The sequence below is a fragment of the Dama dama genome, chromosome 9 (genome assembly GCF_033118175.1).
Source record: "Dama dama isolate Ldn47 chromosome 9, ASM3311817v1, whole genome shotgun sequence".
Lineage (NCBI taxonomy): Eukaryota > Metazoa > Chordata > Mammalia > Artiodactyla > Cervidae > Dama > Dama dama.
Genome location: NC_083689.1, coordinates 7,505,706 through 7,566,653, shown reverse-complemented (window position 1 = coordinate 7,566,653; position 60,948 = coordinate 7,505,706). Strand labels below are relative to the sequence as shown.

At 54.7% G+C, this 60,948-nt stretch overlaps 6 protein-coding genes across 15 annotated transcripts in view; 4 read left to right on the top strand and 2 right to left on the bottom strand.

The window, feature by feature from the left end:
• Positions 1-1,910: 1,910 nt before the first annotated feature.
• ARF1 (ADP ribosylation factor 1) lies at positions 1,911-19,064 on the top strand. The gene is made up of 5 exons (XM_061149694.1): positions 1,911-2,053; positions 16,978-17,162; positions 17,237-17,347; positions 17,437-17,561; positions 17,743-19,064. Exons 2-5 carry the CDS (start codon positions 17,015-17,017, stop codon positions 17,902-17,904), a joined length of 546 nt encoding a protein of 181 aa, XP_061005677.1. The 5' UTR covers positions 1,911-2,053; positions 16,978-17,014; the 3' UTR covers positions 17,905-19,064.
• Positions 19,065-20,257: 1,193 nt separating this feature from the next.
• On the bottom strand, positions 20,258-22,542 carry C9H1orf35 (chromosome 9 C1orf35 homolog). Its single transcript, XM_061149682.1, has 8 exons — positions 22,344-22,542; positions 22,104-22,254; positions 21,896-21,941; positions 21,730-21,809; positions 21,446-21,518; positions 21,184-21,269; positions 20,639-20,761; positions 20,258-20,554 (listed from the first exon to the last, which is right to left on the bottom strand). The coding sequence occupies exons 1-8, from the start codon at positions 22,435-22,437 to the stop codon at positions 20,500-20,502; spliced, it is 708 nt and encodes a 235-aa protein (XP_061005665.1). The 5' UTR covers positions 22,438-22,542; the 3' UTR covers positions 20,258-20,499.
• A 658-nt stretch (positions 22,543-23,200) lies between these two features.
• Positions 23,201-27,182, bottom strand: MRPL55 (mitochondrial ribosomal protein L55). 3 transcript variants are annotated; one of them, XM_061149690.1, is made up of 4 exons: positions 26,922-27,182; positions 26,108-26,197; positions 23,887-24,091; positions 23,201-23,472 (listed from the first exon to the last, which is right to left on the bottom strand). In XM_061149690.1, the coding sequence occupies exons 2-4, from the start codon at positions 26,173-26,175 to the stop codon at positions 23,323-23,325; spliced, it is 423 nt and encodes a 140-aa protein (XP_061005673.1). In that variant the 5' UTR covers positions 26,176-26,197; positions 26,922-27,182; the 3' UTR covers positions 23,201-23,322. The 3 variants fall into 3 exon arrangements, with proteins under 3 accessions (XP_061005673.1, XP_061005674.1, XP_061005675.1); XM_061149691.1 differs by having other exon boundaries at positions 26,108-26,194; XM_061149692.1 differs by lacking the exon at positions 26,922-27,182 and adding an exon at positions 26,532-26,766.
• Positions 26,834-37,028, top strand: GUK1 (guanylate kinase 1). 6 transcript variants are annotated; one of them, XM_061149688.1, is made up of 8 exons: positions 26,834-26,991; positions 34,233-34,346; positions 34,581-34,622; positions 34,731-34,827; positions 36,023-36,161; positions 36,236-36,320; positions 36,504-36,589; positions 36,723-37,028. In XM_061149688.1, the coding sequence occupies exons 2-8, from the start codon at positions 34,235-34,237 to the stop codon at positions 36,756-36,758; spliced, it is 597 nt and encodes a 198-aa protein (XP_061005671.1). In that variant the 5' UTR covers positions 26,834-26,991; positions 34,233-34,234; the 3' UTR covers positions 36,759-37,028. The 6 variants fall into 6 exon arrangements, with proteins under 6 accessions (XP_061005671.1, XP_061005668.1, XP_061005667.1 ...); XM_061149685.1 differs by lacking the exon at positions 26,834-26,991 and adding an exon at positions 27,235-27,317 and having other exon boundaries at positions 36,242-36,320; XM_061149684.1 differs by lacking the exon at positions 26,834-26,991 and adding an exon at positions 27,235-27,317.
• Positions 37,029-43,986: 6,958 nt separating this feature from the next.
• Positions 43,987-47,516, top strand: GJC2 (gap junction protein gamma 2). 2 transcript variants are annotated; one of them, XM_061149160.1, is made up of 2 exons: positions 43,987-44,102; positions 45,248-47,516. In XM_061149160.1, exon 2 carries the CDS (start codon positions 45,293-45,295, stop codon positions 46,577-46,579), a length of 1,287 nt encoding a protein of 428 aa, XP_061005143.1. In that variant the 5' UTR covers positions 43,987-44,102; positions 45,248-45,292; the 3' UTR covers positions 46,580-47,516. The 2 variants fall into 2 exon arrangements, with proteins under 2 accessions (XP_061005143.1, XP_061005144.1); XM_061149161.1 differs by having other exon boundaries at positions 44,040-44,102; positions 45,275-47,516.
• Positions 47,517-54,167: 6,651 nt separating this feature from the next.
• The window catches only part of IBA57 (iron-sulfur cluster assembly factor IBA57), a 10,524-nt gene continuing 3,743 nt past the window's right edge, over positions 54,168-60,948 (top strand). Inside the window, exon 1 of one of the 2 annotated variants that reach the window (XM_061149680.1) lies at positions 54,168-54,539. In XM_061149680.1, the coding sequence (XP_061005663.1) occupies positions 54,199-54,539 (341 nt within the window). In that variant the 5' untranslated portion in view covers positions 54,168-54,198. Of the gene's footprint in view, positions 54,540-54,691; positions 54,910-60,948 lie in introns of those variants that run through there. The other variant, XM_061149681.1, reaches the window with a different exon arrangement.

Here is a 60,948-nt window from a genome sequence, read left to right as displayed (position 1 = left end):
AGAGGGTGTACTCATATTCCCTCTCCCTCCTGCCTCGGCCCCTTTGCTCTTTCTGGTACTTCTGTTCCTCTAACCACCCTTCCTAGGGTTTAGCATCCCTGTGTCTGACCTTGGCTCTGGACTCAGGGACACCCCTCCCCGCCAGAGGGGAGGAACTTAGCCCCAGATTTCCGCTCTAGGTAAAGCTGAAGGTGAGGATCTGGGCTGGGGGCTTTGAACCTGACAGTGGATGTGGCCATGGATGCTGGCAGGCACTCTAGCCGGCTCACTCTGCCCTCTCCTGGCCAAAGCTGGGCAGGTACACAGCTTTTCCATCCCTGGAAAGGGGACAGGGAGGTCCTGGTGGGCATTAGGGCCTCATTTTCCCGAGGCAATTGCCTAGTACCTCCTGGCTCTCTAACGTCTCCTGCCTGGGGCAGGGATCCTTCCCCTGACGTGCCCACCCTGGGCCCCCATACCTGTCTGGTCTGAAGACACCCTCTTTTCCCAAGGTGGGGGCCAGACCAGGAGAAAAGAATCAGGAAGCAGGTAAATTCAGTAACCTAGGGCTTACAGAGGAATCCACCTTATTTTTTAAAACTGTGTATGTATCTTTGACATGCTCCTTCCTGTCTATTTAAGGATGCTCCTGAGGACACAATCATTTACAGGCATTCAGCTGTGGGTCAGTTCTCTAGGGAAGAGAGCTGGTACCACCAGAAGGTTCTGTACCCCTCTCTGGAGATACAAAACCCTGAGGGAACGTTGAGTGAGCATTGTGATGTGTTTACAGCAATGGGGGGGGGGGGTGTGTGTGTGGCAGAAGTTGAGGTGCAGAGCACACACTAGGTCTTCCATAAATGATGAGGTCTGGGGGAGGCTGGGGCTCAAAACAAGAGTCTGGCTCACAAGATCTAGGGTCCTCAGCCTCTTGGAAGAGGAGGTCATCAGTGTTTGGTGCAGGAGGGCTGCCTGGGGGGAGTGGGGAGCCCCAGGGAGGGCTGGTGAGGTCCCAGCCACCCCAGCAGAGTACGGAGGCCCCAGGAGGGGTGGGTAGGTGGGGGGGACAGGAGAGAGGTGACAGGAGGCTGCCGGCATGCTCCACAACACATGTCTTTTGTCTGCCAGGCAGGCCCCTGGACGAAGGCCCAGGTAATGACCTGCTTTGTGCTCTCCACAACATGCAAGATACCGAGTGAAGGCTGCCCCAGCAATCCCACCTATGCCTCTTGATTGGGGGACCCATCACAGCAGCTGGAGGATAGTACAGGAGAGTGTTCAAGCAGCACAGGAGTGGAGCGATGGGGGGCGGGGGGCGGCTCGGGTCGGCAGGCCGCTGTGAGTTCCCAAGTAGGGGGCCACAGTAAGGCCCGAGCCTGGAGAATGTGGAGAGGAACGACAATAGGCCCCCTCTCCCTTCTGATCAGCTTAAGGAGGCTTCCCAGAGGTGGGGCTCCCCTGTGTCACCTGGATCCCGCTTAGGTGGCACCCCAGGGCAGCACTGTTCCCTGCCCAGCTTTGGCTACTTGCTCCACCCGTGCTACTAGATGCCTTCTCCATTTGATCTTGACTCTTGCTTCTCCAGGTCGCTCCACGACCGCGCACAGGACAGCGTGGGTCCCTGCGGTCACCGGGGCTGAGGCTGGAGAGGGGAGCTGGCATCCAGAACGGCCGCCCCGGGACCACAGAGCCCGCCTGGGACTCAGTCTCTGCATCTGCCAAATGGGCTTGAGAACTCACCCCCGGGCAGATTACCGACAGGCGCGCGCAGGCGCAGCCGGACTCTGCCGGGGCTGGGCGCGCTGGGGACGCGGGGGGCGCGCGCAAGCGCAGCGGTGAGCGAGGCGTCCTCCTTGGGCCCCGCGCCTACCCAAGGTCCTGTCCCTACCTCCCGCACAGAGTCTGCGCGTGCGCACCGCAAAGGGAGAGTGGGTGGGACCGCGGGGGGGACTGCCCCGTTCCCCAGCGTCCCCCGCGGCAGCAGGCACTGACGTGGCCGCCGTCAGAGCCGCCATCTTGTGGGAGCGAAACCAACGCCTGCCTCCGAGCAGCATCTGCGCCGCGGCCTCCGAGGGTGAGGCTGGGCTGGGGCCGAGGCGGGGGCGGGGGCCGAGTGGAGGCCCGGCGCGAGGCTGAGCCGGGGCGGTGAGGGCCGAGACAGGGGCCGAGGTGAGGCCAGGCCGGGCGAGGGGCGAGGTGAGAGCCGACGTGAGGCCGGGCCGGGGGCCGAGGCGAGGAGGAGTCGAGGCGGAGAGCCAAGGCCCGGCGGGCCCAGGGTCGAATAGAGGCCGGGGGTTGAGGCGAGACTAGGCCAGGCTGGGGGTTCAGGCTGGGCTGGGGACCGAGGCGGGGCGGGGCAGGGTGGGTGCAGAATGCGGGGCCAGGGGTCTAGGCTGGGATGGGGGTCGAGTCGGGGCCGAGTTGGGGCGGGGGCTGAGTCGGGGCCGGGGAGGGGGTCTGTCTGGCCACCCTCTTACCAAGCCCCCCAGAGTGGCCGGGGCGGGCTCCCGGAAGTCCGGCCCGCAACGCGGGCTCTCAAGGAAGCCCCGCTTTTGCTCCGCCTCCAAGGCCTCCTGTCTCGGGGTCGCAAGGACCAGGAAACTGAGGCCCGCAGCCCGGGACACGGCCAAGGTCACACGATGGCCAGGGTTTGAGCCCAGTTCCTGTTTATTCTGAGGACAGAGCCGGCGAGGCCGGGCGGAGACCCGGGTTCCTAGGCGCGTGCTGTTGCGCTTGGGTCTGAGTAGGAGCGCCTATGGCCAAGGAAGCCGTCGATGGACGCGCCTATGGCTTTGTAGGGCCCCTTTATCCAAGATTGCTGCAACCCCGGGATTGCTTCCTGGGTGCCTTTGACATGGATTAGAATGCACTTCCGAGCTGGTGAATCTTTAACCTACCTATAGAACGCGACCTGGCCGGAGTTGAGGCAGCCTCCCTAGCAGAGCGTCCTAACGCTCTCCAGTCCAAGCAGTTACGGACGGTAAAACAGTAGCTTTGTTAATAAGGCTTGGCAATTAATTTCAGAGTACTTAAAATATTAGCTAACCAGTTGAGCACTTTTCAGCGCTCAACAGAACACCAAGTTGCTGTTTCTAGCGAAATTGCACAAGAAATCACTGGCAGGAGACGGGCAATTCAAACGCTTTGGGTGGCCCCGGAAGTCACTGTTGAGAACTATGTAGTTGTAGTCGTAACTGATGTAGTTGGTGTTGGAGTGGTCAGCTCTTGTTCTTGTTTCAGAACTAGTGGTCAGCGTTTTTTTTTTTTTCCCCCCTGCTGGCTGTTTGCATGGTTGCTCCTGCGTTTTTGGCAGAGTGTCTGAAGGAGTGTGAGATGCCATGGCGTGTGCTATGTCCTTGGGAGTTTTCAGAAACCATCATGAGTAGCCAAAACTGGAAGAACTTTGGGTGCATGGTGTTGCTGAGTCCAAAATTATGAGTAATTGAGTGTATGTGTTTATCACAAATATGGCCACTCTGTTACAGTGTGCTATCTTCCTCCCATAAAGGTTTTCTCTAGTTAATGGGTAGAATGTAATGTGTCCCTTCACTGGGAATGTCCTGTTGAAAACAAATCCTTGTCACTTGGTCATTAGAAATCTGTTTCCTCTGATGGCTAACTTCAGATACAAGTATTCAAAATTGCTACTTCAGAAAGATTTAAAATAGTTGGTTTGGATGATAGCTGACTCACATACTGTCTGCTCATCATTGTAAGAAAGTTAGAAAGCAAAAACTGGTTCTGTGCTTCTCACAGTTCTGGTTTTTTAAATTGTGCGGTTCAGCTATTTGCTTTGCCTCTTGCGCAATGTGAAGGGGACGTTCAGACCTGCTAAGCCACCTTTTCCAAAGATCACGACAGGCTTGAAAACTACAACAAGGTACACCTCGAGTTTTCTGTTGACTTTAGTAAAATTTAGGATGGACCCTCGAGTTGCTCTCCATGGTCAAATGGCCTTAGGAATAAACCTAACAAAGTGGGGAAAACCCTTGTGCAAGTTCATAAATAGTATATTAACTTGGTTTGAGAGAGTTGAATCAGTTTTCTTTTAAGTTCTTCAAATTGGATGTTGCCTTGATACATGAATTTAAGTCTGCTCTTGATCACAGGTCAGGCTCACTGAGCATTTCTGTAGCCCTCCTGAGCATTGTGATCCCTTACTGAGCTGGTGTTCAAACCCATCTAGCCTGTGCTTCCTATACCACTTATGACTGTCTCTGTGCACAGCATTCCATAGTCTCCCCTTTGACCTTCCAACCTTTGTAGGATTAGGAGAATGAAGGAAGTAAAATGCACATCTGTCAGAGGTTGGAAAAGAAACATGAAAAATTCCTTTCAGTTGGGATCTTAAAATTAGGTAAGAACTTAATCTCTTTTGTGATCCGTCTGCTCCTCATTGATGTGGATGGTATTAGAAATGCCCTCCTAGCACCATCCGAAGTGGTCTTTTGGAAATGTTTTTGACTTAACAGTGGGTTGCGTGTAATGCTTCCTACTGGCAAGTAAACGAGGGCTTGGGAATGTGTGAGTATGAGAAAGGGTGGTTGGTTAATTTCAGAGTGTGAGCCAAGGTGAGGGGAGTACTTCATCCTTATCCTTTTGTGATTGTTAAAAATTCTTTAACATATAGCACCTGTTACAGCTGTATAGCTGTAACACTATTCTGGAAGGTACTTCAGCATTCTTAGATGGATCAGATGGCCTGATTAGCTAGAAAAAATGTGGCAGAGTTTAACACAAACACATCAAATGCTCCTTATTTGTAGGAGAATCTGTTAGGCCCTCACCCAGTTCTTTCACTTAAGCTTCCTTATATGAGTGGGAAGAAATAGTGAAGCTATCTGTTGCAGGAACTAACCTCAATATTCCTAACAAACCCATGTTTCCTGATTTTTTGCGTATGTTGGAGACTGAGCTGGGCAGCCTTTCATTGGCAAATAGGAAGGGAAGAATAGGACTTCTCACTGACTAAAAGAGACAGAAAACATCCAAGGCAGGCAGATTTTTACACACATAGCACTTGGGAGTGATTCTCTTCAGGAGGCAAACATTTTTACACACCTGAGGCGACAGAGGTGACTGTTAGTATGCAGCATAAATTAACAAGAGTCCCAGTTATGATCCATGCACAGTTTCAATATAGAGTATATTTTAGAAACATGTTTAATGAGAATGTTTAATGAGAATTTAGTAAGTTTTTGTCCTCTAAAAGATGCTAGCAAGTTAGTAGAATTTGTCTCCAAAGAGCAAGTCATGTGTAAAATAGCCAGCATCTTTCAGTTTGTATTGTACATCAAATTATTTTTGCAGTGCTCTTATGTGGGTGCTAAACAGAAAGTTGAGTGGTGCTAGGTCTCTTGAGGCCCTGGAAATTTTTTAACATGAAGTTTTAAGTATCCTGTCAGTTTGACATAGGGACAAATGACCAAGAAAACAATTTCAAGATTCTGTCTAAACTCATATGTGCAAAGTAGGAATAAAGGCAAAGTTAGATGTGCCAGCATTTTGAGCACAGGTTTCAGAATAAAGGGTATCTTTAAAAATTGCTATGAAGAGTAGATTTTCCTGTGGAGTTTTCTATCATCTGTAAATGAGCATGCAGTTCCTAACTCATTGAATCTTGTCAATTCTGGTGATGTAACTTTGCTTAAAATAATTATAGTTTTTAACATTTCTCTTCTATCAAAGTGATACGAGGTCTTGCAAATTCCTGAGATCAGTGCAGATGTATTCTTAGTCACTAGTTGCAGGTACCCGAGGGCAGGTTTAGGAAGCAGATTGTGTGCACACCCCTTTTGTGGCATTGAACATTCCTCAGATGCGCACGTTTGCCCTGAGTAGTTAACTGTATCTCGTATTTCCTCCTCACCGGAATGTCAAAGAAATGTTCGGATTCCACCACACTCATGTATACTTTTAAACCAGTGTGAAATTCATCATTGACTTGATAGGTTTTTTTTTTTCTGACAAACTAATTTTTTAGAAAAACGTGTGTGATTAATCTTTGTATTTTTTAATCCTTAAAGCCCTTAAACATTCTTTTATGATTCTTTTCTCCTCTCCTTGTCTGAATCTCTTGGGTGCCCAGGGAGGTGGCCAGTGGAGAAAGACAAGTAGAGATAGGGAGGTGAGTGAGGGAAGGTGGGTGAGGGCTGGGTGGAAGGTGGAGGGCTGTGGCAGTGAGTGGAATGGGAAAGCAGGCCCACGGGACCCGAAGGAGGAGTGGGCACTGAGTGTAGCTAGTCAGGCCTGCCAGGAGGACCGGGAGGAGTGCCACGTGAACATAGGTGTTAAGGAGGGGCTCCTGTGGGTCTTTGGAAGAAACGGGGGAAAACAGCAGCAGAGGCCCTGAGCTGGGAGTGCACTTAGTGGTTTTGGAGACTTGCTAGGAGCAGAGGAGGGGAGGGTGGCCTGCTGGTGTGTGCCAGTGGTCCTTGAAGGGGAAGCCCCACAGAAAGGGTATTTTGGAAATGTGTGGGATGATTTTGGGCTCTGTCAAAGATGGGAGGCAATACTGATATTTAGAAGCAAGAATGCATTCTGCATGACTTTCATGTAGGTGGAAAGGCTGTTTTTATCTTAAACCTAATTCTTTCTATGTACAGAGTCAACTTGTGTGTGTATGGTTTTAATTGAAGGTGCTCAGGCGTATTCGACTCCTTGCGATCCCATGAACCTCTGTCCATGGGATTTTTCAGGCAAGAATACTGGGTTGGGTTGCCATGCCCTTCTCCAGGGGAATCTTCCCAACTCAGGGACTGAACCTGGGTCTCCTGCATTGCAGGCAGATTCTTTATCATCTGAGCCACCAGGGAAGCCCTTGGTGTTAATAGATGTTCTGAATTCTCCAAGAATAAAACTACCTTGTAAATTAAGGGTGATTGTATTTGGTTCTTTGCAGAATCGTACCAAGAGTTGGTATCTGTTTCCAGGTAGGGGAAGAAAAAAAAACTTGGTGGACACACCAGGCCTTGAGTGTCAGAGATGCTGCTGCATTTGTGACAGTCTTCATTAGGTGGTTCTCTGACTGCCTCCCTTGAACTTGTGGTCATGACCAGTATTGAAGGTCACGTTTTATCATATGACACTGTCTTTCATTTCCTAGTTACATTTTAGTTGGGGCAGCATGGGTTTTTTGCAGTCCAGTGAGTATGTTGGTTATATTGTCTCCTAGCTTCCTTCTGAATGGTAGAGGTGATGCTGTGAAATGCATGGGAGTGTTGGCTCTGATCTTTTTAAGGAACCTGAATTTGGTCTGATCTTTCCTAATAGTCCCCTCTTGCTGGCATCTGAAACACCTTGTGGAGTGACAGCTACAGGCTTTGGGAATGCCAGAGGGCGGGAGATACGGTGACCAGGACCAGGCACAGGCAGACAGTGATGGGGAAGCACCCTTGGAAAAAAGAGATGGTGGGACTTGCCAGTAAACAGACTGGGGAGGAGAGGGACAGAGTGGGATTGTGGGTATCTCTGAGGTTTGGGTCTGAGGAACTGGGAGGAAGTTGCACAGGATTGAAGTGGGAAAGAGAGGGTCCTTTTATATTTGAGGATGAGATTTTGATGGGAGATCCATGCATTGAGGGGGAAATAGGAGATAAGTCTGGAGATGAAAGGAAGGTTCAGCTGGGGTCCCATATAGGGGGTTGCATTCCTCTGGGAGTGAATGGCTGGACAGGGCAGTGCTGGTGAGTGAAAGCACAAGACACTGAGTCTTGCACTGGTGGGACCTCTGGTCACATGAGAGGGGTGCCACGGAGTGCTGGGAGGTTTTAAGCAGAGGATGGCAGGAGCAGGTATATGAATGAAATTTTCCTGAGTCCAGGGCTGCCCCCAGTTTAAAATGTGAGCAGGATAGGAAGAGGCCAACTGAGAGGGTTGCTGTGGCTATTGAGGCCAGGGAGAAGTTCACCCAATCACATCGGCCTCCCGGGCAAGACCAGCAAGGGTGTCCTGAGTGTTCTGGGCTGGTGCAGCATCTCTGGGTGCTTCTAAGAAGGGCCTCAGGGAGGCGGGTCTGGCAGGGGGCGTCAGAGGTACAGGATCTAACAGACTGGACCATTGCTGCTTTTCCCTGTTTTCTGTCCTCTGGGAAGCCCATCGCTCAGAAAAAGAGGTAGGGCTGCGATCTTTTTTACATTTTGCTTTCAAAATGAAAGTTCTCTGCAGGCAGTTTGGAGATTGATTTAATCATTTTCAGTTCAGTCGCTCAGTCGTGTCCAACTCTTGGCGACTCCGTTAACTTTAGTCATTCACAGAGTTTTCTTGCTCTGAAAAAGCCTGGGGGTGGGGACACCTGCCACTCTGAGAACTTTGAGGAAGAACTGGGCACTTTGACAAGCTAATAGTTGGTTGCACTTCCCTTTTTCTTCAAGGGTGTGGAGAGGGTCTCGGCAACACTGGCTTCCCCAGAGCCCTACCTTCATGCCTGGAGAGGGTCCTGTGTCTGCACTGTAGGTGCAGGTGGCCTTTTTGAGAAGACACCAGAACAGAAACCACAGAGGCTTCAGCACATTTGGGTGATTACATAATTAGAGGAGAGTGACGAAAGCAAATTAATGTGATTTATTTCACAACAGAATCCTGAATTGCCATCTCTTTCTCATTCTCACTTCTAAAACTAAAACACAGGATTGTGCTGTTTGACAGATGTGCCTGCTTTTTCTGTGAGGATCATGGGGACTGAGACTTCAGCAGCTGGAGATGTGTGTGCGTGCGTGTGTGTGCATGCGTGCGTGCCCTCACGTGCACATACTAAAGCTTTGGGCCCCAGTGTAACTATGGATCAGTCTTCTGACATTTGACATGAGAGGCCCAAAGGCCTCTAAAAACTAGTTTACCGTTGAGGTGAGGTTGGGAGGGTAAGCATGTCACTGTCCACTTGGGTTTCACCATCTGTCAGTTGGTTTCAGTGAGCATTGAGCTTTTGTGTGCCCAAAGCTGTGCTCCTCACACAGCTGCTCCTTAACGTGAGTGTGGTGACCGTTCACCCCACCGTGTGTTGAGGGTGCACTGAAAAACATAAAAAGGAAAGGACTTTTTCTTGTGAAAGGCAGCATCTGAACTTGCCTTCAGAGGTTGAGTGAAGGGCTCGGTGGGCATGACGTGGAGAATGTATGAAGAGGCGACTGGGAGCACAGCTAAGGTCTGAACAAAGGATTGCTGATGTGCAGAATTAGTAAGGAGTTAGTGGTAGGGCACTTCTCAGGGTGTCTAGGTGGTTTAGGGGAAGATCCCCTGGAGGAGGGCATGGCAGCCCACTCCAATATCCTTACCTGGAGAATCCATAGATGGAGGAGCCTGGCAGGCCACAGTCCATGGGGTCGCGGAGAGTCAGACAAGACTGAAGTGACTGAGCACAGCACAGGTGGTTTAGAGTTGCCTGTAGTTTTCATATCCTGCTTTGCGTTTTGGTCATAAGTTGCTTTGTTTCCTCCATGTTCTGTTAATTTGTTATACATCTTTTTTTTAAATATTTATTTAGCTGTGTGAGCTCATGGGCTCTTTCGTTGTTGTGTACAGGCTTAGTTGCCCTGAGCATGTGATACCTTAATTCCCTGACTAGAGTTCGAACTCATGTCTCCTGCATTGCAAGACTGATTCTTAATGACTGGACCACCAAAGGAAGACCCTGTTGCACATTTTAATGTTGTGAGGTTGATGCAAATTTGTGTTTTGGGTCTTGTGATTTTTTTTTTCCCTCCCAGTAACAACTTCTTCAGATGTAAGTGTGTTTGGAGTCAGGGTGTATGTGCCCTGACTCCTAGAATAGGAGTACTTTTTAGGGTCCGTGGTGCCGGCTGCTCCATAGTGGAGGGCCCAGGTGCCCACCACCCGTCTGCAGGACCTGCAAGCCGTCCCATCCCGCGTCCCGCGGACAGTGTACTCAGATGGTCCTGCATAGCTGCCAGGCACTAGGAATGTAGGTTTACCCTGGAAGGCCTCTGTCTGCGGCCAGGACAAATGCACAGAGCCGTGAGAGAGTTCCTGATGGGGTATCTGAGCGAAGCCTCTACTTGTAGGTATCATCCACTCCTTGTTTCACCCCAGTTGAAGGCCATGTGACGTTTCTGTTCAGAGGTCCTATGTGGATGTTGTTTTCATTTGGGCCAGATCATCTGGTTATTTGGTCTCATCTGTAGATTTCAGATCGATGTAAGTGTCTTTGGTAATGGATTTTGAGGATAGTTATGTATTTTTTAAAAAAGTAGTAAAATAAAACTTAAAGATGATGAATGAGAAGGAACTGCAAAACCTAAATATGTTCATCAGTTAATGCTTTGACTTTTGCAGTTACTGAAAAGTAGGGTTAATTGCAGTTACGCTGTTTCAATATTTGCCTTGTGGTTTAGTGTGCTTGTTCCATTAGACACTGGACAGTGACTGTTGAGTGTTCAAGTTAGTGTAGACCAAGAGCTATATTCATGAAGGAAACTTATTTCTTGTTGTCATTTTAAGAATTTCAACTTGAATCTTAAGCTGGCAGAGAGGGATGTAAATTGAATTTCACTGGTCTAAGAATCAGACCTGACCAGAAATCCCCTCCTTCAGCTTTGGGAGGCAGCTTGCAGGGCAACTGGAGACCAGCTCTCCAGTGTCTTTGTACTAGCCTTTGGGTTTCTGGCACTCATCCTTCTTTAGGGGCGGGAATTGGGGGTAACTGCTGCATAGAGACCAGATCTAGTGTCTAATTGATAGATTCCTGCAAAACATCCTGAAAGTTCAATCGTGAAAAACAAAAATCAGTCTCTCATGGGAACTCACCTTTAGATGCAGATGAGAATTACACTGTTCTAGAATGTTTTTCCATGTTCTTTCATTTATTCTTTTTCTTTGTATTGAAAGTTCAGAGTCAAGGTAGGTGAAATGGGTGAAGGTGGTCAAAAGATACAAACTTGTAGTTACAAGATAGATAAACCCTGGAATGTAAGGTACAGTATGCTGACTGTAATTCGCCATACTGTATTGTATATTTGAAAGTTGTTAAGAGAGGAAATCTTAAAAGTTCTCATCACAAAGAAAAAAGGGTGACTGTATGAGGTGACAAAAGTTAAGCTGTGTGTGATCATTTCATAATAAATACACATATCAGATCATTATTTTGTACACCTGAGAATAATACAGTCAACTTAATTATATCATTTGAGGGTCTCAGTATGAATATTCTTCCTTCTGATCATGTTGATCCTTAGCTTTGTCACAGTTGTGTTAGGCCTGTAAGGCATATCTGTCTATCATTAGTATTTGCATATTCAGTTTTCTTACACTAATTTTTATAAAATAGTGACAATATGTGGTGGTCTACTCAGTTGCAGAAAAATGTTAGCGCTACAGAAGTGGAATGCTGGACTAGCAGAGTAGTGCCTTAAGGCTTTATTTAGTTGATGTGCTGGAACCCCAAGTTGATGTACAAACATCAGTTTGTAGCAGATGGTGATATGTGATCATATCGCTTATGAAAGTAGGGGACCTTCCCCTTTAGTGTTAAATCCTACATGTCAGAGATGAATTAGGCTTTTGAGTGGCTGATAATCTAATCTAAGCACATTCACTCTGCTAAAAGAATAAATGGAACAGTTAAAATGTTTTATAATTATGTCAATTCCTCGGGAAGATCTTCACTTTGTTAATTTTTCTCAAATTAGATATTAAAACTGACATTATGAACTGTTGAGCTGTACATTTTACTATATGTAACTTATGTAACCTAATAAACTTCCAAAAAAAAAAAAGTAAAATGAGAAAAAGCTCTGATGTCACCTAGCTTGTTCATTTGAGTAGGGGAGACCCATATGATCTCTTATTTACAGAGGGACCACAGCAGCTTGTCCCGGTCTGAAGCACAGAATAGAAAACACATGGTTTTTAAAAAAAATTTTTTTTTTTTGCCTTCCTGGGTCACACTTTCATTTCCCAAGCCATGCTCTAGGTTAGTGATTTATTCTTAAATGTCAACCCACTCCAGTACTCTTGCCTGGAAAATCCCGTAGGCTACGGTCCATGGGGTCCATGGGGTCACGAAGAGTCGGACACGACTGAGCGACTTCACTTTCACTTTTCATTTTCATGCATTGGAGAAGGAAATGGCAACCCACTCTAGTGTTCTTAGGAACGGGGAAGCCAGGTGGGCTGCCATCTATGGGGTCACACAGAGTCGGACACGACTGAAGCGACTTAGCAGCAGTGATTCTCAATAGTTTGGGTCATCTTGAGATCCATTGTTACAGAGATTCTGTTAAATAAACCAGCTCCTACCCATTTCAGAAAATTGACAGATTTTCCTTCTGCAGAAATAAGCTGCACAACTCTGTAGGGGAGGATTTCCTTGCTCATCCCGAATCCTCTGAGACTTGTTAGGAGATGCAGTGGGCACAGGTAGAGGTCGTGGAGATATATATTTCTCTTTAACAGCTATAAACCAGTTACTCTGGATTCATTTACTGGCATGGAACAGGTGTAACAGCTACATTTTTTCCCTCCCTCTCCTGGCTTTCTGGGGTGGCATCTCCTTTGGCCTTGGCCTGCATCCTAGTAGATCTTCGCAGACAGGAATGTAGCCAGCCAGTTGTGTCCTGTTCTTCGCTATAATGTTGAACCACCACCCAGTCTTGTTTCTGGTCCTAACCAGGAAAAGGGAAAAAATGTTCTTAAGGGGCTGCATCTGCTCAGTGCCTTCTGTCTCAGGAAAGAGATGATCTTTTGTTACTCTCTTTATGAGCCAGCACAAAGGTGCAAACTCAGGCAGGTGCAGAGAAGTGCTCTTCTGAGAAAGTCAATGTCTTCACTGCTTACAAATACGATCATTACCATGAACCTGAAAAACAGGTTTTGGGCTGAGTGCAAAGGATCCTGGTGGAGGAAAGGGTGAAATAGGCTTAGGCTGGATGTCCTGAAGGTTAGAACCTGTATGGAGAGGCCACAGAACAACTCTTGTGGTCCCTGTTGAACCTTTCCACTGCGACACATGCTGTGTTAGATTAGGAGCTGACAGGGCCCCTGGACCAGGTGCAGGGCGGATGTAGCTAGATGGGTTGTACGGTGGGAGAAACCAGGTGCTGTGTGCTCAGTCACTTCAGTCTGTCTGACTCTTTGCCACTCTATGGACTGTAGCCCATCAGACTCCTCCATCCATGGGATTCTCCAGGCAAGAATATTGGAGTGGGTTGCCATGCCCTCGTCCAGGGCATCTTCCTGACCCAGGGATCAAACCCACATCTTGCAGGCAGATTCTTTACCATTGAGCCACCAGGGAAGCCCAGAGTTCCTGCTCATCCCCATCTAGGTTCAGCCACCAAATACATGGCCCACTTTCCCTCTGGGGCTGCGGGAGTTGGGTAAGTTGAAAAACTGTGGAGGGAAGGGACCAGATTGATCATTAGGGCTCAGCCGACCAGGGCCAAGGCAGGCCAGGGAGCGTGAGTGGGCAGACGTGCTGGGCTGGGTGGGGGGCAGAGGAGGCCCTGGCCGGCTGTGGCTGTGGCTGGCTGCATCTTCGGGCTGCCGTGCAGGTGTGGGCGTGCTGCTGGGCCCAGCTTACCTGGGACATGCTGTCAGTGCCGTGTAGGGGTTGGGAAAGTGCAGAAAACGGTTTCACTCCTTAGTGCCCAGGTTTTTGTGTCCGTGTGTATGAACTTAATGCTAAAACAAATGTAAACAGCAGTCTTCCAGCCTACTTCCCAGGGATAGCCCCTTTATGCCTTACTGTTCTAAATAGGGTGCTAATACTGTCTCTCAGTATGTCAGCTTTGGACACTGAGGGTTGGCCCTTGAGACCACAAGTTCTGTCCTTGGCTTCCCGGTACCCAGGAGTGCCAGTCAGAGTATCATGACTAAATAAATATTACTCACTGCTGAGTCAAGTGGTGACTGGCTTATTATGTTTTCCCTCAGGAAATCTTAAAATGACTTCTTTTCATTTTCATCTTTGGGTGTTTTCCTGGATGTTTGTCATTATTTTTTCCCAATTTCCTTAGAATTGCCGAGCCCCGTGTTTAAACCACACAGGTAACATGCTCCTCTTTTCCTGGAGCTCTCCTCCTTCCTGGGCCGGCTGCTGCTCAGGCCTTCCTCTGCGTCCCCTCTGTCACCTTAGGTGGGGATGGAGGTGTTGGCCTTGCCTGTGGCAACCTGGAGACAGGCGTGTGTGAGACTTTGCACTTGTGACCTCCTTGTCCTGCCCTTTCACCGACTCCATGCTTCGGTTGACACAGAACTACAGATGGAAAGCAGTGTTTGTGTCTTTCTTTGCAGGGAACAGTTTTAGGTTCACCACATAATTGAGGGAATTGTTTACTTTGTTTTTAATTGTTTACTTTGTTTTTAATTGTTTACTTTGTTTTAAAATTATCTTCTGTCTTGCTTCTCTCCAAATTCTTTGTTTCAGTCAGTTCCACTGGGGGCTTCTTACAGGGAGATGGGGCGTGGATGTTTGGGGGCCTCCAGGTGTGAGAGTTAAGTCCCGGCTTTGAGGCCTCTGTGTCTCATGTGCAGGTCTGTGGGGGCACTGTGCCTCCCAGCGTGCCATATTCCTCTGTTTCCAGAGCACTGTGCCGTCCTCTGACTGGAGCACAGAGTCAGGACCCCTGGTTCAGTTGCTCCAAAAAGGTCCCCTGGCTCTCCTGCAGGACTGAGGATGAGTGCTTGGTCAGGGTCAGACCCCACCAGAATTGTACCCCCTTCTCTCTGTCCTTTTAGTCAGTCATCACTTATACTTTATTGGTAGTGACTTCAGGAATAAGCTGAGATTATATGCGTTCAGTTCATTCTGTTTTCCATAATTTTTTTTTGAGATTTAATGTAAGGTTTGTTGAACATAATAATAATGCACTATAGGTAAGTGATATGAGAAATATCAGAAGAGCAAACATATTGTAATATGTACACTTACTGAAGCAACATGATGTACACCTTAAATGTACACACTCCACAAACAGAAATGGTGGTAGAACAACTACTTATACATTTGCAAAAGAATAAAGTTTGACTCCTGCTGCTAAGTCACATCAGTCGTGTCCGACTCTGTGAGACCCCATAGACAGCAGCCCACCAGGCTCCTGCCCCTGGGATTCTCCAGGCAAGAATACTGGAGTGGGTTGCCATTTCCTTCTCCTGTTTTCCATAATTTATCATCCTCTATATTTATGAAAGTGGTTGTCTGCCAAAAAGGAAATACCATAGTAAAGATGTTTTTAAATTTAATTTTATTAATAGGTAATATTATTCAAAACCAAGCAGAATTGTAAAATGTTGAAAGCGCCCTGAAGCCTGCTAGAAGGGGCCTCGCTGGCCGCCCCTAAGACCACTGGAACACCTGGGTCACAGTGGGGCGGTGGTCCTGGCCCACTGAGTAGTGGGGAGTCCTGGGCTCACACTGTGTCAGTAGGCGGGGAAGAGAGCGGTGGTTCCTTGGGTAGAAGGCTAACCAAAGCTGGAGGAATGACTCCATAGGAAACCACCATTTGACAGTCCTCATGGCAGTCATTCAGCCAGGAAATGTCAGAATACTGAAACTAAAGGGTGGGAGTTGGGTGAGGAGCAGAACATGTATGTAGTCCCCAAATGCTCACTGATGACTAAGGCAGAAAGGAACTTACGATGGAGACCCGGCCTGTCATCAGAGGTGACGTGGGGTGGTGGGGATCTGGGGCACACCCCCTAGGCGGAATGGAGAGGGGAGTGCCTGTGGCAGGCCCATTTCTGCGTTCTCCATGGGCCTGGCCTCTCAGCCAAGCAGTGTTCATCCAAAGTTCAAACACTGGGGAGCTCATAGTTACTTCTGGGGGGTTAGGTATGCAGGGCAAGGTCCTTCCCAACCTTGACAATAGCTTCCACCAGCACCCTCGCAGTGATCAGGTGTGAGTATCTCCCATCAGCTTAGAACAAACTCTTTGTGGTTCATTTGGTTTTCTGTCAACATTCACACAGAATCTGCCCAGTTGAAGGCTGCTCAGCTCTCCACAGATTGACTTCACTTTAGGTGCTAAGTCCAGATTCCTAAGCATTTGAGAAAGTGACTGTTTTTTCCTAAAGCCTTGTTTGGAAACAAAATAGTTGAAGGATAAATGTACTGAGTGTGGAGAGGCCATATCTGGGCACCTTTGGTGCCCTGTGGGTCTTACAGTATAGGAGATCCCCTCCTCTGTGATCACTTATCCCTTCCTGCAGGTCTGGGTATTGGGGCCTGGGCTCTGACCTTGGGTCCAGTCCGCTCAGTGACTGCTCCCAGTCTGCTCTGCTAAGTGAGGAAAGGCCGGGGAGCCCAGACACAGCACACGTTCTTCTGCACGCTTGTGGCTTCACCACACAGGCCTTCTCTCTGGAGCAGCGCTGACCACAGGTCTCAGGAAAGTGTTCCCTAACATGGCCATGCTGTGGGCTCAGCCTTGGACTGAATGCCCTGGTATGCGCCCCTTGAGCCCCGGTGTTCTCACTCACCCAGTCTGCCTGCAGAGTGTGCTGAGCTCTCAGCTTGTTAGGAAGGGTTGGCTCTTGGTCTCGGCCAGGCCCTCCTAGGTTCTCGGGTATTAGTTGTCTTACCATGGAACTCTGTTTCATTGAGACTTGGAGCAGTTGGGAGACATGGTAGCGCCTTGAAGTGGTTGTTTCTGGCCCCTTGAAGAACTCAGATTATGGAGAATCTAGCATTCATTTGAAAGCCACACTTACTGCGCCCCAGAGTGGCAAGTTGAAGGACTTTAGAGGTAAGTTGCCCTAAGGCCTTGGGTGTAAGTTCCTCAGATAATGGTAGCAACTGCTTCAAATTCCAGTCAGCCTTGTTCTAAGATTCCCATATGCTGCCTTGTAAGAGTGATTTAGAGGCTCAAGAGGTAGGTGGGCAGGACTGTTTTCTTTTGGATAGGAACCAGACTTTCATCAGCTTGTGCCTTGTGATATAGGAGGAGCTGCGTCAGCCTGGCTGTGGGTGAGTGGTCTCCGAGCTGTCCCTGCTTGCCTGGCCCTGGGCAGCACAGAAAAAAACCCCAGGACTCCTTGTTCCTGCAGGTTTCTCTGGCCAGTGTTGCTCCCACCGGTCTGCAGCATGGGGAATATCTTTGCAAACCTCTTCAAGGGCCTTTTTGGCAAAAAAGAAATGCGCATTCTCATGGTGGGCCTAGATGCTGCAGGAAAGACCACCATCCTGTACAAACTGAAGCTGGGTGAAATTGTGACCACCATTCCCACTATCGGTGAGGACGCTGGGCCTTGGGAGGCTGGGAGGTGGTGGTGCCTCTGGGGATAGGCTCACCCAGGTCTCCTCCAGGCTTCAACGTGGAGACCGTGGAGTACAAGAACATCAGCTTCACTGTGTGGGACGTGGGCGGCCAGGACAAGATCCGGCCTCTGTGGCGCCACTACTTTCAAAACACACAAGGTAAGAGTGAGCTACCCCATTACACCCCTTAGGAGTGGGGGTCGGGGTGTCTTGAGCGCCTGTGCTCACGCTTACTGTCCCCTCTGCAGGTCTCATCTTTGTGGTTGACAGCAATGACAGAGAGCGTGTGAATGAGGCCCGCGAGGAGCTCATGAGGATGTTGGCAGAAGACGAGCTCAGGGACGCCGTTCTGCTCGTGTTTGCCAACAAACAGGTACGTGTGACTGAGCTACCCAGTGTGCTGGTGGGGGGTGCATGTCAGGCAGCCAGCCTCCCAGGGCTGGAGGTCTGAACGGGGGCGGGGGGTGGTCACAGGTCAGATGGAAAGGGTTCCACGCAGCCCCCTGACCCATGCCTGCTGTGCTGCCACCCCCCCCCCCCCCCCCCCCCCCCAGGACCTCCCCAATGCCATGAACGCGGCCGAGATCACGGACAAGCTGGGCCTGCACTCTCTGCGCCACAGGAACTGGTACATTCAGGCCACCTGTGCCACCAGCGGGGACGGGCTTTACGAGGGACTGGACTGGCTGTCCAATCAGCTCCGGAACCAGAAATGAGCTGCAGTCCTCTCTCCTCCCCCTCACTCCCTCCTCCCACCCTCGCTTTACTCTCCTGTGGCAAACGTGCCCCTGTGGTGTGAGTGCCAGAAGCTGTCTCCACGGTCGGTCACAGTGTGCTTCACCATGCTGTAAATGTGCAGACGCAGCCTGCAGCTGGGTTTTTATTTAATGTAAATAGTTTTTGTTTCCAATGAGGCAGTTTCTGGTACTCCTATGCAATATTACTCAGCTTTTTTTATTGTAAAAAGAAAATCAACCCACTGTTTAGTACTGAGAAGGGATTTTAGGCACACGGGTCATCCAGGAGTTGTGTGTCAGACGAGCCCAATACTCCTCCTCTGGGCTTTAGATCTGTGTTGAGATCCATTTTGGTGGTTGGTTTTTAACCCAAACTCAGTGCATTTTTTAAAATAGTTACAAATACAAAATAAGGAGAACACTTGAACACACAGAAGGGAGAAATGTGCCTAATGTAGGTTCTGCGGTAACGGCCTGAGTCCAGTCCACCGGTGGTCTGTTTCCCGTTGGGAACATGAAACGGGGCAGAACCAGCCATGATATCCATTCTGCATGGTCACAATAGGGTCCCTGTGATTTGCTCTGTCTCGGGTCATCCCACACCCCATAGCGTTTGTGCTTGTATTTGTGCATACATGGCCGCCCAGGAGATGGGGTGGAGGCTGCAGCCGCCGTTCTCAGACCCCTTGGAAGAACCCCGGCCTTTTCTCGGGTCAGCATGGGCACTTTGGTTGGAACGCCCTGGCTGGAGCGGGAGTCCTGCAGTCCCCTTGCTTGCCTGCTCCGGGCTCTCTGGGGTCTCACCAGCAGGAGTGCGGGTGGTCATCCTTGAGCCCCACCCCTCAGAGCCCCTGTCTACATGTGCTTTCACTCCTCAGCCTGCAAGGGTCAGATTTGCCATTGAAAATGATAACCTCTACTTTTTTCTTTTGTATTTTGATAAACACTGAAGAAGCTGGAGCTGTTAAACTTTATCTTGGGGAAAACCTCAGAACTGGTTTATTTGGTGTCGTGGAACCTCTTACTGCTTTCAATACACAATTAGTAATCAACTGTTTTGTATACTTGTTTTCAGTTTTCATTTCGACAAACAAGCACTGTAATTACAGCTATTAGAATAAAATCTCTTAACTATTTCATGGCTCTCCTGTGTTTGGGTGCCCCTGACAGCCTGCCCCCTGGGAGCTGGGCAAGGACAGCCACTTTCCCCTCACTTAGTGAGGGCTGCATTGCTCTGCCTTGCCCCATTCTCTCGCTCTGCCCGTCCCTTCCCTGCCCACACCCTCACCTGCACTTTGCAGTGGTCGGGGGTAGGTCCCAGCGCCCTTGTGGTAACCACGTCATTGGTCTCAGTGCTGGCAGTCCAGCCCCCTGGTCCCAGGCTTGGCAGTGCCCAGTCAGGAGAGGGACAGCAGGGTCACCATATAGGGTATGCCCCAGGGGCCAGGGCCAAGGGTGGTATGGAAGAAACCCCCCCTTCCTAACATCCACTCTCTCTGGTACCCCCAGGCCATACAGTTTGTCCTCTGGAGGGGCAGGACAATCTCCAGTGTTGCTGCCACAGTAATGGACACATGCCTGGCTGGGTGATTTGTGTGTCCGTGCCATAGACCCCCTCCCACTTTTGCAGGGGTCGCCCCTCTGACCTGGAGCCCTTCTTGGCACCCTTCTTTTCCCCACTGGGGTGGCCTTTGGCAGGCCAAAGTCCAGGTGGCCTTCCCCCAGGAGACAGGCCCTGCCCTAGATAGTGATCTCTAACAGGTTGATAACCAGTGCCAAGTGCCTTTAAGAGAGTTGCTTTCAGTTCTCATTTCTTTTAAAATCAGCAGCAAAACGAGAACCTCGGTAATGAATCCAGTCTAGGTTTTGTCTTTATTCCAGTGTGATTGTAGGATGTTTTTTTTTCTGTGGATGGCAAGGTTCTGTATGTGCCTTCAGCCTTGGAGATGGGCGCCGGGTGGTGGGAGCCAGTGCCTTTACAGGTGGCCGGGGGGGTGGGGGGGGTACGTGTGAGATGGTGGTTAATCTTTGGTGGCCTAGGAAGTCGGCGTCCCCATGATCTACCAGCCCAGACTGCCCCCTTCTCGCACGGTCACCTGCTTGCAGCTGAGCACCTTTTGGTCCCTCTGCTCTCCCTGCTGACCACACATAATCCAGGGCTCTTGGTACACCTGAAGTAGATGCAGGGACCAGGCCAGCAGGGGACCCCAGGATGCTGACCACCAAAAGGACAGTGCCCCTCAGTGTGACTGCAGACGGCCTTGCTGGAACTCCCAAGATTTACTGCATTTTCACACATCACTTTCTCAAGTTTCCTTTTAGTATAAGACACTTGCCACTTAAAATAAGTTTATTTAAGTACAAAGAGGGAGTCAATACAAAGAAAAATAGCAGTAGCCATACTGGGCCACAACTAAGCCTCTTCAGTATTCTGGCCTGGAGAATTCCATGGACAGAGGAGCCCGGCGGGCTACAGTCCATGGGGTCACAGAGTCGGACATGACTGAGGGACTTGCAAGCCTCTCTGGGAGCCTGGGGTAACCCCCACAGGCCAGTCCTCCAGACCCCTGGGCCTCAGTCGCTGTCATGCCTGCGCTTCTTGCAGCAAGTTGAGGAGTCAGAGTCACGCCTAGGGAGACCGCGAGACGCCTGGGGTGAGGGGCTCGGCCTGCCAAGCACGCCCTCATCTCCACCCCCAGGCAGCTGCACCTACTGGGCAGGGGCAGGGGGCAGTGAGGAGTCCAGCCTTCTCCCACGCTCCTTTTCTTTCTTCCTCTTCTCTTTCTTGTGCCTCTTCTTTTTCTTCTCTTTCCTGCTCTTCCTGTGGCTTTCAGGACTACAAGGGGGAGTGCGTGAGTGCTAGAAGCCCTTAGGACTTTGGGGGTCTAGACCACAGTAGCTGCTGACCATGTGTAGCCATTTCAACCTCAAGTCACTAAGAATAACTCAGTACCACGTGTGGCCAGCGGCGCAGACACATTAGGACTATGGCAAAAGGTCTGCAGGGCAACACCTACCTGACAATCTCATAGCTGCTTCCAGCCCTCCCACTGGGATGCCCCTGCACTCTTGGGGCCAAGTGCTGACACTCTAGTGCCCCTGACCCTGCTGCGGGTTGGTGGGCCGTCATGAGCCTTCCCTGGGGCTCACTGCACCCCAAAGCTCCTCAGAAGAAAAAGGGGGCTGGAGCTGGCAGCTTGACTGGAGAAGCAGCCAACATGCTGATAGAAAGGAGTTCTGTGCCCTGGGGGCCCTTACCCCGGCTCCACCTTCTCCTCTGACCGAGGCTTCTTCTTGGCCAAAGCCAAGGAGGTCCCTGGCCGACTGCTCTCCACGCGGTGGTGCTGCCGAGAAATGCCACTCTGGGGGCGTGCAGGGTGCCCCGGCATACCGACAGGGGAGAACCAGCCAGAAGCTGGGAGGGCCTCCCCAAGGGCCTGCCTCGTGGCCTTCAACTGGAAGAGGCGCTCAGACCGATTCCCACCCCACCATGAGATCCAGCATATTTGGGAGTAATTACCGTGAATACCGAAAGCCCCAGCTTAGCGGCCTCTTTGTCTTCCCGGGACAGCGCCACTCGCCCTACAGAGCCACTGCGGGGACGTGGGTAAAATACTCTTTATGGTGAAACACCCCCACGACGAGGACCGCCCCCCATCCCCAGGCCTCCCTAGAGAAGTGGTTGGCCTAGATGACCCGCACTGGTTTCGACCTAGGCAGCTGACGGTGCCAAGCCCCAAGAAGCCGCACCCTCGCGATTTCTGGGGCTCCCGAGGACCCCCACCCCCACCCCCGGCCCCGTACCTGGAGCTCCCTAGACCCAGAAGCCGGTCCACTCCCTTCTCCGGGTCACCACCTTCCCGCTTACAAACTTCGACAAAGTCCTGTGGAGGGGAGTGCAGTGCTCGCTGGAGAGCGGGATCAGCCCCCTCACCAACCCAGCCCCACCCTCCAAAAGAGCCCATCTCACCTCCTTGCTCAGGCCGGTGGGCTGCTTCTTTACGTTCTTGTAGCCTCTGCGGGGGCCGCGCGTGAGCTTCAGGGAGCGGCGAGCCTCGCCTCGCCTCTTCCCCCAGCCACGCCGCGGTCCCATCCACCCCCGCCGTGCACCCACCCAGAAGTAACACCCCCACCCCACCGCCGCCGCCTCCCCACTCAAGCTCTCGAGGCACACTCACAGCGCTGCCATGAGCGCCTCCTGTTCCGCCTGCCTCACAGCCGCCAATTCCTGCTCCCGGCTCAGTCCAGCGCTGTTCGCCCGGCCCTTGGCGTACCAAGTGAGGTCGCGGCCCTTCTGCCAGCGGCCCACTGGGGCCATCAGCGAGTTGCCTGCGGGAACAGAGCGCCAAGCCCTCTGCACTGCCCGTGGGTCGGCGAACCCACAGCCCGCGAGCTCCGGGTCCCTGCGCCCCACTCACCCAGGTAGTTCTCCCTCTGCTTGTCTGTCTTCACATCCTCCCAGTTGAACTGGTCCTGCCCGCCGCGCACGCCGCCCCGGCTGGAGCCGAACATTGTGGTAACGTGCAGGACCTCTCCCCGGGATTCCCGGTACCAAGGCCTTACAGGTCCCAGCTCCCACTCCCACGTCGCACACGGTGACGTCACGTCCGCGCCAACCCCAGGCGCTTGCGCACTGTCCCCCTCCCCCGCCCCAAGCATCCTAGCCAGAGCGCCTGCGCAATGACGCGACCTGGCATCTGCACTTGCGAAAGGTGCGGCTGTACCTGAGCATCGCGCTGCCAAGACCGACAATTTTATAAATCATATTATGTGGGTGACGCCGCAGAGCTACAGTTCCCATTGCCTGCCGTGTTCCCGGGGCTGTGCTGGAGTAGGGGTAGGCACCAGAGAGAGAACGACTGAAGGTTTCCAACTATAGCTGATGGAGGTTTCTATCAGGTAGCGGGCTGCCTGGGAGACAGGAGAGCGGCCAAGGTCAGGTCGTGCCTGCAACGCTCAGCCTCCGCCCTCGGGGGGACCAGCTGTGTCTAGTTTCCGAGGAAGCAGGCAAGCACACTTCTTTGGGTTCACTCCCCAGACAGAGCGGAGAATGCCTCAGTCACCCCCAAGGTGTTGGCAGTCACTGCTGATGGGTCAGTATCCGAACTAAAGTGAGCTAGTTGTTGGGCAAGTGCGTTCTGTTTATCATCACAGCAGACCAGATTAGACTCAATGACAACAATTCCAGTGGGTGGAGGGATGCCACTCCACTGGCCAACCCCTGAATTGAAATGGTAGGGGCTTCTGAGGGATTTACAACAAAGTGTCAAGAGTGTTATTTGAATGTCCTTTTTGTATTGATTTCACAAGAGACAGCGTCCTCAACTCATGATTTAAAGAAATGTGCCCCTCCCTGCTTCACAGCGTTCCCTAGGACACAGCAGCTTCCAGGCACCATCACTTTTTGGTCCAGAACTGCTTGTACCGCTCCACATCAAAGTCGTCACCGAGCTCTGGCTCCTCCTCCTTCTCTCTGAGCTGGCCCTCTCGTTTTCGCAATCGTGCACGCCTCTCCTCTGGGGACAAGGAGTCCAGGTCCACAGGCATCTGTGGGGAGAACGGGGTGTGTACATGGCTCAGGTGGAGGGTACCAGGATGTTCTCCAGGGTCTCCACTTCACCTTGTTATCATCTACCATGTAGTTTAGGTTTTATGTGTTCTATGGGTTTTCTCTCCCTTCAAAACTTTCATTTTTTTTTTTTTTTTTCAACTTTCTCTGCTTGTTTTCCCAAGACTTGCCATTTTTTTCAACCATACAGCTCACTGCTTTCTTACCTTGGTCTGTGGAGTGCACTGCAGGTCACTTCCTGCCCTCTCCTCAACCAAAAATTCTGACCTAATTCACTCCCCTCCTAGTCCAGCGATGGTGGGTTCTAAGCCCATGAGCTCCTGGAGGAGTAGTTTCTACAGGCGAGGTCCCCCAGGACCTGATCCTAGGGAGTGTCGGGGAAGGAAGCTTACTGTGAGCATCCGACGAGGTTCCGGATAGCGGATGTGGATGGTGGAACCATCCTGCTTGACCAGGAGAACAGGGTAGAGGCGTGCATAGGTCTGCCGGTGCAATCGAGTGAGCGAGGCTCTGTTGCAATCAGCCCGCCAAGAGGACATATACAGGTGGCGGCAGCTCTCAGGGGCAGCTCTTGTCATCCCATGCTGCCAGAGCAGGCTGCAGACACACACATGCTGGTCAGTGGCTGGTGCCAGGACCAGAGTGGCCACGCAGCCCAGCTCCTAAGGGGGCACACAGCAACATGCACCAGGGCAGGATGTGGTCAGAGCAGCTCCACTCCACATCCAGAAACCTGGTGGGTCTCTAGTGAGGCCTGACCCCATGGCTAGGGTGCTAGACTATAGCACTGAATGGGAAGCTGACGTCCAGGGGACTGCAAACCTGGTGTTGTGAACTGGCCATTTGAGTCCACCCCGTCCCCAATCACACGTTGAAGCCCTAACCCCAGTGAGATGGTGTCAGGAGGTGGGACCTCTGGATGGTGATTAGGGTTAGATAATGGTGGGGTCCCCACAGTATGATTGGTGCCTTTATAAGAAGAGACCAGAGAGCTAACTCTCTGCACCAGACGAGGACACCACCAAAGGCAGCCATCTCTGAACCAGGAACCTGGTTCATCAGAATCCTGCTGGCACCCTAATCTCAGACTTCCAGTTTTCATAAGCTGCCTGGTCTGTGATGTTCTGCTAGATCAGCCCAAGCCGACTGAGACATCTGGTCCACTTGGCTTCTGAGTGTGATGGGCACACAGCAGAGCGCATGCTCTAAGGTGACAGAATAGGGCCTGTTCATGCCCCACTCAACCCAGCTACGTGAGGCAACATTTCTCTCATCCACTCAGGACCTGGATTTCCCCGTCCTAACCTTGCACTGTGACACCGCCCCCCCGCCCCCCCCCCCCCCAGAGTCCCTTCCAGCTTGCTTTCATACAAACTTGAATTCTAAACCGCAAACTGTGCCTTAGTCCATCTGTTTCTTGATATTCACGTCAATTCAGTAGCTCCCACCAGACTTTCAGGACTTCTCTCTCCACAAAGCAGCCACAGGCCATGCACAGCCAGAGAATGGCAGCCTCTGCTTTGGTTGTGGTTCCTGCCACCCCGCTGCAATTTCCAGCTGACACCTCAGACTGATAGCCCATTTCTTCCACTAGTCTGATGGCCTCGGGTGAGAGAACTGCATCTTACTTGCTATGAAGCCCCCGACTCTCCCTAGCTGAGGGTTCAGTAAATTTTGGCAAAATCCTCCAGAAGTGCAAGACTGGAGAAAGAAGTGGGTGAACTCCAGCACCAGAGGAACCCTGTACCTAAGCAATACCACGGAGCTCAGGGCACAGCCACTCCAGACAATCTGGGGTTGGTGATTCAGGAGGCTCCTGGAAGGGGCTGGGACCAACCCTTGAGGGGAAGGAGTGAATGCTTTCCCACCAGGACAGTAGCTGCAGTTTCAACATGAACCTTTTCCAGCACAAGGGCCCTCCTGGAAATTTTGCAACCAAGTCCCTTCCCCATCTTCATACTAACCCACAGCTCAAGTGCTACATCCCTCTTCCTAGGTTCCACAGAAACAATTTAAAACCTGCATTTATTGTCTCCTCCATCAGCACTCACTTGGGGAGATCAGGGGAAGAGAGGAAAATGCAGATGGGGAGGCAGTTCTGGTGGGAAGAGCAGGAAGGCCATGGTCTTCTCCAGGGGTGGCCTGCAGGCTCTGAATAGGACAGTGGCCACCACCACATCTGTTTGGTGCCAGGTACTCACAAGTCACTTCCATTCCTCCTTCAACACGGTTAAGGTGTCCATACATATGTAGTGGTGGTGATTTAGTCGCTAAGTCATGTCCAACTCTTGCCACCCCAGGAACTATAGCGGTCAGACTCCTCTGTCCATGGGATTTCCCAGGCAAGAATACTGGAGTGGGTTGCCATTTCCTTCTCCAAGGAATCTTCCTGACCTAGCAATCAAACCTGGGTCTCCTGCACTGCAGGCAGATTCTTTACTGACTGAGCCACCAGGGAAACCCCCACAAATATGTACTTGTATGTACTTCTCCAGATAAAACACACTGGCTCTGGAGACTTTACTAAGGCTGCAAAGCCTAAGGCTGTTGAGTCGGAATTCTTCCGGTGGCCCCATTATAGGAGTCCCAAAGGGCCTGGAAGTCCATGCTTACCGAAGCAGGCTGCCCTGGGCCGCCATTCCTCCTGAGAGACCCTGCTGCACGTGAAGGCCTAGGGTCATTCACTGGTCCAATGTGCAACTGCTAGGCAAGGAAATAAAAGATCTTTTTAAAAGACAGGATTTTCCACCTAATCGGTTCTGAACAAATCCCAGGCAGGAACAAAGCCATCTCAGACAGACTTTAGCAGGTCAGTGCAAGTGTTGCCCAAACAATCTATGAGGCTTTCAGCCCTCACCCGGCATTAGAATTATCTGTGGAACGTCTCTGATCTGCAGATGCCTCAGTTCTACTCCCAAAAACTTTGACTCAATAAAACTGTCTGCAGCAGGGCCTGGGCCCATTCTGGTGGGTTACTGAGTCAGACAAGTCACTCTGAGGATGGAATGCAACGTAAACGGTGACAACTAGCTCATACCTGTTTTCCAAGGTCATTTCATTCTCACAAAATCCAGCGAGGTGAGGATTACCAAAGAGCAGCCGCAGCTTACTAAGCCCTGACTCCCAGGGAAACTGAGGTTTCCGCGGTGATAAACCAGTTGCTTCAAATATCGTATACCTGATGTCTCAAACATTAAGACCCCAGGAAAAGAGCCCTCCCTGTCGAGATAAACAGGTTTGCCTTGCTATATTCCCTGCAGGCCTCCTTCCGCCTTAGGAGATGACTCAACAGGAAACCGCAAAGCTATAAACCTCCCAAGTGATACCCTCAAGGGCAGCTAGCGGCAGGGCCCGGACCCTCCCTTGAAGGAAGCCCTCCAAGCCCGTGCGACGCGGCGCCTTTCCGGCACCAACTTGCCACCCTCACCGGCTCCGGAGCGGCCTCGAGGACCAGCGGCTCGGCCGCCACAGGCCAACGGGTGCGGGGCTGGCCAGAGGTGAGTACACAGTCAAGGTAAACTCAGTTTTCACTCCTCGTGTGGCTTCGCCCCGACGTCATCCGCGGGCGCAGGGTCTCGCGGCGGTGACCTACAGCCTTCCAAGGCGCAGCGAGACCGTCGCCGCTCTGACTTACTTGCCCGCTGGCTCAGGCGGGTCTGGCGCGGCGGTGACGTACGCCTCTGAGCGGCGGAGAGAAGCCGGCGCGGCGCGGCGCGACGATATGACGTATGTCCGCCCGGGCGGCGGCGACTGCGGCCCTTCATGCTGCGGCGCCCGCTGGCCGGGCTGGCAGCGGCCGCCCTTGGCCGGGCCCCCTCGGACGGTGAGTGGCGGCCCTTCACAGCGGGACGGAGTTCTGGGCGCGCGCAGACCCCAGGAGGATCCAGGCCCGTGTGTCACGGTCTGAATCCGCGGCAGAGAGGCGGGGACCGCCGCTACTCGCGTGCGAGGCGCTACCGGAGCCCGTGCTGAGCGCGGCTGTCGTGGGCCTCCTTCAGGGACTCGTGGGGTTGTGCTCGTGAATTCTGTCATTTCGCCAGCCACCGAAACTGCCCTCGGCGTCCCTCAGTGGTTCCCAGAGCTCTGTTTCAGCATAAGCAGAGCGGGGGGAGACAAGAACAAGGTAGTCTTTTCATGGAGTTAAATTCAGGGAGGCTTCCCTTCACTTTGAAGTTTTATCCAGTGTGTCTCTGTGTTAGAATTGCCTTTGGTAGTTATTATTTTTACTTGGACAATTTAAAAACTGGTTCCCCTGTATCAGTCCTCAAAATATAAGAGGAAATCATTCTGATATTGGGAGCTCCTAATAGTTTGTAAAACCCCTGCAATCTGAGAACTTCATGCTGGACGCCTTATGGACCCTGCAGGATGCGGAGGGGCAAAGAGGGAAAGCCGCTTGACACCCTTCTCCAAGGTGGGCCGCAGAGCAGAGCGAAAAACCCTGGGAGATCAGGGTTTTGAAGGCCCTTAGGTTGCCCCAGGTATGGCAGAGTCACCAAAGTCCCGATTAGCTCACCTGGCCTGTAGAAATATGTAGTCTACGCCGCACTTAAGGGAAACCCCTCCCGGTAGTCCACCTCTGGCGCTATGTTTAGTTCCCACCGCAGATTGCAAACCCAGGGCCGGGTCCTAGTGGGCACAGCTGACTGCTCCAAGGACTCCCAGACAGGAGGGCCCCTGGGACTGCCGCAGTTTCTTGGCCAGCCCCCCAACCTAGCACTGTTGGACATTGCAGATTTGGGCACTTCTACACGGGAGCAGGTTGTTGGTGGCAGGCCTTCCTGACGTGACATGGGGATGGTAGTTGGGGTTCAGTGTCCCTGGGGACAAGACATGGCAAGTCTCGGTTGCTGGAGCTGCTCATCTGCTTTTTTTAGACATTCTTTTGGAAGCAGTGAAGGGGACTAAGCCTCCTTTACCCAGGTGCTCGTTTGAGGAGGAGCAGTGAGGTATGCCACCTCGCTTGTTTTGACTGCCTTTCATAGGGGTGGGTGGAGAAGGCAATGGCAACCCACTCCAGTACTCTTGCCTGGAAAATCTCAAAGACGGAGGAGTCTGGTAGGCTGCAGTCCATGGGGTCGCTAAGAGTTGGACACGACTGAGTGACTTCACTTTCATGCATTGGAGAAGGAAATGGCAACCCACTCCAGTGCTCTTGCCTGGAGAATCCCAGGGATGGGGGAGCCTGGTGGGCTGCCGTCTATGGGGTCGCACAGAGTTGGACATGACTGAAGCGACTTAGCAGCAGCAGCATGGGGTGGGGTATGGTTGGCCAGTGTGAGGCAGGGCCAAGCAGGACGGGAGGAGGAAGCCAGGATGCGCTTTTCACGGCTGTCCCTCATGCATGAGTCCCGTGCCCCTTGGTGGTGTTCCTGCCCAAATGTGGGCTTTTCTGTCATTCACCTCCCAGACCATGACTTGTGAAGTGTATGAGTCGCTCAGTCATGTGCAACTCTTTGTGACCCCATGGACTGTAGTTCAACAGGCTCCTCTGTCCGTAGAATTCTTCGGGCAAGAATACTGGAGTGGGTTGCCGTTTCCTCCTCCAGGGGATCTTCCCCACCCAGGGATCGAACTTGGGTCTCCTGCATTGCAGGCAGATTGGTAATTGTCTGAGCCACCAGGGAAGCCCATATGCCTTGTGAGTGACCCAGGAAAACCGTTGCCACTGAGAGGAATATGGGGTGGGTGTGGCCTCCGGTCTGATCATTAACAAGTTGAATTTCCCGCCACGTGAGCTCTCACTCTGTTCTCTTCTTGTAAGGATTCACACACTTGCCTGCACACACCAGGCCAGCTTGTAATCTGAGTTGGTGCCACACCTGTGACAGGTGTAGTTTGCCTGGGCTTTCCTTTAGAGTCTGAGAACACGTTGACCCGACCTTAGTCTGGAACTGGGAAGATCAGAAGTTTCTTTGAGTAGTAAGTAGATTCTGGGAGTTCTGAAATTGTACATTTTTCTTCAGCCATACCCAGATTTTTTTTTAAAGGTCTGAACTGTTAATTTCTATCGTTTGCATCGCATTTAGCATAACTCAAGAAACATGTTCAGAGAATTTGAGGAAGAACAGGAAGGAAGGTATTACAGTGTGGTTGGGGTGGAAGGAGGTGACCCCAGTCCTCAAGGGGAAAAGGGAAGGCGCAGAGGGTGAGCTGCTGGGGCCCTGGTGTGCAGGTGGGCTCTGACCCCTGGCTGGAGCTGTGCACCAACCTCTTTCCCTCCTGGGCCCTCCTCTGACCCTAGGTGTGCCCAGCCCAGTGCTCTAGGCCCCTCTCTGATCCTGTGTGTGCTGGGCCTGGATTCTCCCTGGTCCCTGGCTGGTCCTTTCTTCCCCCTCTGTGAGAGTGAACCTGCTCCACCCAGAAGGGGTCGGGCTGCTTCCGGCTCCATGGTTTGTATGTCCTGGACCCCTTTCCTCTCATGCTCCCTCTGCCTTCCCTTAGGGCTAGAACTGAGGCTCTCACAGGAGACTGACTCTCGGTTCTTCTCGCTGATGGAGCGAGACCCAGATGCCACCGTGTTGCCTGTGTAGTGCCGTGACGGGCCCACGTCCTCCCCACTGTGCGCCTCTTGCCACAGTGTGGCTGCTTCTTCCCTGAGAGGGACAGGCTTCCTCCATGCAAGGCGTGGTCCCACCCTACTGTAAGAGGAAGTAAGAAGGAAACCTCCTCTTCCCTGAGAGGGCCAGGCTTCCTCCATGCAAGGCGTGGTCCCATCCTACTGTAAGAGGAAGTAAGAAGGAAACCTCTTCTCTGAGAGGGCCAGGCTTCCTCCATGCAAGGCGTGGTCCCATCCTACTGTAAGAGGAAGTAAGAAGGAAACCTCTTCCCTGAGAGGGCCAGGCTTCCTCCATGCAAGGCGTGGTCCCACCCTACTGTAAGAAGAAGTAAGAAGGAAACCTCTTCCCTGAGAGGGCCAGGCTTCCTCCATGCAAGGCATGGTCCCACCCTTCCGAGAGGAGAAGTAAGAAGGAAACCAAGAGAAGTAAGAAGGAAACCGCTCGCTCTCCCACTGCAAATCAGGTTCTTGAAGGTTAACTGGTTTCTGAAGGTCACTGGGCCAGGATATATCCCACACATGGAGCCCCTGAGGCAAAGACCAGAATAGTTCTGTCCCACACAGCCTGTTTGGGGGGTGGGGTGTGATCAGCCATCCTGACCCAGATCAACACAGGTCTAGTGTTTTACAAGAGTGCTAATGGGGTCTGACTGTCCCTTCTCTGTGTCCCCAGAGGGTTGTACCTTGTCTTAGGTTCTCAGGAGAGAGGTGGGGGCCATGCCCAGCCCTTGGGACAGGACGGGAAATCAGGTGGAAGCAGAAGGGAGGGCAGGGAATGCTTCTCAAGGCAGACCTCCCAGGGTTGCCTGAGGAGCTCCTTGTGAAGGGTTCTAACAGAGAGCATTCCAGAACACACAGGCTTGTACCAGCAATTCTTACAGAAATTGCATCCCTCATCCTTATTGGTGTCCTTGTGAAAATTTCCAGTATCTTGCCAGGAAGCTGGAGTTTGCAGTTGTGAAACAGTCGAGGAGTAGAGGCTACAGAACGTCCCTAACTGCCATCGGTTCTGCCAGGAGATGGGGCCAGAATCAGTCTCGGGGTCTGGTGCCCTTGGTCACTGGGACTGAGAGGCCTGAGCTTGGCCCCATGCTGAGCTCGCTCCTGTCACCACGGTCGCTGGGCGGGGCCCAGCGCTCAGCGGCCCCCGGGTCCTTCTGCAGGGCTCGGCCACTCCGGTGTGGTCTGTGTGGTTCGAACCTCTGTGGTGAAAGGAGACAGCCTCAGGGAGGGACCTCACAAGAGGAAAGACTGCATGGATGCACACATGAGCTTGGCTGGCTAGATCCCACTCCCCTCGAGGCGTGGTGCTCGGTGGGTTCCCTCTCCCCTGGTCACCAGTAGTGTTCCTTTGAAGAGCAGCAGGGGTGACAGCTCTGAAGAGGCCTGGGGCCTGGGCTTTGGGGCGGGGGAAACTCGGGAGGATACCCTCTGAGGGGTAGGCGGCAGGGTGCAGTGATGACCCACGCAGGCAGTGAGTGCTGCAGCCGCCAGCCAGTCCCCTGTGTGTGCATACGTGCCTGCTGCTCACTGCCCATGGTGGTTGGGCTGGGGGGTGGGAGGTCTCAGCGGGATGCAGGGGCTGTGTCCTTGCCCCCAGAGTTCCCACATGGGATATAAAGCCAGATGGAAACCAGTGTTTCAAGGTGAGATGATGAGTAAGACTTGTGCACGACATGACCCATGAGGGTTTTAGGCGCTGGGACTTCCGTGTGCAGTAATTGGTCCTGACTGAAGACATGTCTTCCCTGTGTCGTTCTCCAGTGTTCAGATGTTAGCACTTATGACCACAACGTGTAGCCGTGGCCACGTGCATAGGAAGCAGAGCTGCCAGGGGAGTGTGTGAGGGGACCTGTGTGCCAGGCTGCAAGCACAGAGCAGTAAGGCACAGCCTCTGGGTGTTGCTGGCAGGCTTGTAGTTGCAGGCTATGGGATGTGAGGGTGGGCTACCTGCCCAGATTGGGCGTGTGGAAAGGAGCAGTGTTCCTGAGGGGAATCTTCAGAGGCAGGTGAGTTAGTGAGATGGGTCCTCCCCTCCCTGGAGGTGGATGCCCCAAGTTGGGTCCGGAAGGTGCCATCTGCATCCTCTGAGTGGAGAGTTTGTTGCTGCAAGCAAGGCCCAGGGAGGCTTTGTGGTCCATCTCTTGTGAGAACTGGCACGTGTCCACTTTGGTGGTACCCCTGCCGTGGAGAAACTTACATTCCTGTGGTGCCAGCGTGCTGCTGGGGCCTGGGAGGACCAAGGATGCTGCTTGCGAGGTTGGCAGGGACATGTGTGCAGTGGTGGCTCGGCGCAATCCAGAGGCCAGGCAGTGGGTGACAGACCCCAGCCTCCGTACTCCCTTTCCAGGGCCCCTCTAGAAGCAGCAGCCTTGCTCGGGGACCTAGTGACCCCCAGTATCTCCTCTGCCCTCCGACATCCCTCCCCCATAACTCGCCCAGCACCCTGGTCACTCAGCATCTGGAAAGTCAGGACAGACCCAGGGGGGTAGGCTGGGCTGCCCACATGATGTTCGTTCTGCAAAGGAAGGGATTTATGAAGGGCAGTGTGAGGCAGAAGTGAGACCTTCCCTTGCACCAGTCCTTAGTGTAGCAAGGGGACTGTGCTCTCCTGGGCGGGCAACAGCAGTGGGCTTGAAGTCAGACACACAAATGTGTAGGCATTTGTATGGTGGCGCTGTGTCTGGGTGGGAAAATCAGGACCCCAGAAAGGAGTTGTGAGTCAGAGGGACTTGCTGTTTTAAAACAGTGCACTAATGGGCTTCCCTGGTGGCTCAGATGGTAAAGAGTATGCCTGCAGTGCAGGAGATACGGGTTCAACCCCGGGTCAGGAAGATACCCTGGAGAAGGAGATGGCAACCCACTCCAGTATTCTTGCCTGGAAAAGCCCGTGGATGGAGGAGCCTGGTGGGCTGCAGTCCACGGGGTCGCAGAGTCGAGCATGACCGAGCAGCTTCACTTTCACTATTCTGATCGGAAACGTGGACGAGACGAAGGAGCTGAGAGCTGGTCACTTAGAAATGGCAGAGCACTGATGAGCTCCTCTGGATACGTTTCTTCTGTCTCTTCAGCAGGTGGTCATGTCTGATTCCTAAGTCCTTCTTTAGGGTGTTTGCGTGCAGCCTGATGGTCCCAGAATAGCTATGCTTTAGCCAGATTACTCAAGTTGGCCTACATTGCAGATTAGGAAAGCAGTGCCCACCAGGGGCCCTGCTGGAGAGCTGCCCACGCAGCCTGTTCCTCCCGGCCACCACTGCTTCTTGGGGACCTCCACACAGAGAGCACTGCAGGGGCAGGCCAGCCCATCACACGCCCTTCTGGGCTCTGCCTCCCTCTGGGGCAGTGCGTAGCCTCCCAGCCCCTTAGCTTAGCACCAGCCTTGATTCCTGTCTTCTGATCTCCCAGTGTACCTAGCCTTCCTCGGCCCGTCTCGTCACGTGGCTGGGGAGGCAGGTGCACTTCTTGGGTGAGGAGCAGCGTTCCCCTCTGCTGAGCAGGTGGTGCTGGCTTCTCTGGGAGGGATTTAGTGTTCAGACAGTGGGGAGCAGGCAAGGATTACCACTCTCTCAGCTCATCCAGTGCAGCCCCAAGCTGAGCACAGAAGGTAGGTCCTATATGAGGGGTGCAGGGTGGTCCAGTGGGCATAGAGCAGGCTAAGCTGATGCCTCCAGACCTTTTCCACTCTCCCTGCCCTCGGTGTTCTCACCTGTGAGGGTGATGCCCTGCTCTCCTGCTGGCTTCCTGAGACCCAGGTGTCACAGAGGGGAGTCAGGGACCCTGGGATTAGCCCCTCGCTTTTCAATGGAAGTTGCCAGAGCAGACCTTGGGTTCCACTGACCTTGACCAGGGACACCTCCGAGGTGTGGTGCCAGGAGACACAGGAATTGGGACCTGGATGTGCCCCTCCCAGGAGCCAAAGTCCAGGCTCCTTGAGAGGTAGGCTAGTAGTGGGCAGCTGGGGAGGCCACACATCTGCGGTTGGTGCATGTGTTACCACCCAGAGGGAAGCACAGGCAGGGTTTAAGCATGGCTCTGAGTGACTGCACCCCGGCTCTGCCTCCTTGCTGGGGAGAGTTCACTTGGGCACTGCAGCCACCGCCATCCACAGCAGCATACGCACCTCCATGCTGCAGGGAGCAAGGCCCTGCTGAGACTTGCATCTCCCCCCACCCCCCACAGGGATGTCAGGACCAAGGCCCGTTGTCCTGAGCGGACCCTCAGGGGCTGGGAAGAGCACCCTGCTGAAGAGACTCCTTCAGGAACATGGCAGCATCTTTGGCTTCAGCGTGTCCCGTGAGGCCCGGGGAGGTGGGGAGGGTCCTGAAGAAGCTGGGGGCAGAGACCCTTGCTAACGTGCCCTGAAGCACCGCCCACACAGTGGGGCAGAAGCCCCGCACTGCCGACCCTAGCCTGTAGCCTCCCTTCCCACACCTCCGGATGGGCGGCGCCAGGCCATGGGGCAGGCCCTGGGGATGGGATGTGTGACGTTCCAGGTGTCCCAAGGCCATCACTGGTACTTATTCCTAGACACGACAAGGGACCCGAGGCCAGGAGAGGAGAACGGCAAAGGTGAGCTTGGCCAGCTGCCCCTGTGCTCCGGCACAAGACCTGAGCAGCCCGACACTCGTCAGAGTGATGCCTGAGGGCTGTCTCCCCGTCCGCACCTTCTCCTTGCAGATTACTACTTTGTGACCAGGGAGGTGATGCAGCGCGACATTGCTGCCGGAGACTTCATCGAGCACGCCGAGTTCTCAGGGAACTTGTATGGGACCAGGTGGGCCATGCTCTGGGCCTTCCCTTCCTCTCATTCCCCCAGAGACCGAGAGTGCGTGACCCAGGCAGGGGGTGTCTGTAGGCCCTGGGGGGTCTCCCCTTGGGGTGAGGTTGGGGTGTTCTCTCTGCCGGCTGTCTGGGCACTTGAGGCCAAGGACTCAGCCCTCTAGAGGTCACGATGAAGCGTGAGTCAGAAATCTCCAGGCTGCCTGCTCTGGGCCCAGCCCCACTTGTATCCCCCTGGCCAGGCTGCTGTGGGAACAGTGGGCCAGACAGGGAGCTGGTATGCAGTGAGGACTCAGGGGACCTGGGTCTTAGGGGTCTGCAGGTTTCGTGTGGCCCCTCGCCTCCAGTCAGTAGAGCGACTTGAGAAGGGTCCCTGGCAAAACAGCAGCTGCCCCCCTCCCACCCTAACAACCAACCAGAGCAGGGTCTCTGCTGGCTCCTGCCATCTGACTCACAAGGCCCGGGAGCAGTGTCCTGACTCAGGCAGGCAGGCCCAGGCCTGCCCCTGTGCACAGCCGGTCCCCAAGCAGCCTGGCTGGGCGAAGCGGGCACTGCATGGGACCCATCGTCCTCTGCCCCGGGTGCAGATGGGCAGAGCGGTGGGCCCCTGAGAGACCCCTGTTGAGCGGTGACCCCTGTTGAGACACACAGGACGCACTGAGGGGCAGTCCTCCCACGGGTGAGGAGCACATGGTCCTTGGTGACCCCCGGGTGGGGGGCCAAGGCCTGCAGAGGGCAGCCAGGAGACGAGAAAGCCCAGGGGTGTGTCCTGCAGCGCAGTGGGGGCCAGAGCATCCCTCCCCACGCAGGGCCGTCACATGCAGGACATGGCAGGGGGTTTGCCATTGGCAGCCTGGGGACACAAGCCAGAAGATAATGCAGATGCTTCTGGAGGCGTGATGGCGTGGTGTGGGGCCTGGGGTAGGTGCCAGGAGAGGGAGAGGCTCTGGGCCAGGGTCTGAAGGTGCTGCTCCTACCAGAGTGCCTTTCACACACACTCCCTACCATCACCCTTGGACCAGCAGAGGGCCCCCTTATGCAAGCGTTACTCAGGGAGCAGATGCCAGTTAGAGTAGGCCCTTGGCACCCCCAGACAGACCCAGAGCGGGGCACGGGGAATGAGGTCCCGCGGAGGCTCCTAGGACCTGGGGCGCCCACGGCTGAGCGGCTCCCCTCCCCTCATTCTGCAGCAAGGCCGCTGTGCGGGCCGTGCAGGCCATGAACCGCATCTGCGTGCTGGATGTGGACCTGCAGGGCGTGCGCAACATCAAGAAGACTGACCTGCGGCCCATCTACATCTTCGTGCAGCCGCCCTCACTGGATGTCCTGGTGGGGGCCGAGAGGGAGGGCGTGGGGGGGCAGCCCTGGGTGCTCGGACCTTCTGACCTCGTGCTGTGTCTCAGGAGCAGCGGCTGCGACAGCGGAACACGGAGACAGAGGAGAGCCTGGCCAAGCGTCTGGCGGCGGCCCGGGCCGACATGGAGAGCAGTGAGTGAGGGCGCCTGTCACTCTGTCTCCCCTAGACCCTCCCCACACCCCACAGGAGACCAGTGCCCCCCACCAAGGGGTAGAGGAGGGCTGGAGCTGTCACCCAGCCCCGTGGTCCCTGTGAAGGGTCCCCAGAACCCCCTCCGTTCCCAGAGATTCCGCTGACCCTGCCCCCACCCTCAGGCAAGGAGCCCGGCCTGTTTGACCTGATCATCGTCAACGACAGTCTGGACAAGGCCTACTGGGCCCTGAAGGAGGCGCTCTCCGAGGTGGGCTGGGGGTGGAGCTGGGGCCTCAGACATCTGTGTGCCAAACGGGTAAAGCAGGCTGGGACAGGTGATATGGTGGCCCCAGGTCCTGGGCGAGATCTTCCTTTCCTCAGCCTGTCTTTCTCTCTGGCAGGAAATAAAGAAGGCACAAGCAACTGGTCAGTCCTGATGCCAGCTGTGTCCTCTCAGGTGGGGCCTAGGGCCTGGCGCCCACGCCAATGGGCCAGAGTCTCCTGGCAGTGACTCTGCTCACCTCAGCTGACATCCAGAGATTGGGGTGCTGCCCATCTTCCCTCACCCCCCACCGTGGTTGGAGGACCTTGTCTCTTACCCCCACTCCCCACATCCATTTCTAGGCTTCCTCCCCACCATGCCCTGTCAACCCCTTACCTGTGGAAGCCAGGCCAACATCCAAATAAAGAACTGCTGGGTTAGTGTCCTTGAGCCCTTGGATCATGGCCCTGGGTGGGTGGGTCCACAGTACACCATTCCAGAGCGACCCCATCCCCAGTCTGGACAGCCCCGCTCTGACCGGCCACCCCCAGAGGGCAGCAGCCTCCTTCTCACACCTGTTGCTGTGGGCTGCCGGCCCCCAGAGCGGCTGCTCCTGAGCTGCCGCACACTGCTTGCCCAGGACTCCCACCAGGCGGGTGCAGGACCTCATTTCCCACTGTCTCTCTGAGTTGCCGTCGAGGCTGGGGTCAGAAGGTCCTGGGGCTCATCCTTCTCAAACCACTCCTCCTGACCTGACCTGGACTGAGGGTGGCAGAAGGACAGACACTGCCTACCTGGAGAGGGACAGAGCCTGCAGAGGAGACGCCTGCCTCGGTGGGGCTTGTGCACGGCCCCCTGGGGATCTGGCAGGCCCCAGAGAGGCCTGCCCGGGGAGGACGCCTGGGGGCCTCTGATGGGGTTCCGGGCCCTGGAGTCTCAGAAGATGCCTTGAGAAGCTGCCCGTCTCTAGTCAGGGCAGCTGAGCTGGATCAGTACTAGACACAGGAGGTGCTTGCCTGGGCCCTGGTCCACGTCCAGGCCATGTTCCTGGCCTGGAACCCAGACATGGTAGATGCAGGCTGGGAGGAGGCAGGCAGCCCGTGCAGGAACAGAAAGGCTGGGCTTCATCCCTAAGCCCGGATAGACAGGGCAGGCGAGAGCTGGGCCTGGACCCTGGAGGGCAGGCAGAGGGGTGCTGCACAGCCTCCAGGCCTGAGGGCCAGCCAGACGGGGCTGGGCTGCCTCCTGACCTGCTGTGTGGCCTGGGAGAGGCTGCTTCCCTCTCTGGGACCCGTCCAGCCCCAGGGACAATCAGGGATTCAGACCCCGGGCCATGGGGGGAACAATGGAGCCCTTGAAGGCCCTCCCCCCACATTGTGCTTGGCGGTGAGAGGTGGCCCTGGGTCGGGCCCTGGACTTAGCTGGGTGCACACTCAGGAGGGCCGTGTCCAGCTGGCCAGCAGGTGGAAGGGCTCAGAAGGACTTGTTTCCTGGCCTGGAAAAGGTAGGATGTCACCAGGAGACCATGGGTGGGGTGCCATTTAGGGCTGAGCGGCACATTCTTCACTCTGGGTGCACGGTCCCAGGGGCCTAGGCACAACTTGAAACAGCCAACCCCAAGAGATAACGGGTCTGGGCCTGACTGGCCCTCCATTCTGGGGGTCTGTCCATCTCAGGCCCCCTGCCCTCAAAAGAGCCAGACTGGGTGATACCTCTGGTGCAGTATGACTTGAGGGTAGTAGGAGGTAAAGGCAGAAGTCTGCCCCCATCCCCCTGGAGGCTGCTAGGCTGGCTGATGAGGAAGGAGGGAAGGGGTGGGCCCCTAGCAGCTGGGACCCCTCAGGCCGTGTGGGGCTGGCCAGCCCCCGCCAGCTCGGCAGCTGCCGTGTGTCCAGAGGCCGGGGCCTTGGGCTCTTCAGTCCTGGGTGGAGGCTGGGGAGCCCCACCTCCACATGGGCAGGCAGACTGGTTGGCACGCCTGCCTGCTGTCCACCTTGCTCCTGCACTGGCCTTTATGTAGCCGGGGGCTTCTTCCTCAGCCCCCACTTGTGGGTGCCTGCTAAGGCCTGCCTTCTCAGATCTGGTTCCTGGAGGTAAGCAGAGAGCAGAGCAGACCCCTGTTCTCCAGGAGTGGGCCCTGCCGCGCCACAGATGTGAGTCGTCCGGGTCGGGGTGCATGCAGGGCAGCTGGGCGGGAGTGGGCAGTGGGACTGGGCAGGCGTCCTGGCAAGGGGTAGCACGGCTGAGGGACACAGTTGGTCCTGTGGTACGCTCGGCCTTCGGGGGAGCAGGCGTCAGGGCAGGACGGGGGTATGCAGGGCAGGAAAAGTGACGCTGCCACAGACTGAAAGATGGCAGAGTGCGGGGTGCATTGGCTTTACTGTGGCATTTTGGGGCAGCACCAGCGTAGGTGGCTAGGAGGGGTGGACAGTGGGACACCCCATGGGGTCTGAGGGGCGCAGCATCCTGCTCTTGGCCAGCAGTGCCCGGGGAGGTCCTTGAGGGGCCCTGAGCTCAGGCAGGGGTCCTCCTTCAGCCTCCCGCCCTTGCTCCTCTTGACACCTCCCTCTGCCAAAGCCCAGCGTTCTGTGGCCCGGACTCCCTTGTGGCAGGAGCAGTCCCAGCTGCTCCTCCGCCGTGACTCACTCCCCAGGCTTGTCCCCACCACACCCTCCACCCCTGCAGGAAGCCCCTCGCTTCCCAGCTTCCAGGCTAGAATGGAACAGAGGCGGCCCCGGTTCCTCAGCAGACCCGGCGCTGTGGCAGAGCTCCTTCCTTCTGAGCACGCAGTGGGGAAGCTTCACGTCCCAGAGGAAGGCCGCTGGAGGGGGTACAGGGCAGGAGGCGGTGTGCATGCGTGTGTGTGAGAGAGTGAGGATGAAGGATGAGCATGCAGATGCATGTGTAAGTGTGTGTATCCATGTGTGAGAGGAGGGCCTGCAGACCTGGTCAGCTCTGGATTGGGCAGGAGCAGGTCAGGTAGTCATCCCTCAGGACCCGTGAGGATATGGGTTTTGTTCTGAGAGCCCTGGGCTTCCTGGGACCCCACCTCGGGGTGCCTGCAGGAAGGGAAACGGGGTGGGTGGCGGGGAGGGGCGGCGGGGAGGGGCGCCTGGCCACTAACTGGTGTGGGGGCTGTGGGGTACACTGGGGTAGCTGGGGGCAGGTGAATGTGGCAGAGGGGCCCCAGGCCTGGGTGCTGGGCACCTGAGGTGGGGGAGGTCTACACCTCACTGGCCGGACGGTCCAGGCAGGACATGACCAGGGCATCTAGGACAGGGCCCGGAGCGGGCAGGGGTGTGGAGGACAACCTGCAGAAGCGTCACAGAGCTGACAAGGGGAGATCTGAGCGTCTGAGGCCAGGCGGTGGGGAGAGCAGTCTTGGGGGCTTGGTGCCGGTGCAGGCAGGGAGAAATCCCTCTGGGCATGCGGCCTCAGGGCCAGAGCAGCGGGAGGCGCTGCAGCCTCACTCAGAACTGCCCCCGGCAGGGTCCTGGGGTGGGCAGGTGGGCACGCAGCAGGAGGGAGGCCCTAGCCTCGGAGGTCCGCAGAGGTGGGTTTCCAGAACAGGCCCTGGTCCTTTATGAAGACCGCAGTCTCCTGGGGTTGAGTCCACCTTGGGCCTCTTGAAGGTGCTCATATGTCAAGGAGGGACCACCAGTGTCCGCTGCAGCCAGGAGTCCTCAGGAAGGGGAAGAGGCTACCTGAGGTGCTGAGATTCCCTGGGAAGGGTCCCACCAGTCCTCTTGGTGAGACGAGCACCCCGGCAGCACCCCCTCAGGCAGAGGAAGCCCGCCCGCAGCGCGAGGGGGCACATGGAGGAAGCTAGGCCGGGGTGGGCGGGACGTGGCAGGGCAGGCCCGGCCTCACTGTGCTGCAGGAGGCGGCCCTGGGCACCTCTGGGTCTCGGTCTCTGACCAGCCCCTCAGGGCCTTCCTTCATAGCCAGGGGTGGAAGGGGCTTGAAGGGGAGAGTGCCCAGCTGCCCACCTCTGCAGAAGCCGCTCTGTTGGTGCCAGAGCCAGGGGTAGAGGGCCCAGCTCACCCCAGCACAGGTCATCCTGATGCCCTGGAGCCCACAGTGTGCCCTTCCGCCCTCCTCCCAGTAGGGTGCCTCAGGCAGCTTTGGGTGAAGATGACCCCAGCCCCCTTCACGGGGACCCCCAGCATGTGCCCTGCTCACCGCCCAGTCACCCCTCGCCCCCCAACTCCACCCTTCACTGCCCCCTCCCGGGCCTGACCTCCACCCACACTTGCCCCCACCCCCTCGTACACCTGTCCTGCTGGCCCAGCCAGGGCTAAGCCCCCGCTGGCTGCTTCCTCCCAGGCATCTGTGGGCCTGGCTGTTGCCTCCCACTTTTCCAGCTCTGTTGGGGTCCTTGTACCCCACAGCCCTGGGACTGGTCACCAGTGAAAGTCCCCGCACTGTACGTGAAGCCTCCAGACCCAGAGAAATACGTTCCAGATGGGAAAAGATAGGGAGAAGGAGCTTGTAGTGATGGGGTGGGAAGCCCCTTTAAATAGGTTTCTTATTTTACACCTGTGGTTTACAGAGAAAGTATGACGAGACCAGGGGTGGTCTCGTTTGGCCCCAAACCCGGTGCCCCAGTGGCACGCTTGTCACAGTCGGCGCCAGTACTGATGCGTCGCCATTAACCAAAGGCGCCTCACTTTCCACCTGTGTGCTCCTGAGGTCCCCTGAGGGGTGACTGTCCCCATGTCTCCTTGGCCCCTGCTGTGGGTGACTTCCTCAGACTTCCTTAGTGTCTGATGCCTTTGGGATTTTGAAGGTCAGGTAGTTTGTAAAACACCTCCTGGAACTCGTCTCAATCTCTCTCATGATTGCCTGTGGTGAGGGTTTGGGAAGAAGGCCTCGGGGGCAGCAAGCTCTGTGCCCTCAGCTGGGCTTCTCACTTTGGGTGGGGGTCCCTGTCACAGCCTGATGCCTATCAGGCACCCCTCCTTTCCTCCCTGCTCTGCTCTCTGGAGGAACGCCCTCCTGGAGGTCACAGAGGCTGCACGAATCTTTAGAGTTCCCTGCCCCCCCATTTACGTAGTTATTGTATCATTTGTATCACTCAGGACTCGTATTTTTTACCTTGGGCTATAATCTGTAAACCAATCTATAACAGTACTTTACTTTATTGGCCAAATTGATCTGGTTTCAGACACTGGGCTCTACTTCCCTCAGCGCCCACATTGTGTCCCTTTGATTCACCTCCATTAGTGTGTGTGTATGTGCATGCGTGCGCTTCCCTCAGCTCCCACATTGTGCCCCTTTGACTCACCTCCATCAGTGTGTGTGTGTGTGTGCACGCGTGCACTTCCCTCAGCTCCCACATTGTGTCCCTTTGACTCACCTCCATTAGTGAATGTGTGTGTGAGTGTGTGCTCGCATGCGCTTCCCTCAGCACCCACGTTGTGTCCCTCTGACTCACCTCCATCAGAATGTGTATGTGTGTGCACACATGTGCTCCCCTCAGCTCCCTCGTTGCATCCCTTTGACTCGCCTCCATTAGTGAGTGTGTGTGAGTGTGAGTGTGTGTGTGTGTTAGCACTTCCTTCCTCTGACACCAAGAGATGCTTCAGGCTCGTTTCCTGCTGCTGCCCTGCAACCAGCTGTTTCTGCACTAGCCCAGTTTCCTTTATTGGAGAGTGGGACCAAGGTGTGTTCATTGCTGTGGGGTGTTTTTCCATATAGGCCTAACAGGCATAGTGTATATGCACATGTCTATTCTTGTCCATACTGAGCTGAAGGTGAGTTCAGACCCACATAGCCAATGCTGAGCCATGACCGTGTGGAACATTCCAGCCCGCTCCTCTCACTTGTCTGTGATCCCCACACAGTGAGAGCCCGGGCCTGCTCCCCATTCACCCGTGGTTCGGTCCAAGTGCCCAGGAGCACAGCGCCCGGCAGGGTCATGGGCTGGCCTCGGAGGGTGGAGGGGCTGGGCGAGGGGCGGGCTGTGGGTGGGGCGTGGGCCTGGCTGGGATGGGTACATAGCAGAAGCCTGAGCGGGGTGGTTTCCGCATGTTGGGGAGCACAAGGGGGTTTCTGGTGCCGATGAGGCCAGGTACGCTTGGCGTTTTACTCCAGAGTCGGGAGGAGTCGCAGGAGCACAGGTCGATGGGCTTCTGAAGGTGCCCAGCGGAGGCAAGGTAGGCCCAAGGGACTGCAGGGCCTAGCGGGTCTGATCAGCATCTCTCCTGAAGAAGCAGATGGAGTGTGGGGCAGAGAGCTGTCCAATATAAGCCCACCTGAGATGGAAGTCAATCTGGAGGGAAATTTTGGGGTCTGGTCTTCTGGGATTTGCTGTGCCTACTGGCATCCGTGTGCCTATGTGGAGGCGGCAGCTGGCACTATAAGTCTGGATTTGGGGAACCCCCAGGGCATGGCACTTAAGGTGGTGCCCAGAGCTGGTCAGCATCAGCCCCCTGATCACAGGAAGATCCTGCTGTGACTGCGTGTGTGACAGACATGGGCCCCTGGATCTAAAGAGCCAGAGCCTCTGCCACACACCCAGAGCTTGCCTGAGCTCCCCCACTGGCACTGGGGGAAGGCGGAGGTTTCCTCCCGCAAGGCTTGCATCCTCTTTTCTCCGCATGGCTCATCTCTGGGGAGGCTCTAACTGCACCCGGGTCAGCCCGCCTGGGGCAAAGTGCCATCCTCCACACCCCAGGGCAGGGTCCACCCAGTGCCATGCTAGAGCTGGTCTCGAGAACAATCCCCCCCACCCCTGACCCGGTGCGTGTCTCCTGGCATTGTTCATGGGCCTTGTGGGAGCGCTTACACCATGGGAATCGGTGAACACTACACCACGGCTCTTCCACCAAGAGCCAGTTGTTAAATACCACACATGGGGGGGTTGGGATTGTCCTGGCACCACCACCTTCCCTCCCGTTTCTCCACAGGCATCCATCTTGGAGGGGAGAAAAGTCAGGACTGCTCTGCCGTCCCTTTTCTGGGTTCCTGCACGGCAGGGCTGTGGGCCCCAGCCTCCTGTGATGCGGGACTGTCGAGGTCAGGGATGGGGTCAGGTCCTGAAAGAGGGCTGAGGTTCAAGCTGAGGAAGAACGTCCAGCTGAGTTCAGCAAGACCTTCATGGGGGTCATTCTTTCTTGAGGCAGAGGTATATGAAACATGGCCTGGAGAGCTGGGCATGTGCCAGTCTGTGTACCTGTGAGTGTGTGCCTGTACACAAGTGCAGTGCACATGTACTGTGTATATGCATATGTACACACTTGTATACCTGTGAGTGTTTGCATGTGTGTGGCTCTGAGAGGGGCGTTGCACACAGATGTAAGGAAATAGGGTCACTTCCCCAGGAATCCCGGCTGCCCCCTCTTCCTGCCCCCACCCCTTGCTCTGGGAGAGGACCCAGCTCAATAAAGAGGGCCGGGAGCCCTGAATGCCCCTGCTGTTCCATTCCACACCTGCCCGCGCTGCTTCCCAGGCCTGTTCCAGAAAGAGGGGGCCAAAAGCATCAGGGGTCTTCGGCCCCCAAACTGCACAGGAGCAGGTACTGGTGTGAAGGAAGGAGGGTGGGTGTTAGGAGGCTTCAGCCCCCTCCCCAGAGGCACGGGGGTACAGGGGTGTGCGCTCCTGCCCGCTGAACCCCTTCTAGGCACAGGTCCCTTCAGGGGTAGCTGATCTAACAGGAGCACTGGCCCGGGGCCTGGCCAGTGGCCACAGGGTTGTCTGAGTGTCTCAGGTGCCTGAGTGTAGTTGTGCATGTGCTTCATGGTGTTTGAGGGCCTTGCTGCACATGGCGCCACCTTGAACAGACACCCGGGATTACCTCCGCCCTCAGCCAGGCTGTGCAGAGGACGCGGGCGTGCTGCCATAAGGAGGAGTCGCAGCCTGGAGGGTGGGCACCAGTCCCTGGCGCAGCTGAACCAGTGGGGGTAGGGGGAGCATGGCGACGATCCTGAGTGAACATCCTATTCAGGATGCGGTGGGAGCTGGGAGGGGGTGCTGTTGGGAGATCTGGAACTGGGGGCTGGAGGCTGACAGAGCCACTGGGTCTGGAGGTGGATGGGATCGGGGTGTGATGGGGAAGCAGTAGGACGCCGGAGGCTGAAGGAGGGCCACTGGGACTTGGGGATGGGGAACTGCAGGCTGGTGGGGACTGGAGTGGCTGCGAAGTGGGGGCTCAGCCCCTGGTGGACCCCTGGCACACTGGAGACAGGACTCCAGTAACCGGGGTGCTGCAGGTGGGAGCAGGCACCTGAGCTGAGGCCCAGACGCTTCAGTGAGGCTGCTCTGCTCTCTGGCTGCCCCTACTGAGGCAGCTCACCTGATGGACTCCCTGTTGCTCTCAGGGCCTGGAGTGGGGTCCCCACAGGCTGGGGGCTGCGCATGTCTTGCCCAGGGCCCTGCTTTCCTGCAGGGTGGGGGCGGGCGGGAGGGACTGGCCCTGCGCCAGGCCACAGAGGCCTGGGGCCAGGTCTTGGAGCTGCCAGGGCATGTGCTCAGCAAGGTGGCCCAGCGTCTGTCCTTGTAGGGTCTGTCCTCTGGCTGCAGAGGCCCCAGCCTCTCCCTGTAGCCATCCTAGGGCAGGGTCAGGTCTTGGGGTGAGAGTGGCACTCCTGGAAGGGCTCTGGGTGCTACTGTCCACGCCCCTCCCACACCCCATCAGCCCTTGCCCCCATTGTCCTTGCCCAGGGTTGAGCTCCTGCTGGTGACCTGCAGGTCTTATCCCCCGCCCCTATGACCAACATGAGCTGGAGCTTCCTGACGCGGCTGCTGGAAGAGATCCACAACCACTCCACGTTCGTGGGGAAGGTGTGGCTCACGGTGCTGGTGGTCTTCCGCATCGTGCTCACCGCCGTGGGCGGCGAGTCCATCTACTCCGACGAGCAGACCAAGTTCACGTGCAACACGCGGCAGCCAGGCTGCGACAACGTCTGCTACGACGCCTTTGCACCCCTGTCGCACGTGCGCTTCTGGGTCTTCCAGATTGTGGTCATCTCCACGCCCTCCGTCATGTACCTGGGCTACGCTGTGCACCGCCTGGCCCGCGCCTCCCAGGATGAGCGCCGTCGCTCTCGCCGCCGCCCCGGCCGCCGCGCAGCCCGCGCGCCCCTGCCGTTGCCCCCACCGCCGCACCCGGGCTGGCCCGAGCCCGCCGACCTGGGCGAGGAGGAACCCATGCTGGGCCTGGGCGAAGAGGACGAAGACCCGGGAGTGGCCGAGGGCCTGGGTGAGGAGGACGAGGCCGAGGACACGGGGGCGGCCAAGGGCGCAGGAGGGGACGCCAAGGTGGCTGCGGCCCCAGGTCCCGCGGGCCAGCATGACGGGCGGCGGCGCATCCAGCGCGAGGGCCTGATGCGCGTGTACGTGGCCCAGCTGGTGGCGCGGGCCGCCTTCGAGGTGGCCTTCCTGGTGGGACAGTACCTTCTGTACGGCTTCGAGGTGCGGCCCTTCTTCGCGTGTAGCCGCCAGCCCTGTCCCCACGTGGTTGACTGCTTCGTGTCACGGCCCACTGAGAAGACAGTCTTCCTGCTGGTCATGTACGTGGTCAGCTGCCTCTGTCTGCTGCTCAACCTCTGTGAGATGGCGCACCTGGGTCTCGGCAGCGCGCAAGACGCCGTGCGCGGCCGCCGCCCACTGCCCCACTCCCCCGGCGCCATGCCCCGCCCGCCTCCCTGCGCTCTGCCCGCTGCGCCTTCAGGCCTGGCCTGTCCGCCTGACTATAGCCTGGTGGTTCGCACGGCTGAGCGCGCACGCGCCCAGGACCAGGACCTGGCCAGCCTGGCCCTGCAGGCGCTGCAGGACCGGCGGGCACTCGGGGACCTCGACAGTCCACCCGGCCCGGGCCTCCCAGTGAACGCCCGGGGGCCCCCGAAGGCTGGCGCTCCTGCGTCGGGGTCGGGCAGTGCCACATCAGGGGGCACTGTGGGGGGCCAGGGTCGGCAGGGGATCAAACCCAGGATGGGCTCAGAGAAGGGCAGTGGGAGCAGCAGCAGGGAGGGTAAGACCACCGTGTGGATCTGAGGCCTCCCCTTGGCTGCTCTGCATCTTCCCTCTCCCCAGGGCGGAGGCAGGGGGCTCTAGGGAGGGGCTGGACACCACCTAAGGTGCAGAGCACAACCTGCCCTCCTCTTCCTCAGCTGGCTGCTCACCCCCTCCGGAGGGGTACAGGGCACTGACCTTCTCTGCATCATCACCCTTCCCTGCCTGAGCCGTGTGTTCCTCCAGGGTAGGGTGGGCAGCCTGGGAACCAAGAAGGGTCCCCACCTCTGACCCATAAGCCCTGATGGGGGATAGGACTGTGGCTGGGGCATTGCCCGCCTCCCAGAGCCACCCAGCTGGCCCCCTCAGGACAAGGGGGCCCCCAGGCAGGAGCTCCACCCACTCCAGCCCTGCTTCCCTGCAGAAGCCAGGGCGTGACTGCCCAAGGGTGCCTGGCTTCCGTGTTGAGGGATTCTGTGCTTATTCCTACTCCCTGCCTAGCAAATGGGGTTCTTTCCCTAGCACCCACACTCTTCTAGTCTATGCTCTGGTTCTTGCAGAGCTAGAGGCAATGCCAGGTCTTCCTGGCATAGAAGGAAAAACAGTGAGCACGGTGGTCAGAGGCTGCAGCCAGTGCTGGTCGGCACTGCTTCATGCCTCACGCCCACCAGGTCCCAAATATGAGCTGCCTTGAGTGCAGGTGGAACTGCACCCTGCTTCCTGCTTCCCGCCCAGACAGACCTGGGGCTAAGGCCTTGCATGGGCTGGGGTGGATGGGACCATGCCCTCTCCAGCTCTGTGCTGGCCTGGCGTGGCCCCTTCCTTGGGCACATACTTGAAATTCCGAAAAGACACTGGCCTCCCTTGCCACTCAGACCAACAGGGTGGTGGTCAGGGGCTATGACTTTGGCCATGCTGAGGAAAGGGACTCTGAAGCTCCTGCCACAGCCTCTTCCCTCCAGCCCCCTCTCCAACTCAGACACAGCCTCCAAAACAAAGGGAGTGAAATAAAACTAACTTTTGTTTACAACCACACGTGCATGTGTGTGTGTGCTTGTATGCATGTGGGGTGTGGTGTGTGCACATGTCTGAGTACACACTATGACTGTGTGTACATGTCCACCACTGGCCTTGGGACACATGGCTCAACTTGAGGATAAGTGGGAAAGGAAACCACTCTTCAGGGACCATCCAGGGAGCAAGGCCCAGGTTGAGCCCCTGCAGCCCCCTGGAACACTCGGGTACCACTCTGTGCCAGGCAGCAGGCTTGGCCCAGAGGAGAGGGATGCGGCTGAAGGAGAACAAAGAACAGCCAGGCGTGCATGCTTAGAGCCCAAGGTGGTAGCTCAAAGGACAGAGGGGCAGTCCTGTCTCTGGCCCTGGCATTATCCAGAGGCTGGCCAAAACCTGCAGTGGTAGCTCTTGTGGGGAGCAACGGTGAGCACAGTAGGGAAAACAGCTGCTGCCAGCAAGGAGCCACCTTGGTCTAGACTTCAGTGACCCCTGCTGTCTCCCAGGCTCCCTCCAGCCCACAGCAGACCCTGAGAGGTTCTCTCAGACTGCAAACCCTCTCTGCGGTCCCAGGGCCAATCTCCAAGCCCAGATGAACCCCAGCCTAGTCTGCCTCTGGTCAGATGCCAAATGCAGACTGAGTCTCTTTCCCTGGTGGGGTCTGACTGACTGGTCCGAGGTGCCAAGTGAGCCTTGGCCCCAGGTAAGCCCCACCCCCATGAAGTCCCAGATGTCCGTGCTGGAAGCAGAGCCTCAGAGGGAAAGTGAACCCAGATCCAGAGCAGGGATTCACCATTTGCCTCCCCAAGAGAGGCAAGTCTATGGATCTGGCAGCCCTGGATTTGGGCTTGTTACACAGTGGTCACGAGAAAGACAGGGTCTCTGTGGTGGGGAACATGCCGTCCAGCCATGTCTGGCTCCTATCAGGGTGACTGGAGGCAGTGAGCAGCACAGCTGGTGAAGGACATCTGCAAGGCACCATTGTGGGTGAACACCCTTGCCGTGGCCCCTCCACAGCCTCCCTGCGGACAGTATCCTGCAGCCAGTGGAGGCCCTGCAGGACCTCAGGACCTCAGGGAGATGAGTGGCCATTCCAGGTGGGGAATGGTGGGAGACTTCAGGGTTCAGAACCACCCTAGTGTCTGGAGAGGCCTGGTGAGGAAGGCAGGTGTCCACTTCCAGCAGGGCTCAGAGGTTGGTTCAATCCTGAAGGTCAGTGCTCCCACATCTCAAGGCTGTGATGCACCCTTGATGGTGACAGGGTCCCATAAGGGGTGGAAGGTGGGGCATGAGCACTCAGCATCTGCCTGAAAAGAAGCAGACAGAGAGACCCTGGGCAGGTTTGTGTTTGGGAAGAACATTCTTGATTTTATTGTGACAGTGTCCAGGGAAGCCTCCTCCCACCCACAGAGAGGGAGCTTTAGGTCATGCTCAAGGGGTCAGGACCTCATTCTCTGGGCCCTTCATGAATAAAGGAACATCAGGATCTCACCCTCTCTAACTCGAGTTGATTCCCTGGTGTAGTTGCAGCCTGGACTTCCTGGTGGGGCCAGGGCTGGCTTAAAGATTTCCTCACTCACTGAGCTGGGGGTCCATGCTGGGGTCCCTTGATGTGGTTTGGACCTCCTTAGAGCATAGTTGCCCAGCAATGGCCAACTGACTCTTATCACCATCCCTGAAGACACGTCACTTCATATCACAGGAGTCATAGGCCTGCAGGATCCGTCTCAATGGGCCAGTGTCACACTGTAAGGGCACGTGGAATAGTTTCTGCAAGCCCCCTAGCCAGATGTGAAGCTCAGCACAGCCCCCCACCACGTGTGAGCTCAGGGCCTGTGCAGACACTGCCCCCTTCTTTTGCCACAGTTCTGGTATCAGTCCACAATTCCCTCTATACCGTGTAGCCTGTCCAGTGTCCATCGTCTCAGTCCTCCCACTTCTAACTGGTTCCGATGCAGTTTGAGGCTTTTGGGTCACCAGGAGGAGGAGTCTGCCCAACGGCTGCTGGGAAGTCTGTTTGCTGCATGCCTGGGACACGGAAGTCAGGTGGGCTCAGCCTGTGAGTCTGTGTACAATGTGTTGGTCCAACACCAGTCTAGATGTTGGGGTGAACGTGTGTTTTTAGATGAAATTAACATCAACAATCCGTGGACTTTGATAAAACAGACCCTCCTCCCTGGTGTGGGTGGCCTTTATCCAATCTTTGCTCCCTTAAGGGCAAAGACAGGTTCCCAAAGAAGTGATTCAGTCTCCAGACTGCCAGTGAGGCTCACGTTTGTCAGTTTGACTGGGTCCTGGGGTGCCCAGAACAAGCATGATCCTGGGTGTGTCTATGAGGGTGATTCTGGATCTGCAGATGGGCCTCAGTGAGGGTGGGCCTCGTCCAGTCAGGTGAAGGCCTGAGAGGAACAAAAAGGCAGAGTAAAAGAGAGCTCCCGCCTGATGGCTTGGGCTAGCACACTGGTCTCGTCTTCAGGCTGATTCAGACTGGGTCTGCACCACGGGCTCTCCTGAGTCTCTAGCTTGTAGATGGCAGATTTGGGGACTTCTTGGCCTCCACAGTTGAGTCAGCCAATTCCTTATAGTCTCTTCCTCTGTGTATATTGAATTGGTTCTGTTTCTCTAGAGTTCAGTTCAGTTCAGTCGCTCAGTCGTGTCCGACTCTTTGCGACTCCATGAACTGCAGCACTCCAGGCCTCCCTGTCCATCACCAACTCCCGGAGTCCACCCAAACCCACGTCCATGGAGTTGGTTTCTCTGGAGAACCTCAAGTAATACACAGCCCATCAGCCAAAGATTATCAAGAGCATATCAGCTGTGAGGAAAGCTGCAGATGGAGGCGCTACTCTGCAAAGTATCTCAGTCAGCTCGGTCTGTGTAATACCATCAACTGGGTGCTCAAACAGACATTTCCTTCTCACGGTACTGAAAACCGGACGCCTGAGACCAGGGTGTCGGTACCTGGGCCCTCTCCTTGGCGTGTAGGCAGCTATCTCCTCCCCGGGGCCTCACCCAGTCCTCCCTCCGTGTGTCTGCTCTCCTTTCCTCTTCTTACAAGGACACTAGTCTATTGGATTAAGGTGCACCCCAGGGACCTCATTTTACCTTAACCACCTCTTTAAAGGTCCCATCTCCAAACACAGCACCATTCTGAGGTCCTGGGAATTAGGGCTCCAAGACGTGAATTTGGGGAGATGCAGTGCAACCCGCATTAGAAGGTGGATGTCAAACTAAAAGCTCAATCACCACAGAAGGGATCCTAAGGCATAGGCCTCCTGTCTCAGGAACTTAGGGGCCTGGTTGCACCACTGCGGTCCTGTATGTTTTGTGAGCTTCTGATGGGGGTGCCTTAGGATTTAATCATGTCCTCCCAGTTGAAGTCACTAGCCATCTCAGTGTCATACCCCAATTTCTTGATGTTCTGGACAGTCATAACCATGATATCATGGGCTCACTCCAGTATTTTAACAGGATGTCCATCTCCTACCTAGGACATACTATTTAAGATTCTCAGAGGTGGAGCCCAACCACTAAACTTGGCACTTAATGCTCACTTAACTACTTAAAAAAATAGTGCCCCTCGGTGCCTGGATGGCCATGAGGATGGAGAGCTCATCCCTCATCTTCTTTGCTCTGGAGCAGGCTGCTGTGTGGAGCCTAGGTCATCCCAACCCTGCTTCACTGCCTATTGGGGTCCTCAGGCTGTGTGGGGCCCACCCAGGTCTGCACAGGGGCAGGGACAGGCCAGGAAAGTGGCTGGAGCAGGATCAGGCAGAATGACCTTGTCTCGTTCTCATCCGTTTCCACGGCTGGAGCCAACTCACCGGCTGCTCAGGGAGCTCATGGAGCGCTGCAGGGAAGGGGGTAACCAGAACGGGGGCAGCTTCCTTCTTCTGACTTTGGGAAGGGAGGAGGCCATGAGGAGAGAATAACAGGAAACCACCCCTGGCTGGCACCAGCTGGGAAACAGGGTCTGGGACCCCCAGGGCTGCTTATTTTTTAGCACTTAGATCCTCACCCATCCGACAGCTCCAGGACCTGTGGCCTCAGAGGGAGGAGGCTGCGCATGGGATCCAGCAGCAACCTAAGCCCCCGGCTGGACCCAGGCCAGTGAGTGGGGTTCTCTGAGGGCACCCTGAGGCCAGTTCCCGTTCCCTCCACCCAGACTTGTAGGCACGAGAAGCCGCAGAGAGAGGACCAGAGGAGGAGTAGCCAGGCAGGGCCTACGTGCAGGTGTCCCTGCTGCCAGACCGGCCAGGCTGCTGCAGAGCCCTGGAAAGGCTTCCTGGAGGGAGCCTGGAGCAGTGCTGGTTGGGAGACTCTAGAATAGTGGGAGGTGCTGCCTGCTCTGTTCACAGAGGCAGCCACCAGCTGAGTGTGGCTCTGGGTATTTCAGTGTGGCCCATGCAGTAAGGAGCTAAGTTTCACTTGACTTCATTTGAGTTAAATCGCATTTAAACGGTGCCTGGTGGCAGCAGCGGCCCTGCTCAACCAAGTGGGCGGAGCTTGGCCCTGGATTGGGAAGGTCGGGTAAGGCTCCAGGTGGCTTGGGGTCAGTCTGCTGGCCCTTCCTGCGGGTCGTGCTGGTGGGAAGCATGTTTTCTGCTGGCCAAGGGATGGGGTGACGTGAGGCTGGAGGAATGCACCCCCCACCCCATGTTGTCCTCGAGTGGTTTCCTCCCTGCCCTCAACAGGGTTGGCAGGGAGGTGCTAGGTCACCCTTGGAACACAGGCTCAGCAGAGCACGACCTTTTCCATGAAAGGCCAGTGAAATCACATTCCAAACCTGACTGGTCACAACCAGGAAGCCAGCTGGGAGGGGATCAAGGGCCTGGGAAACCCTAGGGAGCTCCTTTATGTTAATGAGGTAATTTGAAAAGCACCTAAGGATAGGGGCTGGTTGTCAGGAGATTAGAGGTTAGAGCTTTCAGCCCCACACCGACGTCTGGGGAGGTGTGAGGGGCTGCAGGTGCCTCAACAGCCAATGGCTGATAATTTGATCACTCATCTCTCTGTAATGAAGCTTCCATAAAACCCCAAAAGGACTGGGTTAAGAGAGCTTCTTGGTTGGGGAACACACGGAGATTTAGGGAGAGTGGGTTGTGCTCAGAGGGCAGAGAAGTTCCATACCCCTTCCCACATACCTTGTCCTTTCCATCTCTTCTATCTGACTGTTTCTGAGTTCCTTTTATAATGTCCTTTTATAATAAATTAGTAATCTGGTAAGAAAACAGTTTCTTTGAGTTCTGTGAGCCACTCTGGCAAAATAATTGAGCACAAGGAGGGGCCTTTTTGGAACTTCTGATCTATAGCTGGCTGATCAGAAGCACAGGTGCAACTTGGACTTTGACTGGCATCTGAAGGCAAGGGGTGGGAAAATGTGTATGTGTCTGTGTGCATGTGTGCACGCACAGTCTAATGGGATCTGATGTTATCTCCAGGTAGATGGATTAAAAATTGAGTTAAAGTATAAAACACACAGCTGGTACCAGAAAATTGTGTCATGTGGGGAACTCCCCCCACCCCCCGGCCACATTTAGTGATCAGAAGTGTCAGAAATGAAGGTTAGTGCCAGAGTATAAGATACACAGGAGTGTGAGTTCTACACAATAACTAAAGGAACTGAAAGTAGAGTTGCACACCTGTATTCATGGTGTGTGCAAAAGTGTGTGTCTTAGTTGCTCAGAGATGTCCGAGTCTTTCAGACCCCATGGACGTTAGCCTGCCAGGCTTCTCTGTCCATGAAATTCTTCAGGCAAGAATACTGGAGAGGGTTTGCCATTCCCTTCTCTAGGGAATGTTCCCGACCCAGGTCTCCTGCACCACAGGCAGATTCTTTACTGTCTGAGCAACCTAAGAAGTCCCTGTGTGTTGGAAGTAACATAAATGTCCCATCGATGAGTGAATGGATAATCCAGATGTAGTGTGTGTTTGTGTATACAAACACATACATACATATACAATGGACTATCACTCAGCCTTTACAAAGGCTGACACATGCTACATCATGGAGGAACCTGGAAGATATGAGCCTGTCACAAAAGACAAATACTGCATGACTCCACTTCCATGAGTTTCCCAGAGGTGTCAGGTTTATAGAGACAGACTGGACTGCCATTCCCAGGGTCTGGGGAGGGAGACAGGGATATTCATTTGATGGGGCGGAGTTTTGGTCTGGGAAGATGAGAAAATTCTGGATAATGGGGATGACTGCAAAACGGTGTGAACATATTCAATGGCTGAGAAATGTGCACCCCAAAATGGTAAAGATAGTCAAGTTCAGGTTATGAGCGTCTCAACACGATAAAGCAAGCTGAAACATCTCTGAGAACTGAGGGGCAGGCCAACTTGCAGGAGCAGAAGTCAGCCTAAGATGGGTGTGCGGCCGACAGCCCGAGGCCTTGCCCGGGCGCACGCCCCGCCCACCTTCACCCCGGCCTCTCCGGCAGGGAACGCTCGCCCGCCACCAGGGGCCGCTGTGGCCCCAGCCCGCGCATGCTCGTGCACACCCCGCCCCGCGCACGCTCCGCCCGTCAGCAGCCAGGGGCCGCTGTGGCGCCCGCGCGCACCGCTTCCCGGCCCCCCCACTCGCCCCGCGCGTCCGGCCGCCCGCCCGAGCTGCTGCGCGGGTCGCCTCACTCCTCCCCAAGATGGCGGCCGCGGCACTGCTCAGGGGTGCGGCTCCAGGGTGCGGCGGCCCGGCCTGGAGCTGGCGGCTGCGCGCGGCCCCGAGGCGCCACCTGGCTCACAGTGGCTGCTGTCAGGACGCCGACTCCGCTAGCGGCGCAACATGGGCCTGCTTCCTGCTGGGCGAGCGTGCCCTAGTGCGCGTGCGCGGGCCGGACTCGGCGCCCTTTCTCCTAGGTCTGCTGACCAATGAGCTGCCGCTTCCGGGTCCTGCGGTTGGCGAGGCGTCAACTTCGGCCCGAGCGGGCTACGCCCACTTTCTCAACGTGCAGGGACGCACTCTCTATGACGTCATTCTCTACGGGTGAGAGCGTTTTGCAGGACTGGCCCCTGGGGTCGCGGTATCCCCCAGGGAAAGGGCAACTGGGAGCGGGCCTGAGAGGACTTGGTGGGTGGGCTGCTATGGTGGGCCCCCAGGGGAGAGGCAGACACTGGGGAGGGACGGACAGAAGGCAGAACTAACGACATCCAGGGGCGGGGTACCTAGGGGAAGACTACCACTAGCTCGGGGACGGACATCCCGGAAAGGACGTGAACGACAGGGCGTCCAGGGGAAGGGACATCTGGGAATCTGTGCACAGGGTGGGCCGAGGTGAGCCCCCAAGAGAGGGCACCTGAGGATGGAAGGAGCGCCCAGGGTAGGGCACTAGGAGACCCGCACAGCGGGCAGAGGGGTGAGTACCTGGGGGAAGGCAGCCGTAGGTGGGCTGGAGCCAGCTCCGAGGGATGGGCCGGCGACAGCGACTGTCGCCTGGGAGCACTTCGGCCTGGCCTCTGCTCACGCTCAAACCCACTGCACGGAAAAGCAGCCACACTGCAGGGAGCAACCTCCGTGCCACGGGCTTGTACCACTGCTTCCTGAGTTCTCTAGTGTCCACGCATTTCTCTCCCAGATCTCTCCGTATTCAGTGGTATTAGCGTTTGGTGTCCTGTAGAGCTTTCCGTTTTCACTTCCTTAGCTTTCTCAGACTTGGTTTCTCTAGAACCTCTTAACGCAGTTCCAGGCTGTTGCTCTCCCTGAGGCCGCCCGGAAAACACTCCTGTCCCTCTTCTGTGGTGGGTTTTTGTCTGCATCTTCCTAAGTACTTCTTGCCTGCTGGTAGAGTACATTCTTTAGTGGCTTCTTGAGAGGTAGGATACCTAAGCGGACTCCTTAACTTGTGTGTGTGTGTGTGAGTCAGTCCAGTCAGTCGTGTCGGACTCTCTGTGACCCCATGGACTCCTCTGTCCATATGATTCTCAAGGCAAGAATACTGGAGTGGATTGCCATTTCCTTCTCCATACCTGATAACTTGGCTGGTCTTAAAACTCCGCTGAAAATTGTCCCAGAAAACGTTGAAACCACAACCTGTTTTGCAGCTGCTAGCATTGTCAAGAAGCCTAGTGTTGTTTGATTTCTGAGCCTTTGTGTGTGACTGGTTTTTCTCTGAATTCTCGTAGGGGCTCATCTTCATCCTGATGTCTTGAAGTGTCATGATGATGTGTTGTATTTTGGGTCTTCTTTCATGTCATGTTGCTAGGCGCTTGGTGAGCTCTGTGACTCTGGAACAGGGATCAGTAAAATATGACCCTTGGGCAGATCCAACTCTCTGTTTCTGTAAGTAAAGTTTGACTGCAGTGCTACATGCCCATTTGTTTATATACTCTGTGGCTACTTTTGCTTTCCAATAGTAAAAGTATAATTAATAATGTAATAATGTGGTAGAGATTGTGTGGCCTCACACCTAAATTATTTTCAGTCTGGTCTTTTACAGAATACACGCGTGGTCCCTGCTCTGTGTCCCCTCTTTCAGAAATACCATTGTCATTATCTGCTTTATGTAATTATTATCTTCCCAGTCGTTGCTTAACCTCTTTTAAAAACTAGATTCTAGGATTATCTTAAGCCCTCCATGTCTGTTAACATTCAGTAGCCCCTGTAATGGTCATTTCAGTTTTTAATTTATCAGTGTTGTAATGATGTTTTGGTCCTTACATTTTCTTCCTTGAGTCTCCAGTCTGCCTTTATATCCTTCTGCCTTTGCATTCTTCCTATAATGAAGTTATATCCTGATAAGTCACTCTACAGTGTAAAAAATATATATTTTTCTGTTTCTAGTTCTTTTTTTTAGTCTTTAATTTTTTTCCTCTGGTTTGGCGTGTCTTTGCTTAGCTGCTGGGCCATCAGTTCTTGTCAGCAGGCATGCACGTGGCAGTTTTCTCTAGGCACTGTGTGTGCTGTGATCTGCACTGTGGAGGACTTTGCTTTTCTTTCTGTTTACTCCTGAGAGCGGGGTGTTGGTGTGCCACTTGCTACCTGTGCTGAGGGAATCGGAGTCCACCGTGATGATGTCCCCTGACCTTGGTTGCTCTTCTGAGATTCCAGCTCAGTCCTTTGTGGGGCGTGCAACTCCAGTGGGTGGGGTGGGGTCCTCATTCCATCAGAGAGAGACAGCCTGAATTAGTGGCCCCACTGGTGAGCAGTTGGAGGAGGGGAGACATGAGAGCTCCCCCTCAGACGGCTGCTCTTGGGCCTGGGGGCTGGGTGAACCATGCCCAGATTCCTCTCTCTCAGTTCCGCGCTGGGGCATGGGGTGCTGAGCCTTCTGGCCTCCCGCCCGACCCTGATGTTTCTACTGGGATATGTCTCGGGTCTGACGCCTGCTGCTGTTCATGAGACGTGCTCCTTCCCCTCCTGGTTGCTCTTGACCGTTTGCCTACATCTGATCGCACGAGGTCTGTTCTCTGAGGGAAGGGGACACGCTGGCAACTGGTGTCCCGCCTGGAAGCCTGCGGCCTTCCTGCTTTCTTCATGGTTGCTCTGCCTGGCATTTTCTCTGTGTCCTGTCTCCAGTTTTTCTTCCTTTTTGGCTGTGCTGTGCGGATTGTGGGATCTCAGTTCCATGACCAGGGACTGAACCTGGGCCACAGCAGTGCAAGTCCGGAATCCTAACCACTTAGGCCAGCAGGGAACGCCCTGGAATTTTTCATTGAAACTGTCATGCCTCTAGTTTCCCATCCTTGAGCTGTTCCTTCCTCCGTGCACCCTGATCTTGTTTCCCGAATGTAGCACCATCTCTCAGACAAAACTTTAGGTTTTGGTTTTTAAAGTAGACTCTTTAAGGGAGTGTCCTGGTGGCCTAGTGGTTAGGATTCCAGGCTTTCACTGCCACGGCCTGGCTTCAGTCCCTGGTTGGTGAGTTGAGATACTGCAAGCCATGTGGTGCAGCCAAAAATAAAAAAGGAAAGACTTTTTAGAGCAGTTCTAGGTTAATAGGAAAATTGAGAAGGCAGAGATTTCTCATATACTCTCTGCTCCCACACATGCATAACCTCCGCCATTATCAGCCTCTTCCTTCAAAGTAGTACAGCAGTTAGAATTGATGAGCCTATGTTGACATCAAAATTACCCAGAGTCCTTAGTTCACATTAGGGTTCACTCTTGGTGCTGGGCTTTCTATGAAATTGGACGAATATTTTTTAACGTGTGTACCACTGTAATATCATACAGAGTGGCTTCATTGTCCCTATCTGTCCTTTGTGCTTTACCCATTCACCCTCGTGACTCCTCACCACCACTGAGAGGATCTTTTTGGATCAGAAACTGTCTCCATAGTCTCCCTTTTTCCAGAGTGTCACATAGTTGGGATCACAGAGTATGCTGCCTTTTCAGACTGACTTCTTTCACTTAGTAATATACACTTAAGTTTTCTCCATGTCTTTTCAGGGCTTAATAGCTCATTTCTTTTAGGGTTGACTAATACTCTGTTGTTTGCATGTACCAGTTTATATATCCATTCATCTATCGAAGGACTTGCTGTTGCTTCCAGATTGTTGTGATTATGAATAAAGGTGCTATAAACATCTGTGTGCAGGTTTTCTGTGTAGAGGTTAGTTTTCAACTTCTTTAGGTAAATACCAGGGAGTGTGATTGTTAGACTGTAAGGTAAGACTACGTGTAGTTTTATAAGAAACCACCAAAGTGTCTTCCAAAGTGGCGGTATCATTTTGCATTCCCGCCAACAATAAGCAAACCCTTCCCATTTCTCCGTATCCTCACCAGCCTTGGGTGGTGTCATTGTTCTGGATTTTGATCATCCTGATAGGTGTGCAGTGGGGCTTGTTTTAATTTCCTCTTCCTGATGACAAATGACATGTAACATCATTTCGTATGCTGTTTGCCACCTGTATGTTTTCTTTGGGGAGAGGTCCAGATCTTTGGCCTATTTTTAATCAGACTGTCTCCTTATTGTTGAGTTTTCAGTGGTTGTGTATGTTCTGAGTGACAGTCCTTTGTCAGATGTGACTTTTCAGACCTTTTCTCCCAGTTGCGGCTTGACTCATCGGCTCAGCTGGGGCTTTGTGTTTTGAGGTCTTTCCTCATCCTGACCACGTGTTTGTTAAGTACTGGCTGTTAGAGGAGTCCTGCAGGTTTTGTGGGCTGGGCTGCTTGGCTTTTGGGGGACCTAGTCATGCCTCTGGGGGCCACTTCGGTAGGCTGAGGTCTGCTGCTCGCTCGTCTCCCTGCAGGCCGTTCCCCGGTGCTGATCTCAGTGGGACCGTGCTGAGCCTGGGCGCGGCTGGTTTCTGAGCAGTGTTCTCCATGTGTGCCTGGCAGAGGGAGGGTGGGACGTGGGGCTAGTGTACCTCTTCAGGTTCCGCCCGCCAGGCTGGCTGGTGAGGCTGCGGGTGCTCTCAGCCTCCTCTTCCGGCTGCTGTGGTTGTGCCCCCAGGATGGGCTGCCGGGCTGGGCACGGAAAACTGCGGGATGCTGAGGTACCTCTCAGAAGACACGAGTGACTTTTGGGGGGATGACCTAGGCAGTGTTTGGGGAATACTTACACTAAAGAGATTATTCAAAGATGAACTTTTTTCTGAAATGCATATTTGATTGGGCATCATGTATTTTATCTGGCAGCCCTACTCAGGGCCACTTCACTGTGTCTGGGGGTATCTACACTCAGGTGTGGCTGTTCCTGGCACTGAGTGGGCTGGCCCAGGGTTGCTCTCAGTGCCCAGCAGTGCCTAAGATGGCCCCACAGAGAATGTTCCAGCCCAAATCTGGGCTGTGCCTGCTGAGCAGAGGCTCACCACACATCACCGCTTCCCCTGCTGACCTGTCCCCCATTACTTAGCTGCAGCAGGGGCAGCAGATGGTCTGATTTGGGGTGGTGGGGCGCAGGGGTGCTTTGCAGCTTTGCTGGCCCTGAGGGGCTGAATGGCACAAGGCCATTTGCACAGGTAGCTCAGAAGAAAGATGCCTGAGCCCAGAACCTGTCTGCTCTCCACCCTGCTTCTCTTGAACCCTGTGGAACGCTGGCCCCGTGAGTGAGATGGGGCATCGGCCTGGGGCCTGACCACCCTGGCGCCCCGGTGGCCCCTTAACCAGCCCTGCCCAGGCCCTGCCCCTGCTGGGCCTTTGCCCTCCTTGGGCATGGTTCTACCTACTTCTCTCCCTCCTCCCCCTGGGGTTTACTTTGCCCCTGTGGCCTCACGTTCTGTCCACTCATGCCCATTTCTTCCTCTTGCCAGTATTTCATATTGTTTCTGTCTGCTTCCTTTATCAGAGACTTAAAAAATAGAAACATACCTACACATGGTTTAAAAACCTAATAAAGGCTTTTCATGAAAACTAACTGACTGCCCTTTCTCTTCTCACTGGCATGGACCCATGCTAGGAGAGGCAGCTCCTTTTTTAACTTTTTATTTTGAAATAATTATAGATTTATAGGAAGCCGCAAAAAAATGAGCAGGGAGGTCTCATATACCCTCACCCAGTTCCCTCAGTGGCAACATCTTGCCTCCAATAGTCCAGGGTCACATTTGGGGGCAGTGGTGGGGGGATGGGCCAGCCCCAGGGCGCACTCAGGTTCTTCCAGGTTTTCACGTGCTCGCTTGCATGCAGCTCTGATTTGATCACACATACAGACCTGGGTATCTTCGATGAAGACCGAGCTCTTCCGTCACCATCAGGCTCGCTTCTGCCCTCTGGGGCACACTGCTTTTCTCAGCCCCTCACCCCCACAGCCACTCCCCTGCTCACTCTCCATCTTTATGATCCTGTCATTTCAGGACTGTCACACTGACAGAGTCTTTTGAGATTAGGATTCACTCACCTCAATGCCCTTTGGATTCATCCATAGTCTCTTTTCCTTGCTTAGTAGTATTCCATCAAGGGACTGGACCATGGTTTGTTTAACCGTTCACCCACTGAAGGATATTTTGGTTTCATTTCTTGACTGTTAAGAAGAAAACTGCTTCTAATGTTCATGCCCAGGTTTTATATAAACACCTGGGGTGTTTTCTAGGATAAGTGCCCAGGAGTGCAATGACTAGATTGTGTGGTCGCTGCATGTTTAGTCTTATAAAGAACTGCAAACTATTTCCTGGAATGTGTATTCCATCTACATTCCCACCAGCAAGGTTGAATGATCCATCTTTTCTGTATCCTCGCTGCCTTGACTTGTTTTTATTTTAGCCATTCTGATAGTTGTGCCGTGGTATCTTGTGGTTTTAACTTGTCTTTGCGTCGTGATAAGTGACTTTGAACTTCTTTCCATGTGGTTATCTGGGGCAGCACCTTTGAACTCTTTTTTCTGGCAGTTTAATTCTATCTGTAAATGATCGTTTTCCCAGCCCTCAGCTGACCTCATTTTGACCTTCTTTGAGGACTGTTTGGCGGGGGAGGCGATGACCTGACTTGCTGTGGCAGCTTGCTCTTTTCCACTTTCTTC

Coding starts and splice junctions, on each gene's coding strand:
- MRPL55 (XM_061149690.1), bottom strand. CDS start 26,175: ATGACCCTAGGCCTTCACGTGCAGCAGGGTCTCTCAGGAGGAATGGCG. Junction 24,092..26,107: donor GCCCAGGGCAGCCTGCTTCG/GTAAGCATGGAC, acceptor GTGTGTCTGCAG/CCTGCTCTGGCAGCATGGGA. Junction 23,473..23,886: donor AACCTCGTCGGATGCTCACA/GTAAGCTTCCTT, acceptor TTCTCCCCACAG/ATGCCTGTGGACCTGGACTC.
- ARF1 (XM_061149694.1), top strand. CDS start 17,015: ATGGGGAATATCTTTGCAAACCTCTTCAAGGGCCTTTTTGGCAAAAAA. Junction 17,163..17,236: donor GACCACCATTCCCACTATCG/GTGAGGACGCTG, acceptor GGTCTCCTCCAG/GCTTCAACGTGGAGACCGTG. Junction 17,562..17,742: donor TCGTGTTTGCCAACAAACAG/GTACGTGTGACT, acceptor CCCCCCCCCCAG/GACCTCCCCAATGCCATGAA.
- GJC2 (XM_061149160.1), top strand. CDS start 45,293: ATGACCAACATGAGCTGGAGCTTCCTGACGCGGCTGCTGGAAGAGATC.
- C9H1orf35 (XM_061149682.1), bottom strand. CDS start 22,437: ATGTTCGGCTCCAGCCGGGGCGGCGTGCGCGGCGGGCAGGACCAGTTC. Junction 22,255..22,343: donor GCAGAGGGAGAACTACCTGG/GTGAGTGGGGCG, acceptor CTGTTCCCGCAG/GCAACTCGCTGATGGCCCCA. Junction 21,810..21,895: donor CCACCGGCCTGAGCAAGGAG/GTGAGATGGGCT, acceptor TCCCCTCCACAG/GACTTTGTCGAAGTTTGTAA.
- GUK1 (XM_061149684.1), top strand. CDS start 27,257: ATGCTGCGGCGCCCGCTGGCCGGGCTGGCAGCGGCCGCCCTTGGCCGG. Junction 34,347..34,580: donor CTTTGGCTTCAGCGTGTCCC/GTGAGGCCCGGG, acceptor ACTTATTCCTAG/ACACGACAAGGGACCCGAGG. Junction 34,623..34,730: donor AGGAGAGGAGAACGGCAAAG/GTGAGCTTGGCC, acceptor TTCTCCTTGCAG/ATTACTACTTTGTGACCAGG.